At 51.2% G+C, this 71031-nt stretch overlaps 1 protein-coding gene across 1 annotated transcript; it reads left to right on the plus strand.

Annotated features, from left to right (window-relative positions):
- Positions 1 to 30026: 30026 nt before the first annotated feature.
- Positions 30027 to 56341, plus strand: CTCFL (CCCTC-binding factor like). Its single transcript, XM_044262577.1, has 10 exons — positions 30027 to 30542; positions 31086 to 31296; positions 35644 to 35814; positions 36118 to 36251; positions 38824 to 38944; positions 40189 to 40338; positions 42241 to 42401; positions 44148 to 44330; positions 52333 to 52453; positions 56232 to 56341. Exons 1-10 carry the CDS (start codon positions 30027 to 30029, stop codon positions 56339 to 56341), a joined length of 1878 nt encoding a protein of 625 aa, XP_044118512.1.
- The last annotated feature ends 14690 nt before the right edge of the window (positions 56342 to 71031 follow it).

The raw sequence follows: 71031 nt of genomic DNA on the forward strand, positions 1-71031 counted from the left end.
AACCAGGTGTTAGAACCCTTTTAGAGGGCTGGTTATCTCCTGTTTCAATCATTAGTGACCCATGGGAATAGTGACTCCATAAAATCTTGTTTATTTTCTTTGGAGCTGTCTCTGTCGGGTTTATGGAGGGGCATAAAGGCTCTCCGGCCATGCAGAAGGGAGGCATGGAGTGGATTCCAGCGTGAGACGACACATGCATCCCATGAACGGTTTCGCCCTTCAGAGAGCCGTGTCACCTCTGCGGGACCCCGACAGCTGGGACGGAGGCTGTGGCCCCACACCATGACAGGAGAGTCCCCCTCAAAGTCAGGACAGACAGATTCTAGAACCACCTGCGTGTCATACCTCCCTTTGCTTCTGCCCAGGGTTGTGTGAGACAAAGACACCATTTTGCCTCCATCACTGGGGTCGGGTGTCCTGCAGATTGTAGCCCAGCATGTCCTCAGTGAGACAGCGATCCCGCTCCCAGGCAGCCCAGAACCCAGACTCGGGAGCCCTTGGTGGACTCCAGTGCCGGCTCCCCCAGAACCGGGCCACTCTCTTCGCCCGCCCAGCATGCAGGTGGGCAAGACACGCACCACGGCCGTTTCTAGCCGTAAAGTCCTGTCGGGTTGTCGCTGCTCACATTGGCCGCTACGGATTCTGAGGCCCATGGTGGCTTTGGTCTCGCCTTATTTCCCTCTCACTGGTCACCCTGGGTTTCCTAAGCTTCTCTTCTTGTCGGAGGCCTTGTTTCGCTAAAATGGGAAGTCAACGGTCAAAGGCCAGGTGGTATAGGTACCCAGCTACATTGGGTGGGAAAACACAGCTGATCTGGATAAGACAAAACAAAATTAAAAACTCACACTGGCCCTAAGTGTCTATAGCCCTGCCTTAGCTCTCCCTATCAGGCTATACGCTGTAGACCGCGCAGACCCAGGTTTTGGTCCAAACCACCAATGTCCCACCATCCCCTTTGTTCCAGAGTTTTGTTTGCGTAGGACTTTTAGGGTGGAGGATCCTAGCCATGTGGCAGGGCCCCCGTGGGTCTGTGTACTCTAGTCCGTTCTCCAGAATGACCCACGTAAGAGCTCATTCTAGATGACCAAAGGGGCAGATGTCCCTGGGTGGGTCGCTTCTCCTTGATGATCTCCATTTCCCCATTTCTAAATGAAGATGGCCCCTCTGCCTCCCAGGGCCCTGGATTTGGGGCAGTACGGAGGAAGCCAGCCCCTGTCCCGAGTCCGCAGCGCGCAGGCTCACGGTGAAATACGGCTCCCTGCACCCTCACCGAGGAAAGAGAGCAACGCCCGGCAAAGAGCGGGGGCGAGAAGAACTAATTGCACAGTTACCACAAAAACAATCCAACGCACTTATTTTGCCGCAAGAAAACGGATATCACTGTGCATGGCAGTTAACTCTATTGGAAATAATGATAGTCCCTCTGGGACTGAATGCCACCCTCCCCCGGTGCTCGCTGATAACTATGCAAATTCTTCCGCTTGCCTGGAATGTGGCGGCTCAGAACGAAAATGCCTTTTCTGGTCCATGCTGGGAATAATTCCTGAAACTCGGTAAATCTTAACACAGTCTCAGCTCCCAAGGGGGGAGGATTCGTACCACGGAGACTCGATGACACAGTCCCCGGGGTGGGGGGTCCAACCAACCCGTCTCGTCAGGGGCTGGGCGGCGGGGGGGTCTCCTAACTTAGATGTGGAACCTTAAAATCTTTCCAAGTTGAATTATATAGAAATTGAAGCCCCTCAGGACTGTTGTCCTCATATCCTGGTACAGAAGCAAAGCCCATCTCACGTGCAGAAAACTGCATGTTTGTCTGAACAAGGACCAGAGTCTGGTGGGAAAAGATGCCTGTCTCAGCCCTCTTCCCCAAACAGGCCTGCATTGCTTTGAAGAGATAGCCAAGTAAACTACGTGCTAAAGGGGGAAAAGCAACATTCGTTTTTGTGTTTTGGATATTTAAAGAAAAGGTGTGATTGTTGGAAGCGTGAGAAATCCGACAGGGGTACGTGGAGTCACGAGCCCACAGGGGCGGGGACAATTCATCTCCTTAGGAAGTCGGTGTCTGAGGCAGGAGCCTGGGAAGCCGTGGGTTGGGGACCCGCCGTACCCAGTAGACTCTGATTCTTTCATTTCCAATCAGGTTGACCTCTGTCCCGCAGTTTTGCTGATATCGGGTGAGATTATGCCCATTTTCTTTCCCTGGCTTGAGCAAGGAAGCTGTGAGGTAAGAGCCTCTTTCTGAACCCTTCTCTGCCTCGTCCAGAGCTGGCGAGGGCCAGGACCGGCAGGGTCTAGGGCCTGGTCACATATGGGGCCTGGCCTCAGCTGCCCAGCCCCCTGGGCTCAGTGTGCAGGCAACATGGGGCTGGAGAGGGGTGGCAGGGCGGGGCTTCCAGACACCCACTTCCAGACAGATGAGGATCAACCTCACCGAGCAATTGATGCTACCTGGCCATTAAGGTCACCAGAAACCGGGACCGGCTCCACACTTGGATCTGTAGATGGGGTCCCTGCGGGAGGTAGTGAAATGGAGCCACAGCAAGCACGCTGAGGCAAACACTTGCATTCGTTTCTTGACCACGTGACCCTAGTTAACTCGTACCCTGTCTGCTTCCGACGGTCCCGTTGTTGTTAGCAGAGAAGAACACCAGACTTGCTTCCTAGGGTAATTATGAGGATCGGATCTGGTAACTCAACCACGGGGTTGGCACCATTAAGCCAACACTCATAAATGCTGGAAGGAACAAAGCGCCATATTTTACGGGCACAAATTCTCTTATTTGCTTAACAATTGAATCCTGTGTGGTGCGGGGCGTGGGAAAGAGGGGACAGAAAAACAAAGGCAGAGTCCCCGACTCCTAGGAGTCTGGGTTCTCCTTTCTTTCAGCACCCTCCACACCTCGAGCCATGTCCCGCACGTAGTAGGTGCTCAGCTAACGTCTGCTAGGTAATCCCCCAGTCCCCGTGGGGGGACATATTCTGCACCCCTGGGAGGCCCGGATGACGAAGTCCCCAGTGCACTGTGCCGGCAGGAAATGCATGAGTGTACCCGCTCCCTGATAAATCCCTAACCACGGAGTCCAGCAGTTTCTCTCGGGTCGCTATTTAACTTTTTCCCTACGCTGCGCTGTCTGCTCGTCTTCTCTCTCGTGTCCCTGAATCAGATTTATGTCACTATGTGTGCGGAAGCGCCGGCTCATTTTTCACTCCGGAGGCTGCCGCTCCCCCCCCCCCCATCAGCTCCCCCCAGCGCACAGCGCCTCCCCGAGACAGGTGCACCGGCCGGGCCTGCGCGGGGCAGGAGTCCCGAGTGAGGCCCCACGGGCTCCCGTTAGCGGAGCGCCGGAGCTCGCGGTGAAGCGCCGTACACACCCGGGGCGGGAGACGGTCCTGACCGCCTTGGCGACCGGCTGGCGTCGTTTCGGCCGCGCGACTCGGCCACCCGCAAGCTGCTGAAAATACCCTCTCTCGTGGCCCTTCGCTGAGTGCCGAGGCACGAACCAAAGTCCATTCCCGAGCTCGGTACCTAATTTTTATTAATAATATCTTCGCTCTATCAATCACTGTTAACTAATGGGAACATTTGAAGAAATTAATTTAAGCCTGGCGAGAGGAAGCCTGGCAGCTCACTGCGGCCCCTCCCCGGCGGATGGGGCGCGCAGGCCCGGCCGCCAGCGCACGGTGACTCAGGCTGGCCCGACCTGACTTCCGCCCACAGAGGACACTTTCTCCTTCAGAGAGCCGCTGCCTCCGCCCGGCCGTGCAGAAACTGCTTAATTAAGGCTTAACCTTAATCAACCTGCTAATACCGGTTTCTCCAGATCCCACCCCCGCCCCTAGAAGCAGGGCGGTAGCCGAAGCCCCTGGGGACTGGGTTGCCAAGAAGGTGGGGGTTGGGCGGGGGCGGGGCGGGGGTGGGGTCTATGGGCGGGGCTCAGGTGCAGGGTCTCCAGAATTCACTTGACAGACAGCGAGGTGGGCCTTTTGCAACTTGGCCTCAACATTCTTGCCCAAGGGTAGAGAGCAGAGGAACAGAAGCTGGGGATGCAGGAAAGGCTACCCTCCAGGACCCCCAGCACGCTCTTCTGTCCCACGTGTCCCCGGGTACCCTGCCCATAAACCTGCTTCTCCCACCCAACCTGAACACAGCCCACTGGAAAGCCAAGGGTTTGTCTCCCCAGACTTGTAGCATTTTGGGAACAAGAGCCAGCCGCAGCAGCCCCCTAGAGGATCCTGTTTGATGTGGGCAACAAAGGCAGAAGAAAAAGATTCCGTTTCTTTACTATCTACAGCCCACTGACAAGTCCTTGAAAGAGGCAGTGACCTTCCCCAGGGACTCAATCGCCTCGCTGTGGACACTTCGCTAAGGGCAAAAGGCAATCTTAGCCCAACCACCAGGATCCTGAAAGTCTACTTTAACATATAAAAATTCCTTCGGAAACTTCCTTGATCTCTATCCCCCTAAGCTGGCGATCACGCTGGCAATGCCCCCCACCCCAAGCATGTGGCCCACTGATAGACATCTGAAGGGTCTCAGGACTGAGTTTTTACCAAACAATAATAAATGACCTTTCCTAACAATAGCCAGCCCCTTCAGGATGCTGGAAACCTTGTTTCCAAAATACCTGGGAGGCTTACACTATCTCTAACCCCCCCCCCACTGGTAAGTATGTCATGGGCCCCTCCCCACGACCCTGGTGCAGCTCTTTCCGCCCACAGGTCCTGTCCCCGCACTTTAATAAAACCACCTTTTTGCACCAAAGACATCTCAAGAATTCTTTCTTGGCCGTCGGCTTCGAACCCTAACGTCTTTTCTACATCGATGTTTATTTCTATGCAACGAACTACAACCTCAGGATAAAAGTTCCAAGAGCTCCAGAAGCATTCGGAGCATTGAGCATTTTTCAGAAAAAAACTGTGATGTGCCAGGCGCCAGCGAGATTGGATTTTCAGTGAGCTGCCCTGTGGTTGTAAATGAAAAATTCAGGCGCTTTGGGTCAAAACGCATTTTTAAAATATGCGTGTTTGGTGATTTATATCAAGTCCTTCTGCGTTTAGAAATTCCTGCATACGTTTTGGAATGTGTGAAACCTATTCGAGCAGTCCTGAGGCTTTGTTTTTTTCTTTCAGGTGAAAAATCCCAGATGTCCTTCATGTTTAAATGAGTCTGCACAGGTCCCATTTGCCGGAAGACAGCAATGAGATCGTTGCATTCAGTAGGCAACCACCTATGAGGTAGCTCATGTGAATTATTAATGATAAATTCTGTGGGGGGGGGAAGAAACTTCTTGGACTTTCTTTGCTGTACTTTTAACAATTGACTGAGACGCCCATCAGATGTCTTCTCGCGAGCTGTCACATTATTTAAATGAGGACACAGGCTGACATTTCCAGAGGAGCGAGCTCAGTACGTACCGAAAAGGGAAGGGGCTCTCTGCTTTGATGGGCACCTCGTAGGCTTTTCAAAATAAAGGTTTTGAGTGCTTTAATTGTGGAGCGACTTGCCACATAGTTCAGCCCAGAGTTAAAAGATTCTCAGATACTTTGAAGAACAGCCAAGAAGTTTTGTGCTTCGCTACAAACAGGAGAACACTCATTAAGTGACACTTGAAAGGCACTGATGGAAGGTAACGGCTGCTCAGAATAAACTTAGGAACGCTTTGCTCCTCATTGTTCTTTACATATCTCATGATTCCAGGTATTGTCATGTCAAAAAAAGAAAAAAAAAAGTTGCCTGTGTGACGTATGTTGTTCCTCCAAAAAAGAAAATCCAAGGCTAGAGGTGAAACCTACCAGGGTGAGGGGGGCCTGGACATCCTTCCCGAGAGCACAGAGACGTCGTGACCTCTGGCAGCAGGCATTTTCACAAAAAGCCCACTTGTGGCAGGCTTGCCCGCCACAGGTCCCGTTGTAGCTCCGGCTGTGCCTAGGACGCTTATCGCTACGTAGCTGAGTGCAATCGGCGAGCCCAGCCTCTGTGCTAACCGATTTGACGGAAGGGAGGGGCGTGGGAAGGCAGTAAAAAGAACAACCAGAAGAATCCTGACTATCTCAGTCCATTGTCCTAGCGGCCTGTTCCAGTGGCTAACCCCAGGGTCGGTATCAGTCCTTGGAAGCTCCAAGGGTAATCCCTTCAAAGTCAGCCTTCTCTTTGGGGAGTTAAATGTGGTTGCAGCCTTGAGCCACTTTTTTTTTTTTTTAAAGATTTTATTTATTTATTTGAGAGAGAGAGACAGTGAGAGAGAGCATGAGCGAGGAGAAGGTCAGAGAGCGAAGCAGACTCCCCATGGAGCTGGGAGCCCGATGTGGGACTCGATCCCGGGACTCCAGGATCACGCCCTGAGCCGAAGGCAGTCGTCCAACCAACTGAGCCACCCAGGCGTCCCAACCTTGAGCCACTTTTGTTCCGACCTCAGGGCCTTTGCTCCTGTTCTCGCTTGTGCCTGGAGCACCCTGTGTGGTTTGTGCATGGCCAGGCCTTCTTCTCCATCAGGGCTCAGCACTTCCTGGCACCCACCGACACACTGTCCCCTAATTGTGTTTCCTTCCTGGCTCTGATAATGATGTGACATTTGTGTCTTCATTTGTCTACCTGTTACATCGTGTTACATTGCAGAATTGAAACCCTGTTCTGAGCTCATCTCTTTGAAAACACAGCGCGGTGGCGCGGTGCTGTGAGTCACCTCGGGCTTGAAAGCATGAAGCAAAAGCATACTTTATATTAGTGATTCATTTGTGTTTTTGAAATTAAACAATAATTTCCCTTATGCTCTGTTCTTTTATATAACCATGCTGGTAAAAACTCTTATGAGTCAGAAAGTGGGGGGAGAAAGGGGGTCTTTTATCATAAGATGATCAGTCATCACTCACCAGATGTCAGCTCAGTGCCCCAAACACACACTGTTTTAATGGGATGTTTTTCTGGTCATTATTAATTTATTCCTTTATTCATTAAAACTTTCAGGGCAATTTACCAGCTGAAAAGAGAGATGACAGCAGAAACATAGGTGTGTTACAGAAACTACTCATAAGACCTGAATGAGTCACTTTCAAAAATATTTTAAAGTTTTTCAACAGGAAAAGTATAAAAATTAGGGGGGGAGTAAACAAAGTCTTGGTGAGATAATATGAGAATATATAAGAAATGCAGTTATTTCATCATTTGCAATAAAATGGTTATGATAATAGCATGGTATTATAAAAATAATGGGGTTATTATAAAATCATAGGGTATTTATCTTACCTTTTTTGCATTAAGATATAATAAAATTATACTCAGAAAGTAGATTATCCCTTCTATTATTCTCTTGAAACATTAGCTCTGCCTGGGCATTTCACTAGAAACTTCCTTCGTTCTGCTGTGTGTTTCCTTCAGTGGGGACCTACCACCAAATGGCTCAGAGGTCCTGCTTCAGGGCAGAGGGACAGACAGGCGAGGGGTCTGAGCGGGGTCCCTCCCCAGAAAGCGTACGGGCCCACTCTCAGAGTATGCTGGCCAAGAAGCTGGCAGTAATTCTGAAGTCAGAATCCCTTTCTCCATTTGGTCATGACCTTTGAGAACTGCAGAGAACCTTCTAGAAGGAGATCAAGTCCCTCTTCAATCAGCAGAGCCACTGTGGCTGATGATGGTGCATGATTTGGGGTGAGCTCAAGAGCATGTTAACAGAGGAGCCCCATCTCTCCAGACCCCGACTCTTGGCCAGGACATGAGAGTCAAACTCCCCTGTGAATCCGAGGCACATCAGGTCTTTGCCAGGTCTGCCAGGCTGGTTGAGCACCACCAGTGTTTGAGCACAGCAGGGCTCCTTGTGCAATTTGTCCCCATGACGCACCAAGGTACCCTCTGCAAGGCATTATTTTGACCAAGAGCCTGATGAAGCCACTGCCAACGAAGAGAGCCAAAAGGCCACCAACTGCCAAAGAAGATTGAGTGTTCAGAGTGGCCCCAGCCATTCCCTTTCTGGTGACATGACCAAAGGAATCAATATCGAGCGAGTTTAAGGGATTCATTAAAACCCCTCCCTGTGTCTGGGAACCACCCTCCAGCCCTCACAGGGAAAGGCATGTTTAACCACTTGCTCTGTGGTTTCAAAACGATGCCCAGGGAGGGAGAGACCAGGGAGGCAGGAAGCACAGAGTCACCGTTGTATGAGCAAACAAGCTGCCTCAGTGTCCTCATCTGAAATAGAGGGATAAGAACAGTATTTGCTCCCTAGGGCCATGGCGGAAGACCTCCCGCGGCAGCCAGCACTGGAGGTACAGAGGCCCCCCAATGTGGTAGGGGTCTCCACCTTTATGTGCTCTCCTCTTTCCCAGAGGAGAAGCAAGGAGATCCAGCAGAACCTCCAACATCACCCTGGTCCTGCACTCCGCGGAGACCTGCAAACTTCAGCAAGTCCTGTCGGAGGGGGCAACCCCCAGGACCCCACAGCACCATGCCCCCCGTCCGGGAGGCATGCCGGATCAGACTGTCCGATCATGTTTCCAGATGAAAGTACACGTAAAATTTGTCTGGCTTCTTCATTTCTCCTAAGACAGAGTGACAGCTCCTCTGCGCTCCCCCTGTGTGTTGGCTTTTAGCCTTTCTCCCTCGAGTTTCCATCTCTCTTGCTCAGCCCCCGCTGTAATCAGCGTCAGCTCAGTATTAGCCCACTGTCTGCCTGGCAACCCGCTATTATGCACTTATTTTATTACTTGGTTTCCTACCCTGATCTTGTGATTCATTTCTAACCTTTACTGACTGTAACGTAATTCCTTTGCTGTTCTTTCTTTCCTCCTCACCAGCCCCCTCAACCTTTAACTTGCCGATGACAGCTTCGGTGAAGGCCTGGAAAACAGGCTTATCTGCAGCCCGCAGCTGACAGTCTTGTTTTTCACTGAGCAATCAGTTTAATCAAATGAAGTGCTCTACTTAATACTTTCAAGTCCTGTTGAGTAAGATCGGAAGAGATACACATCGAGAAGGAAAATAAGGTGATCCATGGGTCCCACAGGCACATTTCGGACCCCAGACAAACGTCAAGACACGTCCGGCATTTAGCCTGAACTTGCCCGGTGGTACCTCGGGGTCACGACAGTGTAGGTTCACAGTCACCATCCCCATGATCTGTGCGTGTAGGGTTTCTAACTATTTTTAGAATCGTATGCGGCAGTTTAAGAAGAAAGAGGAATCTTGTTGTTTTATGGATGCCCCACCCAAAGGAGACCCAAAATATACACCATCACAGTGACAGAGGTGGTGGGTTCTCTTGCTGTGGGGGTCAGCAACAAGGCGGCAGATGGGATTTTTCTTGGAGGGAGGGATGCTAAGGAAGAAAGAAGACAGCGAGAGATCCTTGGAAGTCCACGGGTAGTGAGGGCTGGAAAGGGGCACATGAATCATCTTCCCCAATTCCCCTGTGTTCAGAAGAGGAAACAGGTCCTGGGAGGTGGAGAAGCTTGTGTGGTGACTACAGCCAGGTCTCCTGGCTCCAAAACCCAGACTCTGCCCAACCACTCAGCACCTGGAAGCAGAAATCCTATGGATTTTCTTTCATTCCCATCTCACGTTTTTGTGATCATAATGTCCTATGACACTCTCTTGCTTTGCTTTCTCTCAATTATTTGTCCGTGGGTCCTCTCCCCGGCCTCTCTGTGTTGATATGTAATTCACACACCCTGAAATTCATTAAACACATACAGTTCGGTGGTTTTTACCAAATTGGTAGAATTGTGTCCCCGTCACCCTGATCACTTCTAGAACATTGCATCCCTCAAGAAGGAACCACTTCCCCGTGAGTAGTCCCTCCCCGGTCCTACCTTGCCCCAGCTCCAAACCACCCTCTGTCTCCATGGATTTGCATATTCTAGACATTTCGTGTCAATGTCCTCTTACAATGTGGTCCTTTGTGATTGGCTCCTTTCCCTCGGCATCATATTTTCCATTCATGTTGTCACATTGGCAGTACGTCATGCTTTTGTAGGACTGGATAGTATTTCAGGGTATGGACGTGCCATATTGTGTTTATCCATTCCTCTGCTGATGGCTGCTTGGCTGCCTTCCGTCTCGGGGCTTTTATGATCATGGTGCTGACCATTCCATTTTTATGTCTTGATACTCCATAAACTTACTTAGTAACTGCAGCTGGCCCAACCTGCTCCTACTCTTGCCTGTCCGACCCTAAGTCATGATTTGACCAGACACCAGATATCCCTGGGCTCACCCCACTCCCACGCCCATCCTCCTTAGCAGGCGCCGCGTCTCCTGTCTTAAACTTGACATTATCTCTAAATGGCAACGTGTTTTGTGAAATGTGGTGACATTTCTGTTTTTCTCTGCAGCACCCTTTCTGTACACTCACTTACAGATCTTTTTAAAATTCTGATACGCCAACCCATCCATTTTCATGTTGCACATCTGTGAGACCCTGTTGACAGGATTTTGTATGGAACGTTTCTGCTTTCCATCTTTGGATCCCCTCGCTTCCCGAATCCAATCTTCACAACTGTGAGAGGTAGGAAAATCAAAGATCGTGCAAAAATAATGAAGCTGAATATCAAAGACATTAGCATAGACTGTTAGAGACAAAACCAGCATCTGGCCCGGGTCTGTTGGTATCCAGTCCAGTGAGCTTTCCAGCAGACCTCAGGGCAACAAATTTAACTCACCAGGAACAGAGGGGGGCTGGTAAATGTGAAAAAAATTAAAATTTCCTTTTAAGGGGAGCCTGGGTGGCTCAGACGGTTAAGCATCTACCTTCAGCTCAGGGTCCTGGGATCGAGCCCCACATCGGGCTCCCTGCTCAGTGGGGAGCCTGCTTCTCCTTCTCCCTCTGCCTCTCCCCCTGCTTGTGCTCTCTCTGTCTCTCTTTCTGTCTCTCTCAAATAAATAAATAAAATCCTTTAAAAAAATTTCCTTTCAGTTCTGGTTTCAGTTCCGGTCATGATCTCAGGGTCCCGGGATCGAGCCCTGCGTCGGGCTCAGAGTCTGCTTGAGTTTCTGTCTCTCCCTCTTCCTCTGTGCCTCCCTCTCACACACATGCTCCCTCTCTCTCTTTCTCTCCATAAATAAGTCTTTCAAAAAATTCATTTATTTTTGCAATGAAAGATCAATAGCTAAAACAGGACATAATTAACACTGGGTACCCCAACCTAAATGATGCAAAGCCTCTGGAAATACAGGGCCATGATACGAGCATGACACAGCTTACAAATGGGGAATGATCACCCCTTGCAAGCAGTGAGCTACCAGTGCTAGACCGCTCCTAGGAATTCTGATGACGCCGGGTTAAAGTTTACCGCTCATGTTCTTTGAAGAGGGGGGTCGGTAAGCAAATTAACAGTGTCAACAAGATTTCTGTCCACTGTTGAAGCTACTTGAGAGCACAGGCTGTTTCCAAACACGTGAAGCAGACCGGGGATCACAGACACGCTCATCTGCTGGTGGGTCCTGTAGCTGGACGGAAAGCGAGCCGTTGATAGAGAGCTCGCAGAAGGAAGTTCCGAGTCATTCGTAATGTTCACTTACTATTTCTCTAAGGAGTTTTATTGTCATGGTTTCCTAGGCTGATTCTTGTCTGGTCTGAAAGCAATAAAATATCTTCTTTTAATTGGAAAATAATTTAAAATGTTACTCATTGAGCCGGGCCTTCTCGGATATTAATCCAAATTACAATGGGACAGACTATTCCAGTCACGATATAGAGATTTACAAGCCACTGAGTTCCACTGGCAAGGAACATTTTAAATTGGACGGTAATGCAGACAAATACAGGCACTGGGGTGAGAGGACAAAAAACTGGAGCTTAGACGCATTAAGTTAAACTATGCCCTTAAAAAGGCCATTTGGCAGTAAATATCAGGAGGCCAGATGAAGCGCCACTGCAATTTAGAACAGGAGTGTCGTCGGGAAGGAGAGGAAAGGGCTGAGAACCCAGGGAATCTCAGCGGATCCTCTCACAAGCACCCAGCTTGAGGATCAGTCACTGTCCCCAGGTTGTGCAGGAATCCGTGGTCCTGCGTGGTTAACTTGTGTCCCCAAGGTTCTAGCGCTAGGACCTGTGGTGGGCATCTGCACAAGCAAAAAGGGAACGAGGAGCGCCTGGGTGCCTCAGTGGTTAAGCCTCTGCCTTCAGCTCAGGTCATGATCCCAGGTCCCGGGATCGAGCCCCCCATCGGGCTCTCTGCTCGGTGGGGAGCCTGCTTCCCCTGCTCTCTGCCTGCTGTTCTGCCTCCTTGTGATCTCTCTGTCTTTCAAATAAATAAAATCTTAAAAAAAAAAAAAAAAAGAGAGACCTCCAGAGAAGGGCGTCCATGCAGAGAAGATTTGCCGCAGGGGGCACGGGATGTCCCGCTCAGGCTGCAGGGAGGCTTGGACCGCTGTGTCGTAGACGGCGCCATTGTGCAGTGCATGAGCCGGAGCCGGTGGACGTAGAAGGGCTGTGGGCACGTCTCTGAGGGCGGAGGCTGAGCCTGCATCCTTGCTCACTGATCCCCCAGGTCTGTGGCTCATCACAGCCGTCGGGAATTTGCCCGGAAGTGGAGGACAAAGGAGAGGGCGGGGGAGCAGCAGAAGCCACGCGAAGCACGGGCAGGTGGGAGTCTGGGCAGGGGTGGGCGAGGCGGCGTGCCTCGGAGACCACAGGCTTCTCCAGCGTCTGGGTGATGTGGTCGCTCCGCCCAGGGCTTTGCAGGCGGATGACATTGGGCAGGGTCCGGAGACATCTTTGGTTGTCTGGGTGGAGCTTCTGGCTTCATGTGGGTGAAGGTCAGGGATGCTGTCCAGATGTCTGTAACGCCCAGGACAGAACCCCCCCAAAAGAGAGTCGACCCCCCAAGCATCAGTTGTGTCAGGGTTGGGAAGCTCGGCCCCAGACCGTCTACCTCTCCCTTCGATTTTGTTCTCACTGAGCGACCTTCATCTCTGGGCTGTTTTGCTTCTGTGGCCGATGGACCTCGGCAGCTGCTGTGATTTCTGTCATCGCAGCCATTAATGTTCCCAGGAACTGTGGCCGCCGTTCAGCTGAGTCTCATTGGGGCCGGGCACCACGGTCACCGTGCTCCCTGCTTGCCACACGGAGTCTCATTCAACGCAACGGCAGGTCTGTGAGGTTGATCCCATTCTAGATCCTGATGTGTAGAGGAGAACACAGAATCTCAGAAATGCGAAGCGGCTGATTTCAGGTGACGGCAGCTGGGCTGGGAATCCGCACCCTGGCTTCCAAGACTCTGGCCATCACCATTGTGTCTGGTTGTCCCATTAAAGCCATTCTGGGCTCCTTCCTCGACCCAGACTGGAACACGAATTCTCCCTTAATCTCCCTTCCCACCTGCAGCAAGAGTGGAAAGCGTGTGGCCACCTTACAATTAAGGAAACTGAGGCTCACAAAGGTTTTGGGTCTTCTGGGGTCCTCAGTAGAGCTGGAATTCTGAACCAAGTCTGTCCCCTATCCTATCACAGCTGTTCCTGCTCGCAGGAGCTGTGAGGAACGGGGCACCCTGGATGGCAGACGTGGGTCTGTCCCCCTAAAAAGGGGCACTTATTGTAAATAAAGACCTTGGCACCCCTGGTCCACACACCAATACCTTCTGGGTCTGTGTTATTCCATTATGGAGTCTTGATATCCAATTTCTGGACATGCAAGGCTAGACGTCAGGCCCTGAGCCCGTATGACAGCTTCTGATGACCCCCCCATCACCCTGAGCCATCCGTCACCCCGAGACAGAATACAGCAATTAACAAAGCCCAATGTCCCATAAGCCACTGCAAAAAAAGACACCAATGCGGCCTTATGAATATTAGCGTGACTACGTTGGACACTTTTGAGGGTAGCAACTGTACAGATAAACTTCCCCTCACAGATGAAAGCCCCGTGCTGTCCTCAGGCGTGATGACCTAGAACAGGCATCAGTGTCTGCCGCGTCCTTAACGTCAGTCCTGACAATTCCGACTCCGAAGCGTTCCATCAAACGAGATGAACGTTTCGAGGCTGCTCGGAGCACGGACGTCCTTGAAACCAGCTCCTTTCATCAGTTCTGCTAGCTTAACTTCCACGCCTGGCCCCGTTTGAACTCGACTCTCGAGCAGCCGAACCCTGCCCAGCACCGTCCCGCATGAGCGAAGGAAGCAGAAAGCTAATTGGTTTTTAAGCTGCTGATTCCCTGCATTCATCACTACGACACAACCCCCAGCTCCTGCTGGCGAGAGGCCCCGTCCGTGCCAAGGCAAAGACTCAGCAGTCTTTTGTCTCCCTCGCTTTGGCCACTGCTGGTAATTGGAAAACCACCTCGGAATTCATGTTGCAAAAACAAGGGAAGTCCAGTCTCCCGGCTGAGGGGTGCGTGGTCTCTAACTTCCTGGCAGATTGCTGGAGCCAGGCCCCAGATGACTCTCAGAAGAAAGCAGGCCTCGGGCGCTGAAAAAGTAGAATAAAAGACGCGGAGGTTCCCATGAACCGTGGGGCCCTGCTCCCGAGTCTCTGGAACTCCGCACATCAGAGAGGGCTCGTTTGCGAGAGCCAAAGGCGTGCGCAGGGGTCAGGAGGGGGAAGAGCGAGCTGGGCGAGTTAGACTGTTGCCAACGTCAAGAGCATCAGCTGTGCCTTGACGCCAGTGCACGGCAGGGACCCGGGGCTCAAAAGCAAGTTGGTATTTGGATCCTTCCGGTTCACCCAGCCAATGAATGCCAGGTACTGTTCAAGGCTCTGGGGACTGCGCTGAACGAGAGGGCCCTGCTCTTCGGGGCTTCCCAGAAGGAAGCCAACAGTAAGCGAGCAAACACATGACGATTCCGATAAAGGAGATGAAAAAACACAGGGTGTGCTAGAAATCATGTGCTGGGGAGGGAGTGTTCTGGTGCACGGCTACACTGGGGAAAGTACAGCTGTGATAAGAGGAGAGGCCACCCTTGAGTCCCAGGGAGGAGGCCTCCAAAGCGGGCCCAGTCCGGGATGGACGAGGAAGCACAAGGTCAGAGCGTGGCCGCCCTGGGGCCGAGGGGGAGCTGGCGTGAGCTCACAGCTGCCGGCCGGGGCAGGGACACGCTGCCAGCCACGCTGGAACGTGCAGTCCGACAAGAAGAAGCCAACATCTTGGCCTCCTTCTAGACCAAATGCTCAAGGTCAGCGAACCAAAGACAAATCTCCCTACGCTCCAGCCTGGGCTGCTTAAAATCGTCGAGACTAAATAGGTCCCCAGGGAGCATCTGCATCCACGGTACAACCCGCAGGAATGCAATCGGGGGTCCCTCAGACCTGCCGGCGGGGGCGGTGGCCAGGCCAGCTGTCACCCTCCACAGAGCGGCCCTCCGCGGTCCCTCGGAGCAGACGGAAGCACAGACATCCCCACGCGTGAGGATCACAGTTACCGTCCGGAGCTCTCCAGAAGGGACCAAGAGCTGTGAGACAAGAGTTAAAGGGAGAAAAGGACTTTCTAAAACATTGATTAGATGGTGTCACCCCCTCCCCCAGCTTGGGCCCCCCATTGGCTTCCTAGAGAACCCAGCTAGAGCCCGACTCCTGCCTGTGGCCCTTGCACGCAGCCCAGCGAGAGCCGCCCAGCCTCCTCCCTACCCACTCAGGGCTTCTGACAACTGGGAGGAGGAGGAGGAAGAGGAGGAGGAGAGGCTCACAGGCTCCTGGTGCCCCCGGGGCAGAGCGGAAAGAAGACTGCTTTGGAGCTGGGCTCGCCAAGAGATGGGGCACGTGAATGGACATGCGGGGAGCGTGTGTGTGTACCTGCGGGAGCATGAGTGTGAGTTGGGGGGAATGGGTACGGTGAGGTTGGTTTGAGGGTGCCGAGGAAAACTGGTCTGGGGGAGCGATGGGGCTTGGGCTCCGCTCACAGCTGGAATGGTCGAGTCTAAATTCCACACAAACGTCCCTCAAGAAGCTTCCAGAGCTAAAAACTTTAAAAAAAAAAAAAAAAAAGGGGCGCCTGGGTGGCTCAGTGGGTTAAGCCTCTGCCTTCAGCTCAGGTCATGGTCTCAGGGTCCTGGGATCGAGCCCCGCATCAGGCTCTCTGCTCAGCAGGGAGCCTGCTTCCTCCTCTCTCTCTGCCTGCCTCTCTGCCTACTTGTGATCTCTCTCTCTCTTTCTCTGTCAAATAAATTTAAAAAAAAGAAGCTTCCAGAGCTTCAGTCTCCTGTCCAGGGGGCCAGCATCAACCGCTCTTCCCTCCCAAGTGGGGAAAGCTCACGGTGTCTTCAGTGGGCCCCAGTGAGGAAGCTGCCATGCCGCTGGGGGCTCAAGGGGGCTCCCCTGGGTGCCCCACGCCCCCCGGCTCCATGCACCTGCCTCCCAGCCTCGTGCCCTCCAACAGGCTCCCCATGCCCTGTCCCGCAGGGGGTGATTCCAAGACACCACTTCGTGAGCCGCAGAGCACGACACAAACGTTCATTACCGTCATTCCAGAACTCTCAGCGGAGGAAAACCACGGCTTAATCAAGCGCTTCCGAGTGGGTGCCGACCACCCAAGTCCTCCTGTGTTTTCTCGCTCTGGGCCTGAATACTGAGAATCAGTGGGAAAATGTCCCAGAGTCAGGGGCACCAGCGGGCTTGGGCCAGATCTGGTCCCAGCATCAACTGTGTTCTGTTGACAAGAGGGCTTAGCACTTCTACTCAGTTGCCACTGCTGAAAACTCCGGAGACTCTCCTCACCCTCTAGGTCCTGGCTTGTCTAGAAAGCTGAGACGACTGTGCCCCGGTCCTGGCTGCAGGGGAGCGGGGAGCGCTAGCCCCTTGGGGGAGGACACCCGTCCCGCCTCCAGCTGCCAAGAGCCAGTGACTTGCCTGGTCCCTAAAAGCAAAAGGCCTTACCACCCTCTCCCTACGTTTAAAAATGCATGATTGACCCATGATGTATCCATAAGCTTGAGGGTCTCGCGTGAGCAGTCGCCGCCCCGGGACACCAGGTAGGGTTCTGGGGTTCAGGGAAGTGAACCTGACAATGAGGAGCCTCCGAGGGTCTCAGCAACCTGCGGCCTTGGTTCCCCGTCCGGAGGGACCCCCGACCTCAGACACTCGCCCAGGGAGCCATCCCCGCTCCGCGGGCTGCGGCCGCTCCCAGCACAGAGGGGGGCTGCACCCGCTGACTTAGTGAGCCCAGAGGCCTTTGGAGCCTGAGCTCTTGGGGATCCGAACCAGTGAGGGTTCGGTACGATCCGCAGGGTTCCCCGGGCTGGGGTACCAGAGCCCACGCGGCCTGCAGATGGAGAGGAGACGGGCGGGAGCCTGGCCGGCGTCCTGGGGAGGAGTCCGGGGCCCTCTGCGGGAGGCTGGGAGCGGCTGGGAGCCGGGCACGAGGGGGCCCCGGGGCAAGGGGACTGCAGTGTCCTGACTGTGCTGCCGGGTACGCAGGTCTGCATGCGGGACAGGCGTGCTCACACGCGCACAGAGGCGTGCGTGTGATGGGGACGACCTGAGAACCCCGAGTTGTCCCTCTGGCCGTTTGCTGGCCTGGATGGTGTGCGGTGGACGCCTAAGATGGGACCCTTGGGCGGGGTGGGGAAGGGGCCCATTTCTTTGCAATGTTCTGTGAATCTATAACTATTTTCGACAAAAAATTTAAAAACCAAACCAAAATCCTTATGGCGGTCTCTGTGTCCCGGCTTCTACGGGAGGGTCGCTCCCCCAGCTCTGCAGATGCCTGCCCTGTGCTCACACGGATGCGGGGCCCAGCCTTCTCCGGGACTCACACACACACACACCACACACACACACCACACACACACCATGCACACACCACACACATACCGCACACATTACACACCACAGCACACACACACACCCCACACATACCGCACACATTACACACCACAGCACACATGCCACACCCACATCCACTACACACATGTACAACATACACAACACATTATACCACACACATGACAACACACATACATGCCACATACCGTGCCACACACACCACACACACATATCACATACCATACCATACACACACTCCACACACACATCCTCCACATACATATACAACACACATAATACACTACACCACACACACAACACACATACCACATACACACACATCTGCCACACACAAAGACCACACACAAACATACAACACATGCACACACAACTCCCACACAGCACACGATATGCCCAACACACACGTTTCACTATACAATAGATACCATACACACACACACCATACGCACACCACACACACCACACATCACAACACATACAACACACACATACCACATACCATACCATACCCACCACACACATCACACACCACAGCATGCATACCACACACACACATCCACCACACACATACACAACACACACACTATACCACCCACACATATCACATCCTATACCACACACACCCCCAATATACATCCACCACACATATATACAACACACACAACACACTATACCATACCACACACAACACACATCCATACCATACACACACCACACACATCCAACACAAGCCATACCACGCATCACACACCACAGCACACATACCACAAACACACATCCAGCACACACACATATAACACACACATACTATGCCATACACACCACACACATACATACCACATACCATGCCACACACACCACATCACACACAAACCATCTACACATACCACATATCATACCCCACACACACACCACACACGCACCCATCACACACACACAACACACACAACAGACCATACCACACACAGCACACATAACCCACACACCATGCCCCAAGGTCTCCGTGTGTGCACAGAGTTCGCTGGAGGTTGGAAGGAGACGCACAGGACTTGTTGACCGAGACAGCACTGTAGGCGATGTCCGAGCCACTTCGCAGAATTGCCCGACCATCCCGCTGCCCCCTTCCTTTCTGCTCTTTGCCCTCCCTGGCCCGCTCCTTCAAAAACAAATAAACCAACAACAGAAAGCAAAAAGTAAACAGGTGCATCCTTCCTTTCTAACCAGAGCAGTCCTGGTACAGCGGGGAGGGGGTCTCCCGTCCCCACCCCGGGAAGCTTGACAAGGGGATCGCCTCCATCAGCACGTTCTGCCCTCAGGACCAGTGCGAGACGAGCTGTTCCGCACAGGGTCCTCTCCCCTCGGGTCAGAGGCAGGTGCCTGGCCTCCGGGGCAGCCTCTGGGAGCCCCGGGGTACCTGCCAGCCCCCCAGTCACTCATCCAGAGCGTCCAGTCTGCTTTTCAAACTGCTTCTTCCCTCCCTCCCTCCTTCCTTCTTCCCACAAATACTTGTTTGGCTGCTCCCAAGCGCAGCCCTGAGGACCCCAGAGTCGAGGGGAGCCTGTGAGCCCCTCGAGAGCAGCTTCTTGGAAGGCGGCCCACAAAGACGAAGGGCAAAGCCACCTCTCCTGTGCCCTCTGTCACCCTAAACATAGAACATTGCTCCACATGAAAACGGTCCTTCCTCTGTCCAGAGCAATGATTCTGACTTTCCTTCTGTAGACCAGTCTGGGGACGTGTGTCTGCCAAACCCAGAGCTGCTCTGGATGTCCTCCGAGCTCAGCGGGAGCTCAGCGCGGGGATTCCGCTTTCTGCCCTAGTATGACAACCCTGAGCCTTTACAAGTTCTGTGAACGGAGAATTTGAAGAAACATCGGATGCCTGTTATGTCAGACACTAGAGACAACAAGACCTCAGGGTCAGCCGAGCCCACTGCGCATTTATGTGGAACCCTCAGCTCCTGGAACCCGGGAAAAGTGTTGTGTAAAACCATTGCACAACTCTTCCCTCGCGTCCGACCGTTCGGAAGACGTGGGCTCAGGGCCTCGCGGGCGGCAGGCATCGATCTGGCCCCGGGGAGGGAGCAAACAGCAGAAGGTGACACGGAGAGGACCCTCTCCCTAGGGGACTCGCCTTCTAGTTACAGGTGTTACAAGCAGACGCGAGCCTTCCATGTGGGGACAGGGTACTAGCAGCTTTTCCATGCTGAGGAACATGGAGTTGACAAGGGACTTCGAGGTTTTGGTTTTCAGCAGGGAAGTCAGGAAGGCCTCACAGAAGGGCGGGCGGAACAAAAATCTGCCTGGGCCCGGGGTTGAGGGGCAGAACAGCCGTCCTACTGCGCGGGGCAAGAACATTCCATGGGAAGGGAACATTGAGGCTCGGGGAGGCGACACTTCTTGCCCTCCGAGGGTCTCCGGCCGGGCCTCGGAATGAAGCTGATCTGAGCAGAGGCACAGGAGGCTTGCGTGCAGCTGGTCACACGCGCCCGGCCCCCGAGGGGAGGTGGGGACCCGGCCTGAGCGTCTCCACGCCAAGCTGAGCAGAGCGAGGAAAAGAGAGCGGAAAAGCCTCTCTCATGTGCGGGGAGACTGCGGGCAGACAGCAGTTGATTTAACGGGCCCCGTGTGTACGGATTTCTCTTGGCCTTGATGACTGACCTGCCCCCGGGGATAAGAACGTCTCTCGCCTCCTGGTACCTGGAGCCCATCGTCCGTGGGGGGACCTTCGCCTCCTGCTTTCAGGAAGAAAGGGGGAGAGCATTCCGCCCTCCCCGCCCCTGCTGGTTTTCAAGGGCCTGCGGCTCCAGAGAATCCTCGTGCCGAAGCGGCGTAGTCTGGGGTGGCGCCTTCTGTCACCCTTCAGAGTGCAACGTTCCTGAGGCACCAGCCTGCGTGGGGGGTGGGGAGCAGCAAGGGGCCATGTGAGGGGAGCCGAGCGGAAGAGACGGAGTGGTCTGAAGTCCGAGAGGGGAAAGCAGGGCTGGGGTCCCTGCCCTCATGGTGCCGGGGGGTCTGGTGGCATTTGGAGTGGAGATAAGACACAGCGGTGGCGGCCTGGGTTGGGGTGGGGGCTGGGGAGGAAAGAAGGGGCTGATTCTGGGAGTATTTTGAGGCCCATAGGCTCCGCAGATGAATACACGCGCATGTGAGAGAACGAGGACCCCCCACTGAGGTCTTTGGCTGGAGCATCTAGAAGGATCCCATTAACTGTGATGGGAAGACGAGATGGAGTGGGATTTGGGTGAAGGGGCTCGAGAGTTTAGCTCTGGACAAGCTAGGTTTGCCCACCTGACGGGGACAGGAGAGCAGGCAGGTGGGGAAAGGTCTCCTGTCTGGAGACGGACATGCTGGAGTCATCTTGCACTACTGGTGCACGGGAAATGTGGAGACCCGCCCCCCACCGAGGGCAGAAGACATAGAGAGAGGATAAGGCCAGGGACTATGTCCTAGGACCCCGCTTCTTGCTAAGAGGTCGGGAGGAGGGAGCAGCAGCCCAGGAGGCCAAGGGGTAGCCCTGGAGAGGAGAAGACCAGAAGGGTGGGGTAGGCCGGGTACAAGGGGCACCAGTTTCTTGCTACTGCTGGGACACATTGTCACAAACCGAGTGTTTGTCATAAACCGAGTGGCCTAGAGCAACACCCGCTTGTACTCGTATAGCTCTGGAGGTCGGAAGTCTAAAATGAGTCAGCAGGATTGCCCTCCTTCTGGAGGCTCTTGGAACGAATCTGTCTCCTTGCCTCTTCCAGCAACCCGAGGCGCCCACATCCCTTAGCCCGTGGCCCCTTCCTCCTCCTGCAAAGCCAGCCGCGCCCACCCCCTCTCTCAGCCCCCATCACCGTGTGTCCTTTCTCCGGCTCTGCCTCTCCTGCCTTGTTCTTACAAGGATCCTTGCGACGACACGGAGCCAGAGATGAGGAAAATCTCCCATCCTGATGTCCCGACCTTCACCACATCTGCCAAGTCCCCTTTGCCCTATAACCTAACATACTGGCACAAGCACAGGAAATATATGAAAGAGTAGTGAGCGGGGCGCTTGAGTGGCTCCGTCGGCGAATTGTCCGACTCTTGATTTCGGCTCAGATCCTGCTCTCAGGGTCGTGAGATGGAGCCCTGAGTGGGGCCCGCTGCTGGGCATGGAGTCTGCTAGAGATTCCCTCCCTCCCTCTCCCCCTTGCACCTTCCCACCTTGCGTGCACGTGCACACACTCCCTTGCTCACTGTCTCTTTAAAAAAAAAAGGTGGGGGGGTAGTGAGTGGCCAACAGCATCAAATGCCCTGAAAGGTTGAGTAAGGTGAGGCCTGGGAACCGAGCACGGACCCATGAGTCCAGAGTCACCTTTGACCTTGGCAAGGGCAAGAATGGAACACCTTCTGCAGAAAAAAGCAGGACATCCCCAAACTGTCCTTGGCACCAGATGGTGTCAAGCATCAGCCCTGTCAAGTTCTCAACGTATCAGCCTCTAGTTAACACAGAATCAGGTGCTTCTTTTTTTTTTTTTTTAAAGATTTTATTTATTTATTTGACAGAGAGAAATCACAAGTAGATGGAGAGGCAGGCAGAGAGAGAGAGGGAAGCAGGCTCCCTGCTGAGCAGAGAGCCCGATGCGGGACTCGATCCCAGGACCCTGAGATCATGACCTGAGCCAAAGGCAGCGGCTTAACCCACTGAGCCACCCAGGCACCGGAATCAGGTGCTTCCTAACCATAGCCCCGAATCCAGACCTTTCTCTAGTGCTAAACCCACTGAGAAATTAAAACATGTAATATCATACCTCTCTGTCTGTCCTGTGCCAGGAGATTTAGGGATGCCATTTTTTTTTTAAAAAAGGACGATGAAATGTTGGAGCCAGGAACAGATATCTAGAAAGTGAAGTTCAGAATTAGAAAGTGAAGTTCAGAAGACTTGTGGAATTCCAGTGACGCTAAATAATCTTATGATAAGCAACAATTGCTACGTGAGTGAGAGTAATAATAAAAAGGTTAACATTAATTTTGCATCTACTGTATCCCAGACGCTGTCATTTTTAGGCACTTGATGTGGATTACTGGATTTATTCTTCACAATAGTAACACTGGGAAGGTAGTATTATTCGGCTCAGATTACAGAGAAGAAAATACAGACTCAGAGAGGGTGAGTAGCCCATTGAAGGCCACACAGCTGGGAAGCTGAGCACCATTTCTGTGCCCTCGCATGCTGCCTCCTGGTGCCACACGGCAGCCTGAAGCTTGGGAAGGAAGGAAAATTGGAACACAGTCCATAAACCACCAGAATTTGTCGTAGACACTTGATCCTCCGAGATTTTTTTCCAACAACATAAAAGTAGATCACCTCCTGTTTTGCGCTAGCTATTTGTACTCCTGAAAGAAATTATGCAGAGAAAGGAAAGACCTTCATATTGGCTCCTTCAGAACCCCAGCCCCCAAATTAACCACTGCCCCTGGTTTGGAGTACACATACCCAGATTTCTCCCCCAGGATGCTTGTTTTCAGACTCCATGTAACCAGACTAAATGTAATAAAGCTTTTATTGCTGATCTATTTATTTGCCAAATGCTTCTTCTTGCAGACGCAGGACAAGGCAGAGATTATAATGACAAAGTTCTGGAAAGTTCTGGAACACCCGGTCGACTTTTGCTTAATAGTCAAATTCCCATGCTTGGACCCTGCCTCTTCCCTTTTCATAAACATTCTAAACAATTTTAAGAATTCTATCCTGGGCCTCTGTTGCCCCAAACTCCTCATCCCGAGGCCAAGTCCACGGGCAATTCTGAATTGCTCATTAAATAAAAGTTCTGTGTTCATACCAAAGTTCAAAGTATAATGATCCGTACAAAAAAACAACGTTTACCCAACAGGTGAACTGGCGTGTTTGAAAACGGACACTCCTTTGCCACTCATTGGTTGAAATCAGTGACAGCAAGAACACTTTAGGCAGAAGAGCTGGACTGTTTACGTACTTTTTTTGGTACAAGTTATCTTTATGACACTTGAGGAAGCCCAATTAATCATTAGAAGAGGATTAAATCACAATTTATGTGCCCGTTATCAGCAGAGCAATACAAATAAATAAATAGAAACCAACTAGCCAGGTAGAAGGAAGACCTGGTGGCTAGGGGTGTTTAACTTCTGGCTCTTTTCCTTAGGACTAAGCGGCTTACAGCAGCCCGCAGCTGGGGCCGGCCCGGCATATCCCAGCACTCCCTGCTATTCTGTGGTTCTCAGAGCAGAAGCCTGATGTGGGGCTTGATCCCAGGACGCTGGGATCATGACCTGAGCCAAAGGCAGAGGCTTTAACCCACTGAGCTACCCAGGCACCCTGCTCTTGATGACTTTTGTCCTGGGCCAGCTGCCCTCCGCGTGGGTTGCTAGAAGGTTCTCACCGCCCTCTAGCAGAGCAGGGCAGGCCCGGAGAGCAGGCCCGCATTCCATCCCGGGAAATGCCACATCCACTGTCCAAGCTGGAAACTCCAGGCACTGGATTACCTGTAGAAAGGCCTTCTGAGTCCCCTATTTCCCGACAGAGGAGACAGCCGCGTTAGTTACAACTACCCACATCACAAAGGAACAATCGCTGCATGGAGTAAAAAGTTTCTGGAAGGTTCCTTAAAATGAAGAGGTCATAGATATTGTTTGCATAAATACCACTGGAAAGCTGCAAGAGAAAACCGCCGTGACATTTTCTTAAGACTCTAGGATATAAAAACCAACTTCACCCGTCCCGTGTGCCCAAGAGGCATTGAAAAAGAATAGTTAAGGGGTGCCAGGGCGGCTCCGTCCATTGACTGTCTGACTCTTGATTTTGGTTCAGGTCATGACCCCTGGGTTATGAGACTGAGCCCCATGTCTGGCTCTGCACGGAGCATGAGTCTGCTTAAGATTCTCTCTCTCCCCCTCCCTCTGCCCACCCCTGTTCTCTCCCCCTCCCTTTATCTCTCCCTAAAAAAATTTAAATTTTTTAAAAAGTCAAAGATCAAGAATAGTTAAGGGCTATGGACCCCGCTGTCCCGCTAGGCCACCGAAAGTTGTCAAGGGCCCTCTTTGTCCCAGGCACTTGGGCACAAATGTCAGCAAAACAAAGATCTCCTGCCTTTGAACAACATCACAGACAGATGGAAGATAGAGAGAGATCAGCCCCCGCGAGGCAATGAACAAGACACACACTAACGAGCCAGTTACACAGTATTTAAGGTAGAGACGCTCTGAAGCAGTTCCCGTCACCTAAACAGGTCTCTAAGCCTTTCTGCTTTCTGTGAAAAGAAAACTGCCCCCTCCGTAGGCTTTCTGGATGATTCGAGAGATAACATGCCAAGTGCTCAGCATATTCAGCCCACATCGCTCCCCCCACACTGCTGACAATTTTGGCCTCCGTGCCCAGGTTCACTGTTGAACTCCTTTCCCACTTGGGAGCTTCGAATATTTATGTGCTTACCCCTGCCTCACAAAGATTCTGCACTCGAGTTAGGGGGCCGGGGATCTGTTAAGTGGGGTGGCTCGTCACCCTTCACTTTGGAAGCCCAGAGCAGACGGAAGCACCTGCTGGCCTCCCTTGTTCCCTGTTGCCCCGCAGAAGATGCATTTACTTTCAACTTCCGAGTTTCATGTTGGCCATTTATCTGTCTCTGTTTAAATCTATTACATTTCTGAGTGGTATCATAGATCCTATCTCTCCCACACATATCCTAGGGCTACCGGGTCAAAAGTGTGCCCCAGAGGTAATGCCGGTCACAGAGAGAGCTGAGTAGAAGGTACTAGAACATCTGCTTTCCATAGCCAAGCATTAGCTTGGCCTTCCCAGTCATTCCCCTTGTGGTATGCACCACGCCACACCATAGGCTGACCAAAGCTGATGGCAAGGAAATGCCAAGGAACATAATACCGCCCCAAATGCTGAAATGACAATGCTAGAGGGCAGTGAGAACCTTCTAGCAACCCAGGGGGCAGGCAGCCAGCCCAGGACAAAAGTCATCACGAGCATCAATGTTGTCTGGAGGAGTCAAGTGACCAATAATCATAGGACAAGTCAGCACCCTGGGCGTCCGTAGGAGACCAGTTCCGCAGAGGATGCTGGGTCTCCGGGCTCTCAGCAGGGCTTCGCCATCGCCATGGGCATGCTGGGGACACCTGTGACGTGCCAAGCGAAGGTCTGGGTCCTAGGCTCAGCAGACATGCCGCATCTCTCAAGGCTCCTTGGGATCCTTAGTGGGTGAATGAGAACAGAGCAGGGACGGGGAATGGCAGGAGAAGGGTCTGGAAAGAGGGACATGGGAAGGCAGATCAAGGAGGGAAGGGAGGTGTGTCTGAGGAGTCTGGACGTGACAAGAAGGTCGTGGGCCCAAGAGTTCATTGTGGTTTTGTTGTTTTTTGTGAGTTGTTTTTGTTTGTTTGTTTGTTTTTCATTCTAGACTAAATGCAGGCAACCTGCCTTGCGCTCCGTCCCGATCCCCTAACAGCAGAGACGGGCCGGTCTACCTTGGAGAAACTGCTCCACACCCCCAGGAGCCAGTGGGATCAGCTCTTCCGTCTGGAGTCTCCTGTGCCCTACAGGCCCTTTGGCAGAAAGCCAGTGTCTCCTTCCCCCGATCCCACAAATGTTCTCTTATCTAAGAACACAGGGAGGCTTCTAGAGCCCAGAGGGAAGGGTCGGTTCAGATTCCACAGGGAACGGGGACTGGACGCAGCGTGTCCTCTCGGCCAGCTACACCCCAAAGATGCCAGCTGTGCCGAAACGAGGCCCCGACTTTCCAGATCCTTCCAGAGACTGCCAGGTGTGCCCACTGCCTTGGGATCAAGGCTGGCTTACACGTGGACTCCAAATACTGCCGCCCAGATTTTTTTAAACCCATCCACTGGCACAGCCAGCCTGGAGCCTGCCACGCGGGCCACCTCGAGGCCCTGAGATGGTTTTTCTTCATTGTGATCCACTCGTAAAGGCTCCTTTCCCTTCCCCAGTCAGTGGGGCTGCCTGGACACTCTTTTTTTTTTTTTTTTTTTTAAGATTTTATTTATTTATTTGACAGAGAGAGGTCACAAGTAGGCAGAGAGGCAGGCAGAGACAGAGAGAGGAGGAAGCAGGCTCCCTGCTGAGCAGAGAGCCCGATGCGGGACTCGATCCCAGGACCCTGAGATCATGACCCGAGCCGAAGGCAGCAGCTTAACCCACTGAGCCACCCAGGCGCCCCTGCCTGGACACTCTTGAAGGAAGATGACCTTCTGGGGTGTCCCCTCCATCCCCGCCTTCTCAAATAGGGCCCCTCAGAGGCTCCAAAGGGACACGTCTGTCAGTGACAGGCCCCCTAGCGGGTCCGAGATGACCCCTCCCGATGACTCCTGGGAACGTCGGCTAAGAATAAGGAAAACAAATACAGTTTGTGGTGCAACTTCCCACTTAGGAGCAAAGTTGAGAAAACTGCGGGTTTGTCTCCTCTGCTTTACCTCCTGCCAGTCCCCTTCCTCCATGTCACTGCCCCGACCACCACCCCAGGCGGCTCTTCCCCCGCCGCACCTCCCCTCCCATCTCCCCCTTTCTCCTCCGAAGCCGCTACTCTTCCCCTCCAAGCCTGCCTTGGTTTCCCCTCTCCATGTCCATCCCCCCCACCGGTCTCGAATCATCTTTAACAAATTTGTTTTTAATCGGTACTTGAAATTTCTAATCACAAATTTATAACATAAATAGCCGCAGAACTTCCTAGCTGACGAGTGTTAGAGCCATGCAAAATTACCCAAGAAGGCACAAAATAGTGGTGACTGTTCAAGCAGAAAAACTCATTTAAATGATTTAAAAGAAATTCTTAGAACACACCATTTTCCCAGCGACCTCCAAATAGTTATTGTCTCCACATCGTACACAGATTGTAATAGAAACCCCAGACATAGACCCAAGCATCTAGAAAACAAATGCATGACCGCTGGTACATGGGTTTCTTTTAAAAAGTGAATTAAGGGGCACCTGGGTGGCTCAGTGGGTTAAGCCGCTGCCTTCGGCTCAGGTCATGATCTCAGGGTCCTGGGATCGAACCCCATGTCAGGCTCTCTCCTCAGCGGGGAGCTGCTTCCCTTCTTCTCTCTGTCAGCCTTTCTGCCTGCTTGTGATCTCTGTCTGTAAAATAAATAAAAAATCTTTTAAAAAAATAAATAAATAAAAATGCTGAAAGTTTAAAATAAATAAATAAATAAAAAGTGAATTAAGTTCCTCTTTGTACCACCGAAAATGGCGGGGGGGGGGGCGGAGTGTCTGCACTATGCACAAGGATGTGAAGTAAAATCCGAAGAACCAGGAGAAGCAGTGTGGGGAGTAAGGCAGCCAGCAGATGGAAAGTGTTTCCGTGGACAGAGAGGGTTCTCTGGCTGCGGGCTGGGGAGAAACCCACCCGCAGCTGGTGGAACACTCGCTCAGGCCACCTGGAAGCCAGTTCTCCAGGGAGGCTCTGGAACCCCATCCCAACTGCCTCCTCAAGACTGCTTTCTCTGAGTTGCCTGGAGGGTTTGGGGTCCCCCCATCATCTAAATAAATTTATTCACAATCAGTAAACAAGAAAATTCCACAATCATTTTATTAAAATTTTGAAAAAAGTGAAAACAGGGGCGCCTGGGTGGCTCAGTGGGTTAAAGCCTCTGCCTTTGGCTCAGGTCATGATCCCAGAGTCCTGGGATCCAGCCCCACATCTGGCTCTCTGCTCAGCAAGGAGCCTGCTTCCTCTCTCTCGGCCTGCCTTGTTGCCTACTTGTGATCTCTGTCAAATAAATAAAATCTTTTAAAAAAAAATAAAGGTGAAAACAGAATAGAATGATTCCCTGCAAAGTTGTAAAACCATACCTTAAAAGAAAAAAAGTCAGAGGCGCCTGGGGGGCTTAGTCCGTTTAGCACCTACCTGCCTTCCACTCAGGTCATGATCTCACTGTCCTGGGATGGAAACCGGCATTGGGCTCCCTGCTAAGGGGGAGTCTGCTTCTCCCTCTGCCCCTCACCTAGCTCATGCTCTCTCTCTCTGCCTCTCAAAAATAAACTCTTCCAAAAAATTTAAATTAAAAAAAATTAAAAATAAAATTAATCCGTCAACTGTACATGATTTTAATCACCCCTTAGCTCCAGACTTGTGTTTATTCTGTATCTAGCTAGCGACAACCCAGCTCTTTCTGGACATCACCAAAATTACTGATTTCCATTAAAAAAAACATATTGCGGTGAAATCTGCCCAACAGGCAGGCCCTCCTGCGACCAGTTCGGGCACGAGGTGTGCTCAGGTCTGGCCGCCCACCATCCCCACCCCCGCAGGTGCGCCACTACCCGCTTCCCACCATGTCTCAGCGCCCCATGCAAGTCGGCCCCGCTTCCCTCCTCCTGCATCCCCCCCCTTCAGCCCCCCCGCAGATGCCCCTCTACAAGTTCCTCCACATCCATCTCCCAGGTCTCTGTGCACCCGCCGCAGGTGTCCCCCTATTTCACCTCCATAGCCACCCCTCCCAGGTCTCAGCTCCCCCCAGGGTGCCCATCCCCCCTCAGCTCCCCCATCATCCATTGCCCCCTCTCCCTGGCTCCGCCCCTTGCACGCCGACCCCCCACCTTTCCCGCCCGGCGCTTGCGCACTGCCTCACTTGACCCTCGCCCCCAGGCGGCCCACGAGCAGCAAGCAGTGGCGGGCAGCACGCGGCACGAGGCAGCGGCCACCAAGACCGGGTGGGCTGGGCGCCCAGGCCACGCCTCCCGGGTGAGGGGCCGCCCCAGGGACTAGACTCCAGCCCCCTCCAGAATGCAGGCTGCTCCCACTTGGCGGGTGGGGCCCAGGGGAGAGGTCCCAGGCTTGGCGGGGAGGCATGGGGTCAGGGAGGGGCTGGGAGTGGGGGCGTCCCCAGGCCCAGAGGGTGGGCGTGTGGCATCTGAAGCCTGCTGGGGTAAGTTTGCAGGAGCTGGAGGCTGGAGGCTCACCAGCCGCGTGGTGCAGACGGCGCTGTCTGGAGCTGTGTAATGGTGGAGAGTTTGCCCAGTCTCCACCTTGCTAGTCCTGGTCCTAGCATGTGCATTTGCTGAAAGCCCACTCAGGCCCCAGCTTCCTTGGCCCAGCCTTATGCACTGGCCTAGACCCCGCTGGCGCCCCACCTTGCTAGGCCTGAAATGTGCATTTGCCAAAAGCCTACCCAGGCCCAAACTTAGTAGTTCTAGAATCTTCCGTACTAACTCCTGCCTTTCCCTAAACTCTGTTTAGGCTTTGTTTCATCTAGGCCTAGACGGAATCGACTCCCGGGAGGCCAGGACCTTGTCATGTCTTGGTCCGACCCCCCTGGGCCCTACCGGGACCGCTCTCTGGTTTCTCACACAGGCCACGTCACCATGGCAGAGACTGAGATCTCTGTCCCTTCGGGGCAGTTTACCAAAATCAAAGCACCGGAGCTGGTCCCAGAAGTCCTACTAGAGGAGGAGGAAGACAGAGTATGCAGAGGGAGGGAGCCCCCGGGGCCCGGAGACGGGCAGGCCCTGTGCCCCTACAGGCCCCTCCAGGCCAAGGGGCCGGAGTGCGAGCAGGAGCCGCTGCTCACCACGCAGGAGAGCGAGAAGCACATTCTGACGCTGCAGACGGTGCACTTCTCCGAAGACGTCAGCTGGCTCAGCCCGCAGCCCCAGGACGGCGTGCAGGTGACCGTCCAGCCGGAGGGCGGCGGGCCGCAGCCCCTGCTCTGGCTGGGCGAGGGGGCCCCGCCATGTGTCACCATCAGCCTCCAGGAGGAAGTGTACTCGCTGCAGGAGATGCAGGTAATGGAGCTGCACGTTCTGGAAAGCGGCCTGGCCGGGGCCAGCGAAGAGAGCAAGTTTGTGGTGAGCCTGGCGGAAAGCTCTGGATTGTTGAAGGTAGGGCTGGTGTGAAGCAACAGACCCTGGGAGAGGGGGGGAGGGGGGTTGGCGGGTTGGGAGTTGGCGGGTTCGGTGGGAGGGGAAAGGGGGGGGCAGGTTGGGGGGTGGGGGGGTGGGGGGTGGAGGGTAGGACTCAGACAACTTGAACTTTCTTTCTTGGTTGCCCTTTGTGCATGGTCAGGTAGGGACCAGGGAGCTAGAAGCTGCAGTGTCAGTTACACACAGTGAAAAGGCTGCCCCGGGAAAATCCTGGAAGACCTCCTGCTCTTTTCTAAGAGTTTAAAAAGTCACGCCAAGGAGGACACTACAAGGCGCATTGTGGCTTCAAAAACCAGTGCTCTGTTTCCATCCCTGAGCCCTGGATGCCTAAGAACGATGGCGTCAGCATTGTGAGGCCATAGATGATCTTCTGTGCTGCCTTAATTCTTGTGTTTTTCTCTGTGTTCTGTGGTTTCATGGAGGCAAAGAGTCGAACCGAATGTCACTTAAGAGAGCGCATGTAAGAGGCTCACTTTCATTTGTTAGCTTGAGAAAGGCCAGGACGAGGACCAGCTGCGGGCTGAAGGCAGGTTCGAGCCCCAGGCGGGAGAGCAGCTGTTCCTGGTGGAGGCGACCCCGGGAGATGAAGGAGGAGACGAAATCGTGCTGACCATTTCAAACCTGCACGTGCAAGGACAGGAAGATACGCCCGCATCCGGCCAAGGACACGCTGACAAAGCCGACTCGCCAAAAAAAACAAAAAAGGCGAAGGGTAGGCCAGTTCGTAGCCCAGGAGATGGTGGACACGAGGGGGCCGCCGTTTTTCCTTAGGGGCCCGAGGTGGTGGTTGAGATTTTCTGCGGTTGACTTTGAGTTGCTTTCAAGCTGCCAGGAAATGGGAGAAATGTTGAAGTAATGTTCCAGGTTGTGAATCCATCCCAAAGAGCTGGCGTCTTGGACACGAATGTTTTTAAAGCAGAGTAAAGACGCTCCTGCAATGTTCCGTGTAGGCACAGAGAAGGGGGTCTCTGATCCGCCCCCCGATTGCGGCCCCGGGTGGGGGGGAGTGGCGCAGGCCGGATGGAGGCGAGGGCAAGGGCCGTGGGGCCTGACGAAGGAGTGACGTCCAGAAGGCAGCGGAGGCATCTTGTAAGGAGGGAATGTTTAGGTGAGGAGAGGGAAGAGGACTCGGGGATCCCCGTAAAGGAACCCCGTAAAGACCGGGGATCCCCGCTCCGGGCAGCTGGAAGCGGTCCGTGGGCAGCTCTGGAAGCGCGAGGGTGGGCAGCTCCACGGGAGGGTGCTCCGAGACGGAGATGAGGACAGGATAGGAAGCACCTTGAAGCTTAGTTCGAGTCATACTAAAACTATGCTTGTGTGGCGGCAGCCTACAGCGTGACGACCCTCAAAAATTACCTTTTTTAGCTTTTTGGAAAATACTAGTTTCTCTCTTATTTAAAGCAAGAGAGCTCACCCCCCAAATCTCAGTTTCTAGCTCATTTGTACAAAGTCCTCTCTGGCCACACGTGGCTGTTTCCTCCCAGCAGCAGGTGTCCGGGGCCGGGGGGGGACTCCCGTTTCCAAAGTCACTGCTGCTTCTCCCTTCGTGTGGCTCGAGTCATTCACTCGGGTTCGTGGCCTCTGGCTTCAGTAGGCAGCTGAGTTTGCAATCTTTGCTGTAATGTATATACATTTACATCGTCCTTCCTGTGTATTTAAATCAAGAGATCACGCCCCCGAATTCCCAATCCCCAGCTCGTTTTATTTTTCATCTACTCACGATTGTGTGCAACCATCCCCAATACTTCCAGTCGCTTTTCTGTCCCCCAAAGAAAAGTGAGCCGCAGGGACGCCTGGGTGCCTCAGTGGGTTAAGCGTCTGCCTTTGATTCAGGTCATGATTCCCGGGGTGCTGGGATCGAGCCCCATGTCGGGCTCCCTGCTCCGTGGGGAGTCTGCTTCTCCCTCTGCCTCTGCCCCTCCCGCCTGCTCATGCCCTCTCCAAATAAGTCAACAAATAAAATCTAAAACAGTAAGAGACGTGTACCCACTTAGCAGTCCTCTCTACATGCTTCATTTAAATGGACTCGACTCACACGTACTTGGTCTCAGACACACACGTATGTGGTCGCGGACACACAGAGTTCATGGTCTTCTGTGTCCAGACCTCTTCACTGAGCATCACCAACGCTTCGGTCCTTCGTCCCTGAACGGTCGTGGGTCGTGGGGACACCGCGGGTTTCGTGTACGCGTCTGTCCATCCGTCACCATTTGGGCTGTGTCTGCATCTTAGCCAGCGTGAGTCGGGCTGCTGGGCGCAAGCGTGTACACCTTGCTTGCGCACTGCCCTCCTGTTCTTTGGGACGCGTGTGGAGGAATGGAATGGAATTGCTGGGGTCGGATGATCAGTCTATGTGTCAGTCTCTGTTCAGTTTTTAAGGACTTCCCGGGTCCCCCCGCAGCCGCACCGACTTACACTGCCCCCAGGAGTGCAAGAGGTTCCCGGGCCTCTACACTCTTGCCAACACTTCTTTCCCACTAAAAAAAAAAAAGTTAGAGCCGTCTTAATGGCCATAAAGAGCAACCCATTGTGGCTTTGATTTGCGTTTCCCTGGCGCTAATCATGGCATAGGAAGGTGGTGAGACGTTAACTTCAAGGTGTTCTATTTTCATGTGCTTCTGGCCATTATGGGTTCTCTCTGGAGAAAGGTCTACGGAAATCCTTTGCCCGTTTTTCAGTTTTGCTTCCTTTCACCGCTGCCACAAACACCTCGGATAGGGTGGCTTAGAGGATAGAAGGCGTTCCTTCACGGTCTCAAAGGCTGGAAGTCCGGGATCATGGTGTTGGAAGGCTCTAGGAAGGAAAGCGTTCCAGGCTTTTTCTTAGTTTCTGGCATTGTCACAATCACAGCCTTTTTTTTTTTTTTCACTCATAGATGTGTCACTGGACTCTGCCTCTGTTGTCCCGTAAAATCCTCCCTCCCCCTGTGTGTCTCTCCCTGGGTTTCTTCTCTTCTCCTAAGGGCACCAGTCATCCCCACCCTCATCCAATATGATTATAAGCTTGAGGACATCTGCAGAGACCCTATTTTTGCAAGTAAGGTCACCGTTATGGATATTTGCCATTAGGATTTCAGTGTATCTTCGGGGGGATCACAACTCAACCCATTAACCTTCTGTTTCAAGTTTGTTGGGTGTCGTATCGTGAAAGCCGCTGGAATTTGTGAAGTGCTTTTTCTGAATCTGTTGAGATGATGGTGTTTTTCTTCCCCTTCTTTTTGTTTATATGGTGTGTTGTGCTGATGGGCTATCTGTGTTGAACCATGCTTCCATTCCTGGGATAAATTCCACTTGGTCTCGGTACATAATCCTTTTAATAAACAGGGGTTTGGCTTACTAGTAGTATTCTATTGGAAATTTTCCATTTATATTTATAAACCTTATTGGTCCATAGTTTTCCTTTGCCGACTTTGGCTTCAGTATCTAACACTGTCCTCATGGGATGAATTAGGAACTGCCCTCCTTTTTCGTGTGTGAACTTTGAAAAGGATTGATGTTAATTCTTTAAGCATCTGGTAGAATTCTCCAATGAAGACTTCTGGTCCTGGGAATTTCTTTGTGGGTAGTTTTTTGATTGATGATTCAATCTTTTTATTTGCTAAACATCTATTCAGATTTTCTATTTCTTCTTGAGTCAATGTTGGTAGTTTGTGTGTTTCTAGGAATTTTCCATTTCACTGGGTTATCTGGTTCGTTGGCATACAGTCCTTCAAAGAACTCTCTTATAACCTCTACCCCTGTGTACAGTTGATAGTCCTGTCTCTACTTCCCTTCCTGATTTTGCTTATTTGACTTTTCTCTTTTGCTTCTTGGTTGCAAGTCTCGGTGAAGATTTGTCAGTGATGATCTTTTAAATGAACCCACTTCTGCTGCCATCAGTTCGTTGTTTTCCACCTCACTTATGTCCATTCCAATCTTCATGATTTCTTTCCTGCTGCTAGCTTTCAGCTTGGATTTCTCTTATTTGTTCAGTTCCTCTAGGTGTAATGTTAGGTTATTGATCTGAAATGCTTTTTCTTTTTTAGTGTAGGTGTTTACAGCTAAAAGTTTCCCTATGAGCACTGCTTTGGCTGCACTCTGTAGGCTTTGGTATGTGGTGTTTCTCTTCCATTCGGCTGAGTATTCCACAGTGACTTTGTGATTCCCCCTTTGACCCACTGGTCACTTGCATTGTTTAATTTCCACATGTTTATGAATTTTCCAAATTTTCTTCTTTTATTGATTCTTGATTTCATGTCATCGTGGTCAGAAAGCATATGATTTCTATGCTTTTTTAATTTATTGACTTTTTAAAAAAGATTTTATTTTATTTGAGGGAAAGAGAGAGTGTGTACAAGCAGGGGGCAGGGAGAAGGAAAAACAGACTCTCCGCTGAGTGGGGAGCCCAAGGTGGGGCTCAATCCCAGGACCCTGACATGGAGCTCGATCTCAGGATTCTGAGACCATGACCAAGCCAAAGACAGACAGATGTGCAACCGACTGAGCCACCCAGGCGCCCTTAATTTATCAGTATTTGTTTGGTGGCCTAAAACGTGGTTTTTCCTGAGAAATGTTCTGTATGTACCTGCAAAGAATGTCCGTTGGGCTGTTGTTGAGTCAAGTGTTCCGTAGATATCGGTCATATCTGGTTGATAGCGTTAAATCTTCTGTTTCCTTACTGATACTCTAATTGTCTTCTCTGATGTTGAAGTCTCCCACTGTTACTGAAGTGCTTCTTTCTACACTCAGCTCTGTCCATTTTTGCCTCAGGTATTTTGGGGCTGTGTTATTCGGTGCGTATATGTTTATAATTGTTCCACCTTTGTGATGGATTGGATCTGTTGTTGTATAATCTCCTCGTTTGTCTCTTGTAACAGATTTTGTCTTAAGGTTGCTTGGTCTATTACTAGAGTTGCCCCAGGTCTTCTGAGTGCTGTTTGCATGGAATGTGTTTTGTTGAGTCACCCCATGATGCTTAAAAAAGGATGTGCCAAGTTACTTCAGTGTGTTTCCATGAAATTTGAACATCTCAAGGAAGATTTCTACAAATACACAAACTCTTTATCTTCTTCTCCTTGCAGAAGTAAAGCGAACCTTCCGCTGTGATAGCTGCATGTTCACCTCTTCTAGAATTTCGAGTTTTAATCGTCACATGAAAACCCACAGCGCTGAAAAGCCGCATATGTGTCACCTTTGCCTGAAAGCCTTCCGCACCGTCACTCTTCTGCGGAATCATGTCAATACCCACACAGGTAAACCGGAGGAGAAGGAGATTTCCCATCAAGGATAAGTGTTCATGTTTACGCATGAATGCGAAATCTACCTATTGGCATATTAAAATAACATGTTGAACATTTAGTTTTCCTTCAGTTTTGCCTCAAAACATCAAATGTTACAAAGATTTTTCTCCTAAATGTCTGGGGTATTTGTGATTTAAAGGGCCTCTTCTTAATTTTTAAAGCATTCTGAAACTGAGTCTAATTTATAGGTTATAAGTTCCTCCGAGAACGTGTGGTTGCGTCTTGTTTAATACGATAAACTGTGGGATTTTCCAGGAACCAGGCCCTACAAGTGCGGTGACTGCGACATGGCCTTCGTCACCAGCGGAGAACTGGTCCGACACAGACGCTACAAACACACGCACGAGAAGCCCTTCAAATGTTCCCTGTGCAAGTACGCCAGCGTGGAAGTAAGTCTATTCACATGCTTGAAGCTTCAAGGTGCTCTTAGTAAGAAGTCGACATGAAAGTTAAGTTAACGGTAATAGGATCTCTTACAAAAGTAAGTTTCCCTAAAGGTATTATTCATACAAAATCTATGCAGGAAGTAATACTCGTTCTATTTTCTGGGTGTAATAAAGTTGGAGGGGCGCCTGACTCCGTAGGTCAAGCGTCTGGCTCTTGGTTTTGGCTCAGGTCACGATCTCTTAGTTGGGTGATGGAGCCCTGCTGGGTGTGCAGTCTGCTTAAGATTCTCCGTCTCCCTCTCCCTCTCCACCCAACCCCTCCTTGCGAGTTCTGCACGATCTCGCTCTCAAAAAAAAAAAAAAAAAAGGAAGAAAGAAAGAAAACTGAATTTTTTTCTTTGATTACCAGTTAACAAAAGTACAGTACAAATTTATAAATGAAATTACTTGTACTTGAGAAATGTTTCCCCAATGTGTTAGAAAGTCCTATCTGGTATTATATGGAATTTACTCTATTCTACGAAATCCAAGGGTGTTTGCTCTAACGGAACACAGAACCAATCAGAGTTTTCACTGCAACTTTGGGCCTTTCCTCAGTGGAACCCGGACGGATACGAGGCAACTTGCGGGAAGAATCAGATGTGGCCCATTTCCCCTCTCAGGCACAGGAAGACCACCTTCCTCAAACCTTGGTGGTGTGTTATGGTCCTTTCAACCAGATCGTTTTGTTTATACCTTCCGCGTGGCTCAGCCACGCTCCAAATGAAATGACAGCCGCCTGCGACACTTACTTTGCCAAGCCGGTTCCTTACGAGGAACTGGGAAGGGCTGCGTGGCTCTCCGTTCCATGCACGCTGGGTCCTGGGTCCGAGCCCATCTGGGGACGGATCACACACTTGCGGGGAACGGAGTTAAAGGGGAGGGCTGGGATTTCATACATGACGCAACCCCATTTCGTAAATGAGGGAAGCTCACAGACGGGGTCAGGATTTGGTTCCAAGAATTTTTTTCCCACTATTACTATTTTTAAAAATTATTTGTCATCGGAGTGAAAGGTGGTGGCTGTGTATGGAACACGCAGTGAAGGTTTCAAAGCCCAAAGCTGTCCGAGACTCCGAGACTCAAACCGCCCCCCTTGTTGGTGCCCTGCGGGTTCTCAGCACAAGCTTGCGTGTCGGCAGGGAGCCGTCTTGTCTCATCCACACGCAGCCCGAGGAGCGGTCGGCCTCGATGTAGGGACCCTGGCCACTGCCATTGCCTCTGCCCTCCTGCTCTGTTGCAAGGGGCAGGGGACATTGTAGTCACCTGAGCTCCCCCCGCCCTGTCTCTTGACACTGGGGCCTGCAGGAACATGTCCAAGCTGTGGGCAGATGATGACACCCCTGAAAGCTCGTGAACACCCCTCATCCCTTGCTCCTTTGGGAGCCACGGAGGACAGCTCTGCCCACAGCGGCCTGTGCTGCTCTCTCCACTGACCAAACATTTCCCGCTATAATTGTTAAAATTTTCTCTTTTGCCTTCTCATATACTCGAAGACATCCACTTTGCTTCTAAAATTCTCAGCTGAAGCTCTCCGTTTGCACCTTATTTTCCGTCTGAGTCTTCCGTGGTTCTCGGAATGTTCTCCAGGCTTATGCACGCTCGGCACATACCGGGAGCCAGACCCGGCATAGCTTTCCCGAGATAGAGCCAGGGCCGACACCGGCTCTCTGACGGCGGTCGCTCAAGGGTGGCTGATGGCCCCGTGTTCTGCTGAAGGCAGATAAGGGCCTGCAGTAAGAGCGTACAGGAGAACAGTTCTAAGAGGTGATCAAACAGACAAGAAAAATGATTAAACCAGAGGGAATATGCGGTTTACCTTTTATATAATTGCCTGGGGTGTATAATTAATCAAATTAGAAGTTGTTTCCTTTTACTTAAAAGTTTCTTCTTGGGGCGCCTGCATGGGCTCAGTGGGTTAAGCCTCTGCCTTTGGCTCAGGTCATGATCTCAGGGTCGTGGGATCGAGACCCGCGTCGGGCTCTTTGCTCAGCGGGGAGCCTGCTTCCTCCTCTCTCTCTCTGCCTGCCTCTCTGCCTACTTGTGGTCTTTGTCAAAAAAAAAAAAGTTTCTTTTTTAAAGAAACATAAATACTCATACCATTTAGGGCCCACACAGCCCGTCTCTGTGAAGTGCTTCCCGGGGAGGTTGTTGGTCCATCAAAGACCCTGTTTCAAGGCCCCCGCCTTATTTACGTGAATGTTCATTTTCCGGCCTCTGCGCGCGGATCTCCACCTGCCTCCGAGACGAGAACCCCAGACTTGGGCCTTCCCTTTGTAACGTGCGGTGGGTCTGAGAGTTTCTTGAAATTACTGCTCTTCACCCACCGAGGACCTCAGATGTGCCCATCAGACGGAAAACATCACCCCGGGTGGGGGGAATCAAGTCACGACTGGTTCACCGTGTTGGGCGCTTGCAGTCCTCACGGACATCACGGTCGGAGCGATTTCCAGATCTTCTGTGACGCTGACTCACAGGAGGCGTTCACGACGCGTTAAGTGTTGACCGTCCCCCGTCCCCCTCGTCTGTCTCCCAGGCCAGCAAGCTGAAGCGTCACATCCGCTCGCATACGGGGGAGCGTCCCTTCCAGTGCCTTCTGTGCAGCTACGCCAGCAAGGACACCTACAAGCTGAAGAGGCACATGAGGACACACTCAGGTAGGGCGAGCAGGTTCGGCCCGGCGTCCCCGTGGCACGGGAGCCGGGACAGAACGTTCCTGGTGGTCCGTGGGAGGCACAGATGTCAGAGCCGGCGTCTCCATCCTTTCTGGGGAGTTACGCGGCCCCTCTGTGTGTGCTTAGCCCCGGGGGGCCCACAGGGGGCGGGGAGTGGACCACCGTCCAGTGTCTGCCTCCGGGGCTGCCGTCGAGGATGTCTGTCCCCTGCTTCACTGACCCTCCCGTTGTAAGGCAGAACGGAAAGCATGCTGGTTTCCTCATGCACTTACTTTCCTTTTTAGTTATTTTTCATGGGCCTGTAGTGGACACACACACTCGTTTCAGGGGTACAACAGAGGGACTGTCCGGTCACACACTTTACTCAATGCTCGTCGTAAGTCCCCTTCTGCCCCCGCACAAGCTGACACACACGACGTGAATACGGAACCGCCAACCACACATCCCGAGCCGAGCTGGACATCCCTGTGACCTGTTTATTTTATAATTGAAATTTCATACCCCTTAATCCCCTTCCCCTGTCGGCCGGTCCCTCAACCCCGCTGTCCTTGGCCACCTCCAGTTCTCTGCGTCGATGAGTCTGTTTTGCCCGTTTTGTTCCATAGAGCCCACGTCTAGGAGAAATCCAACGGTGTCTTTCTCTGCCTGAATCTTTCACTTGTGTGACCCCCACTAGGCCCACCCGTGTCATTGCACATGGCAAGATCTCATTCTTCTTTGGTGGCTGAGCAATATCCCATTTTATGTATAAATACATAGACATACGCACCACTTCTTTACTGAACTGTTGTTCAGTAAAGTAGTCAGTTGTCAGTCACATTGCAGGAAACCCAGGGGGCCACGTATCTTTCCAAATCACTAAATACCCAGAAGTGGGACTAGTGGATTAGGTGGTATTTGTAGCCCTTGCTTTATGTATATTCTTTGTACGAAGACTGTGTTTATGTGTATGCCTCAGTTCTGTAGACCAGGGTGGGCACGGGCGGCTGGCGGGGACCAGTAGCTCCCAGATGGTGGGAGAGCCGCCTGTCTGAGCCCCTGTCTACAGGCTGTGCTTGACGTAATGTTCGGGCTCCAGTCGTGTGGCTAAATGTCCAAGGAAGGGGTTGAGACAGGAGCCTCGGGGATGAAAGAACGGCTATCAGCTCCAGGGACCTGTGGAGGGGATCCCGGTTTGCTGGTCGAAGCCACCGTGCAGAGGGTCACTTTTGTCGTCCGTGTCACAGGCGAGAAGCCGTACGAATGCCACGTGTGCCACGCTCGCTTCACCCAGAGTGGCACCTTGAAAATACACATCGTACAGAAGCACAGCGAGAATGTCCCCAAGTACCAGTGTCCGCACTGCGCCACCGTCATCGCAAGGAAGAGTGACCTGCGTGAGTGTCTGGCTTCATGAACTTCCTTTAGGGACGGTACTGGTTGGCTCTTAGGGGGCACAGCCTGGAAACCCGTGGAGCCCTGGCCTGACCATAGGCAGGCTCCTGGTCTGCGGGACTCGCTGCTGAGGAGGGTTTTTTCCCAGCGGTCCTGTGGTGCCATCTAGTGGCGAAATGGCAGAAGTGCAATTCCATGGCTTGTTTCTCGTGGCTCTAAGCCCGTTCACTTCCGGGTACACCTGCTAAGCAGTCGGTCACACGTATGTTAGTTCTTGAAGGACTTCCACCGGTACTGTTTTGTTCCACATTGAGCCTGGTTTTACAGATGGTGGAGGGTCTTCGAGACGGTGGAGGGGCTTCAATGATGGAGGGGCTTAGAGACACAGCGTGAACTGCCCCACGGTCCCCTAAGCTAGGTGGGGCTCAGGTGCCCAGAGCTGGGTGGCCTGACTCTTAAAGTTCTCATGAGTGATACTGTGCGGACCTTTCTTAGACCCCTCCTGTGACCCTAAAACGTTCCGGGAGCTGAGGTTGTGACAGGGAGAACCCAAACAGCCCTCCCCTTAGGGGACTCACGTCAATAAAAGGGGCCAGTCTGTGCCCCGACATCCTTGTCGTGACATGGGACGCCCTCTTCATGGCACGAGACAGTACGGAGCAAGAAAGGGACGCACCGTGAGAGACGCTGAATGCCAGATTTAGGAGTCGGGGTTTGATCCTGCCCCCACGGAAAACGGGGCAGGGCTCAGCAGGGGAGAGACGGTGAGTGATGAGCCTCTCTCCTTCGTTCCGGGAATCCTGGGCTTCCCGCTTTCCCTGATCTCACTTCTCTTGCCAAAGCGTGTAACAAACCGTGATGCTCAGAGCATGTTAGCACAAGTTTAAGTCACGGATTCACCTGGACAACGTCTGGAGATGAGGTGCACAGTTTGAGAACATTTCTGGAAAAGTGAGGGTGGTTTTTTGGAGCCTTAACGTTTTTCTAAAAATCTGGAACGTTCTGTCTACGTTAGTATAGTTACCGGCATGCCACAAAACACAGCCTAGTGGGACTTTTTAGGGCACAAGGGCTACACGTCTGTTCCCAGCACAACAAAATGATGTAGGTTACGCCTCATCTCGGTGGGGGGGGGGGCCCTCCTGGACCCGGTGAGATGCTTTGCGATCTCCAGAAGTCTTCCTGCCTGCCCCTGTCGGGGAGGTCAGGCTCCCCAGTGACTGGGTCAGCACATCACAGGTGGACCTCCTCCAGCTCTCCATTGGGGTTTAGCCTCTCCCCCAAAGGGCCACAGACCACCATGCATGGGACTCAGTTCGATAGAAAGTATTCAGAAGTACGTCTAATCAGACCTCACTGCACGTCCTAGGTCAGTGACAACAGAGGAAGAAAGCAGGGCATCGACTTCTAACAGAACATCTCAATTTTTTTTTTAAGTGAGGTTAGAGAGGTCCTATCTTTGTTATGCAAAACTGCCTTAACATTATCCTGAAAACCCGCCTACACGGTGATCAGGTTCTCAGGGCGCTTGGTTCAGTGACCACATTGGGTCTGCTGTGCCGCAGCTTCCGCGGGACCTCCCTGCCTAGTGCAGGGGTGATCCGTGGACCTGCCAGGACAAGGTGCCTTCTGAGCAGTGCCCAGCATGGAAGGATTTCATTCCCCGGGAGGCAGAAGTCCTGGAGGTCTTCTGGCTGTCACAACTGGGGGAAAAGGATGCTGCTGGTATCTATTGGGTGGAGACCAGCGATGCCGCTGAACTCCCCACAGTGCCCAGGACAGCTCCCCCGAGCAGAAACCAGCTCCCGGGGCCAGCAGTGCTGAGACCGAGAAGCGCTGACACAGGGCTCAGGAGAGCAGCCAGCAGAAATCACACGGTTTTGGCGCCCGCCCTTCTGTTTCAGGTGTCCACCTGCGCAACCTGCACACGTACAAGGCCACAGAGCTGAAGTGTCGCTGCTGCTCCGCGGCCTTCCACGAACGCTACGCCCTCATTCAGCACCAGAAGACTCACAAGAACGAGAAGAGGTTCAAGTGTGAACACTGCAGTTACGCCTGCAAGCAGGTACGAGGTCCCAGGCTATTCGGGGAGGCAGAGGGAGGCCGTGGTGTGTGCAAGACGGGAGCGTTGCAGGCCGTCCTCTGTCACCGTGAAAATACGGAACAGTCGTTCTTTCAGAATAACCAGAGAGCAGCCGTGGGCCAACATGTCCCAGCAACGGTTCTTAAAAGGATGGTTGAGAGGGGCGTCTGGGTGGCTCAGTCGGTGAGGCGTCCGACTCTTGGTTTCGGCTCAGGTCATGATCTCAAGGTCGTGGGATCGAGCCCCAAGTCGGGCTCCACGCTCAGCGAGGTGTCTGCTCGAGAAATCTCTCTTCCTCCGCTCCTTCCTCCCCATGCATGCTTTCTCTTTGCGGTCTCCCGAAACCCGGCGGCAGTGGGGAGGAAAGTGCCCAGCGGGTTGTCCGAGTTGCTAGCCCAACTAGCCTGGACCCCTTCTTCCCTGGACCACTGCTCCCACTTGAAAACACGAGCGACAGACTCGCCTCTTCCGTCTCAGACGTTTGGCAACACTCTGCCCTTTTTCTGAAAGTAAATAAAACGAGTCCGTCACTTCCAGGAAAATGTGTTGCCAAAGATCTGATTTCAGCTGTCAAGAGGAAATACACAATTAGAAATTTGTATTTCCACCACCGGGAGCTTGACAGCTTGCTAACACTGAAGACTTTTCTAACGAGACTGGAGCGATTTTAAGGAAGCATTTCTTCATAGAGCTTCCTGAAATGTGTCAACAGTTGGAAGCTCTGCATAACTCAATAAACTGAGATTTGCCAGATGACCAATCAGTCCACTATTTTACAAAATCATTCATGTAGGTAAAAGATTCCCTCCAAGTACAAGATAGGTCAGTGGACGGGGCTGCAATGGAATACAAACAGGACCGCCTTCCCCATGCGCACTTCCTCTCACCCTCCTCCCGGGACAGGGTCGCTCCGTCCCTCCAGGGCCACACTGTCTGGGAAGGAGGGTGCGAGGAAAGGCCTGTGGGGAACAGAGAACTCATAAGAGAGAGTCTTGGAGAAACACAGTTGAGTTTCAAACAGGAACCTAGAAGTGGGCATGTGTCTCCTCTGCGAGGCCATGGCATTTTAAATAAAACATAAAATGGGTCTTTCGCTTGACTTTGTATGTATTTGTGTCCTGCTTCTCCCAATGATATACTCATCTAAATCTTGGTTAAAAATTCTGGTTATTGGGGCGCCTGGGTGGCTCAGTGGGTTAAGCCGCTGCCTTCGGCTCAGGTCATGATCTCAGGGTCCTGGGATCGGGTCCCGCATCGGGCTCTTGCTCAGCAGGGAGCCTGCTTCCCTCTCTCTCTCTGCCTGCCTCTCCATCTACTTGTGATTTCTCTCTGTCAAATAAATAAATAAAATCTTTTAAAAAAAATTCTGGTTATTTCCTCACTGAGAACAGCTTTGATCACTTTTATGCTTTTAAATAGATAGTAAGATTTGTCCTAGTGATTATCATTTTGCTCCCCAAGGAATGTTCCACCACAGGCCAGGAGGGGCTGTGGGACCTGCTGGGAGCTCGCTGGTGGCCTGGCAGTGGGGATGCGGGCCAGTTTGGTTCCTGGTGGGGCAGGCTTTGCTCCACTCTAGGAACGCCGCCCGGACAGGGTGTGCGCCGCCGTTTTTCCTCACCCTGCGCTGCTCGCTGGGGACGGAGGGGGAAAGTATAAAATAACGTCAAGGATGAAAATGTCTACGTGAGTTGCTCAGCAGCGTGTCTCTCTCGCCTTCCCTCCTAGGAACGTCATATGACCGTTCACATCCGCACCCACACGGGGGAGAAGCCATTCACCTGCCTCTCGTGCAGTAAGTGCTTCCGGCAGAAGCAGTTGCTAAATGCGCACTTCAAGAAATACCACGACGCCAGTTTCATCCCGGCCGTTTACGGATGCCCCAAGTGTGGCAAAGGCTTCTCCCGCTGGGTAAGCTTACTTAAGTCCCAGTAAATCCTCCTCGAAGAGGTTCCTCTGTTTCGCAGGAGCTGAAACTCGGGGAGTTTAAACCCAATTATAGAAACTTGCCAGGGCTGAAGGCAGCGTCTGTCCTGCCTGGGGGAGGTGGTTCTTAGCTTTTCGGAGCCACCGAGCTCTTGAAAATCTTAGGAAAGTGTGGTCTTCCCTTCTGAGGAAAAAAAGACAGTTCTGCAAAGAAAATCTTGCAGATCGTTTTAGGGAATTCTCCTACTCCCCAGAATCGGCAAGGACGCCTGCTTTCGGCGTAACATTTTCACATTGTTCCTGTGAATTAGATTTAGGCTGCTTCACAGAGAGGATGCAGGTTTCAGCACATCTCAGAGACGTTCTTAGAAAAGTGTTGTTGGTAATCCTTTAAGAAATACCTTTTTAAAAAAAAATACCTTTAGTCCTCCATTTATTTATTTTTTGGCGCTGCATTCATGATCTGTCACCATCTAACAAGTTATCTCAAAGCTTAGTGGCTTAAAAAAACAAGAGACGTGTATTACCGCACATTTTCTGTGGGGCAGGAATTTGAGAGGGGCTTGGCTGGGTGGATCTGGCTCAGCATCTCTCATGAGGTTACAGCCTGGTTATTGTCCACGGGGGCCGCCTCATCCAAGCCCTGGCGGGGCCTAAGGCTCCATTTCCAAGATGGCGCCCTCCCCTGGCGGTTGGTAGGAGGCTTAGTTCCTCACCACATGGACCTCTCCATTGGGCTGTTCCTCACCACCCCGAGCAAGGGGGAGAGAGCAAGGGGGAAGCCACTGCGCCCTTTGTCAGCTAGTTTTAAAAGTGACCCATTACCTGTATTCATTAGAAACAAATCAGTAAGTCCAGCCCACATTCAAGAGTGGGGGATGGGGGGTTTTTTTGAAAGGAAGAGTGTGGAAGAATTTGTGGCCTTTGAAAAACCAGCACAGATGATGGACCAGATCCCTAGACCATGTATGTGCTCCTGGCTAGCTTTTGTAAAAGTGTCTGAATGATCTGAAGTTGACCCTGTTCATGGGGAGAAAGCTTTCTCTTTTCCCTTTGTGTGTTTCTGGGTAATTCCAGAGCATTAATACTCAAGTTCAGAATTTCGAATACAAGTAGTGGCAACGCTCCAAACACAGCTGCGTTCATACCGAGTTAACACTGTAAAGAGTCAGCAGTGTAAAGACTCTGCGTTTCAGTGTGAAGAACCAGGAAACAGAGAAAGAATGAGTCTGCCTCATAGAATTCCTCGGAACATACAATCAGAAGTTTTGAAAATTCTTCTTGCATTCAAGAAACTGCATTTGGACTTGCTTCTAGAATACGGGCGTGCCTTGGAAAGAGGGTGGGCTTCGGTTCCACAGTAGAGCACATGTCATGATAAAGGGAGCTGAAGGAATGTTTGGTTTTCCGTTGCACGTGAAAGTTGATGTTGATGCTGTGCTGTGGTCCGTTAAGTATGCAGTGGCATTACGTCTAAAAAAAAGCATAGATCTTAATTTAAAAATACTTTACAGCTAAAAAATGCGAACCATCCTTTGAGCTTTCGGCAAGTTATAATCGCTGATCCCAGATCACCATAACAAACACAAGAACGATGAAAATTTTGAAATGTCATGAGAATCATCAAAGTGTAAACGCTGTCCGTAAACTTGCTCAGTGCAAGACTGCTACGGACTGTCCACTTGTAAAAAAATGCAGTTCCTAAAAGTGCAGTGAAGCAGAGTGTGGTAAACTGAGGTGTGCCTACATAAGAGACCTCTTACAGCTTAAAGATGAAGAGACAAATACCCAGTGAAAAACCAGCAAAGGGCCTAAACAGACATTTCTTCAAACAAGACCTACAAATGGCCTGTGAGCGTGTGAAATGAGGCTTAGCGTTGTTCATTGCTTGGGAAATGCAGAGCAGAATCACAGTGGGAACACATACGGCCAGCCTTGAGGGGTCTACAGTCAAAGGAGACAGATGACAAAAGGTGTGAAAAAAATCAAATCCCTCTTATAGCCCTGGTGGGATTTGAAAATGGTGACGCCACCTTGGAAGACAGTCGCCATTTCCCCAAAAGTGAAACATAAAGTTAGCATACGATTCAGCCGTTCCACTCCTAAGCGTATGCTAAAAAGAACTGAAAACACAGGACCACACAGAAACTTGTACACAAAATTCATAGCCGTATCATTCACAAACAACCCCAAAAAGTGGAAACTACCGGCATGTGCATCGACTGATGAATGGACAGAACACTGTACATCCATGCAGTGGAATATTACACAGCCATGAAAAGGAATGAGGTACATATGCACCTGATAACGTGGTGAACTTTAAAAGAAGCCATATATTCTATGATTCCCTTTCTAGGAAATGTCCAGAATATTCAGAGACAGAAAGTAGCTTAGTGGTTGCCAGGGGCTGGGGGAGGGAACATGGAGAGTGACCCTTAAGGGCTTAGGGTTTCTTTCGGAAATGTTCTCAGATTGATGGTGGTGACGGTTTTACAACGCTAGGAATAAACCATTGAGTTACACAACTTAAGTAGATTACTTGTACGGTGTATGAATTAAATCTCAATAAAACTATTAAAAAATTAATCCATTTTCGGTTCCATTTGGAAGTTTCCACTCTGTCCTGACAACAAGTAAACACCTGAATAGATTGAAAAATTAACTCCTGTAGGATCTGTAGGAGAGGGGAGGACACGGGGCCAAGCGCCGGCCCGGAGAATGGAGACAGACAGGTGAACACAGTCGAGGCCGCCCAGAGCGGGGACTCCCGGGCAGAGGCCTCCACGGGAACCAGCGCAGGGGCAGGGAGACCTGAACGGTGACTGAGGACTTGCTGGAGGCTCAGGGGACCATCTGAGAGTTAGAAACTGCAGCCGCGCTCACAGGGGCCCCACAGCACTGCGAGTCTTACCACCAGGAGCCCGACCAGGCTCCCACAGTGAACAATCAGAAAAAGAATCCGCTTCTGCTTCCTTCCAGCAGGAAGGAGGGGAGGAAGGGATCTGAAACACCCCAGAACATTCTATTCTCCTTACCAAGGTCTCCCTCTGGGGAAACCAGCTCACCAGAGCCTCACCCACTGGGATATCACCCGAGCTAAGTGCCCTGGCAGAAGGGAGACCCCCGACTCCAGCCCACGAGAGCCATCGGGTCGCACCTGAGGTGGAAAATAAAGCCAAGAAACTTGTGAGGTTCACGGTCCAGAGGCTCGGTTCACGGACACAGGGAGACCTGCTCACGGGCTACAGAACACGCCCCTCCCCCACCTCCCCTCCGCTTACCAAAGCCCTGTTTACAGCAGCTCCTTTCCCCTGGGGCATCAAGTCCAGCTATCAGGAAAGCATTACAAGGCATCCCCCCCAAAAAAGTCACAATCTGGAGAGACAGAACAGCAGGCAGGGGTGTCAGAACCACCTGGAATTTAAAACAGCCGGAAGAACACGCTGAGGGCGCGCGTGGATAAAGTCGACAGCACACGAGACCGGGCGAGCAGCGAGAGCTGAGCAGAGAGGGGCGCCTGGGGGGCTCAGTGGGGTAAAGCCTCTGCCTTCGGCTGAGGTCATGATCCCAGGGTCCTGGGATCGAGCCCGCATCGGGCTCTCTGCTCAGCAGGAAGCCTGCTTCCTCCTCTCTCTCTGCCTGCCTCTCTGCCTACTTGTGATCTCTCTCTGTCAAATAAATAAATAAAATCTTTAAAAAAAAAAAAAAAGTGAGCAGAGAGAGAGAAATTCTATGAAAGACCCGCGAAGATTTGCTACAATGGAGAAGAAAAATGCTCTGATGAATGAGATCAAAGGAAGACCTTATAAAGAGAGAAGAACGGGCCATGTTTATGGATAAGAAAACAATGTCCCAGTGTCAGTCCTTTAGAACTTGATCTACAGATTCATGCGATTCCTTTCAAAACCCCCGCGCTTTAGGGACACCCAGTGGCTTAGTCAGGTGAGCGGCTCTTGACGTCGGCTCGGGTCGTGATCTCAGGGTCCCGGGAATCCGTGCTCAGCGGGGACCCTGCTTGAGAGTCTCCCCCCGACCCTGCCCCTCCCGTGTCCTCCCAAAATAAATAAATCTTAAAAAAAAAAAATCTCAGCACATTATTTTGCCAATACCAACAGAATCGTTTTAGATTTACGTGGGGAAACAAAAAAACGAGCATCGCCAACGCAGGACCTAAGGAGAACTAAGCTACAGACGGATCTGCCCGCCTTCAAGATCACCGTGAAGCCGGAGTGATCAGGGCACTGTGTGCCGGTGACAGAACAGACACACACGTCCGTGGGACAGAGAGCCCAGACACAGACCCACACCTCCCGCCCGCTGAGATCTCCAACAAAGGAGCAAAGACAGCGCTATGGGGAAAATACCATCTTTTCAGCTGACGGTGCAGGAAGAACTCGAATCTGCATGAAAAAAAATCCAGAAAGAGACCTGACACCCTTCCCCAAAATTAATTCAAAATGGATCGCAGACCAAAATGTCAAATGCAAAACTATAAAACTTCTGAAGATAACAAGAGAAAATCGAGGGTAGGGTGGGGACTTTTCAGAGATGACACCAAAGGCGCCATCCATGACAGAAATCTTGCGGAAGCCGGCCTTCACTAAGATGCATGACCTCTGACTTAAGAAGACCAGCTCTAGACAGGGAGGAAAGTTGTGCAGAATTCACATCGATACAGGATGGAGATCCAGAATGCACAAAGAACTCTTAAAACACAACCCTAAGGGGCGCCTGAGTGGCTCAGTGGGTTAAAGCCTCTGCCTTCGGCTCAGGTCATGATCCCAGGGTCCTGGGATCGAGCCCCTCAGGCTCTTTGCTCAGCGGGGAGCCTGCTTCATCCTCTCTCTCTCTGCCTGCCTCTCTGCCTACTTATGATCTCTGTCTGTCAAATAAATAAAATCTTAAAAAAAAAAAAACGCACAACCCTAAGAAAACACACAACCCAATTAAAAAATGGGCAAGTACTTTCACAGGCGCTTCACCAAAGGTGTATGGGTGTGAAGTAAGTGCATGAGACCTGCTCCACGTCATATATCATTCGGAAATGCACGTAAAACAAGACCCCATCACACACCTATCAAAAATGGCTCACATCCAGAGCGCTGAGGACAGCAGCCACTGGCCCGGACGGGGAGCAGCAGGTGTGCGTGGGCCTTGCCGGTGGGCGTGCAAAATGGCGCAGTCATTTTGGAAGACAGTTTGGTGATTTCTTCTAAATTTAACGAACTCTTACCATACCGTGCAGCAGTCACACTCCTGTTCGCCCAAAGGAGTAGAGAACTTACATCCACATAAAAACCTGTTCCCGTTTGTCTATAGCTGCTTTATTCATAATCTCCCAAAGCTGGAAGCAACGAGGACGTTCTTCAGCAGGTGAGTGGATAAACGGGTCCATCCAGACAATGGAAGAGTATTCGAGGCTGCAAAGAAATGAGCCACCAGGGCGCCTGGGTGGCTCAGTGGGTTAAGCTGCTGCCTTCGGCTCAGGTCATGATCTCAGGGTCCTGGGATCGAGTCCCGCATCAGGCTCTCTGCTCAGCAGGGAGCCTGCTTCCTCCTCTCTCTCTCTCTGCCTACTTGTGATCTCTTTCTGTCAAATAAATAAATAAAATCTTTAAAAAAAAAAAAAAGAAAAGGAAAGAAATGAGCCACCAAACCTTGCAGACATGGAGAAAAACTTAAACGCTTACTACTAAGGGAAAAGGGCTCGCACTCTACGGTTCCAACTGTAGGGCATTCTGGAAAAGGCAGAACAATGGACACAGTAACAAGACAGTGGTTTCCATGGATTGGGAGGAAGGGATGAGCCGGTGGAACGGGGGAGTCTGAGGGCAGCCCAGCTCATCTGTGGGTGCGGAATGATGGACACGGTCATCGGACATCTTCCGCACCCACGGAACGAACGACACCGAGCGTGAACCCCGGAGTAAACCGCGGGCTTTGGGCGACTTTGATGTGGGCACGTAGGTTCATCGGTTGTAACAAAAGTAGCCCCCATTCTGGTGGGGGCGCGGATCGTGGGGGAGGCTGCGCGTGTGTGGGGGCAGGGAGCATAAGGGAAATCTTATTATGCCTCCCTCTCCGTTACGCTCTGAACCTAAAACGGCCCTAAAATATGAGGTCTTTAAAAATAAATATGTACCTATCTGGATACTTGAATCCAATTTAATTTTTAGCAAGTACATCCTTCACCAGCTGCCACTCCTCATCACGCAGCGGTTTCCACACCAGAATTTGTCATAGGGCTGTGGGCGTCCTTCCGCCCCAGTGAGGAACCCAGCTCTGGACTTCAAATGGCGGGTCCCTCCTCTCTTGAGAAACAGTCCTCTGACACGGCTGTCTGTCCTATCACTCTGCCCCGAGTCCTAAATAACCTCGTTGTCCTCTTGGTTTATTTAATATCTTAGCGCACTTACCTTGTAGGAGCTCGGTGTGGTTTTGGTTGTTCATTACTCCAAAGCCGACATCCAGAGCCACCGGCCATGAGGTTCGTGGATTGGGAGGGAGCCTGTGTGTTTGTGGACACAAGCACGGGCTTTGCTGGGGAAGAGGACACGGCGATCGTCATATCCTCCAAAGAATCCTTGGTCCCAGAAGGCTTCGTTTGTGCAGAATCAGCATCTAAGTCAGGGACTGGCAAAATTTCTCCTGTAGGGGCCAGGAAGTAATGTTCTCAGCTTCGCAAACCGGTTTCTGACCCAGCTACCACTGTAACAGAAAAACATCCACAGACGGACAATTCATAAATGAATAGACATGGCAGTGTTCCAGAAAATTTCATATATATATATACATATACATATACATATACATATATATCTTTTATTTCTTTAAGAGCAAGAGAGAGAGAGAGCAGAAGCGGGGGGGGGGCAGCAGAGGCAAAGGAAGAAGCAGGCTCCCCGTTGAGCAGGGAGCCCGATTCGGGACTTGATCCCAGGACCCCGGGATCATGACCTGAGCCAAAGGCGACACTTACCGCACTGAGCCACCCAGGCACCCCCAGAAAACTTGTTTTTCAAAAACAGTTGGCCGACTGGATTTGACCCTTGGGCCATCGTCTCCCAACCCAAAATGGAAGACGTTTCAATAACCCGCACCAACCCTCTCCTCTTGCACATGAGTCCTTCCCCTTCTACCCATAAAATCCAGGACAGTCCGGCAGAGCACCATCCTGAAGCCGGGGTCGGGGGAGTCACCGGCAAGTGGACTTCCCTGTCACCAGGATCTCACTTTCCATGTGAACTTCCCAAACAGTGAAAGATTTCTAGCTGACGTCATTGTGGGTGTTCCTGTGTGAGAATGCACCGTTCATAGTCTTGACCGGGAAACCTGTGGCTTCCCTCTTGATTCTGAGTGTCGTGTGTACGTTCAGTAACTCCACGCACGGTCGGTCGGGAGAGAGCCTGGCGGGGCAGTGGCACCCACATGGGGTGTGACGGATTTTCTCAAAACGGACAGTCTGTTCAGTTTCTGGTTCCACATCAAGCCTCGCTTGGGAGAGTAGACAGATTCCAGAAGAATAAATGTCTTCTCATGGACTTCTATATATATTTATAAATATACAGATTTTATAAATATATATATATATATTAAATAAGCTCACTTTTGGCTAGACCTAAACACAACAGAGGGGTCCCCTTTTTTAAAAGCCACCTTTTTTGTACAAGAATAGACCAGGCATTGTCAGTTAAGCTTCCCACTCTTGATTTTGGCTCAGGTCGTGATCCCAGGGTCATGGGATCGAGTCCCGTGTCGTGTCCGCTTGTCCCTCTCTTTCCGCTCCTCTCCCCACTCGCACGCACTTGCTCGCTCTCTCAATGTAGAGTAAATAAGTACCAAGAAAGGAAGGAAGGAAGGAAGGATGAATGAATGAATGAACATACCCGGCGCACGTTTCCCTTCTTTCCAATGGCTAGGACTTGACCCGTGGGATTCTACATGGCATTCTGTCCGTGCTGCTGACCCGCTATGTTCGTTCCTCCAACAGAGTAACATGCAGAGACACTCGGCGAAGTGTGGCGCGGGGCCAGGAAAGCCGGCTGCCTCGGGGAAAGTGAGAAGAACCAAGAGAAAGCTGGCCGTCCGGAAAGAAGCAGTCCAGGAAGACGGTAACTCTTTTTCAACAACCTCGGTTCTAATCTGAGCGATTTTCTTGGGATCACGGCCTGGGCGCTGAGTGTTACGGTGCAGGGGACGCACCAGTGTGTGCTGGGCCCACTCTGTGGCCTCCCCCACCACCTCAGGCAGGTTCTGAGCTCCGTTTTGCACCCCTCCCGGCCAGGGGTGGGAGTGGTCCCTGGCCCAGTGGGCGCAGTGTCTCCTGCACCTATTTGAGCTGCAGAGCGCCCCCTGGTGGACTCCACACACCCGTCAGGGGGTCTCCTGGCGGGACCGGCTCCCTAAGCGGAAGGCTGCCCCCTCTTAAGCCAGCGGGCTGTTGCCTGAACCTGGCAGGTGCCGTGTAAAGGTCCTGGGGCTGCTGTGGCGGTGGCCACAAACTGAGTGGCTTTAGAGCAACAGAGGCTCACTCTCTCTTAGCTCTGGGGCCTGGAAGTCCTAACTCAGGGTGTCAGAAGAGCTTGTGCTCCCTCTGAAGGTTCTGGGGAGATGCTCTCCTGCCTCTTCCTGCTGGTGGCTCCAGGCTTCTCTTGGCTTGTGGACACCTCACTCCAGCCTTCCTCCCTCTCTGTTTCTCCTCTTCTTTCCAAGGATGCTTGTCCCTGGATGTAGTGCCTGAAAAATCTGGGATGATCTCGTCTTGAGACCCTTAACCTAATTAGATCGTCACAGACCTTTGTTTCACATGAGGTTACGGTCACAGGTTTGGGGGGTTAGGATGTGGACCTCTGTCCTTTGGGGCCACTGTGGGCATCACAGTCTTTATCGCTGGCCTCAGGGGAGCAGACGTGGGTTCCCAGGTTAGAGCAAAAAGGGCCTATGTGCCGTCTTCCCTGTGAAAGGTTCTGTTCCACGAGGGGACAGACCTAACTCTTACGGACGCAATCTCTTACGTTCTCCATTCCTGTCCTACGAGTCTTTGAACTGAAGTGCATGGCCGGAAACCACACGACCATACGGCGAAAACGAACAGAACAGGACATCCTCGCTCTTAAATCCCCTATGTCTGGATCCCAGCCCCAGTCCTTGACGTGAATGCTCCTCTGGGTAGCAGACAGCCTGTTTCTTGCTTCTGAGCTGCCAGATAAAATCAGGGCTGCCCAGCTAACTTTGAATTTCGGATGAGCAACGGATACTTCTTTAGGGTGAGTATATCCCACGGGGTATCTGAGATCTGCTCGCACTGACCAGTCCCCGTGCTTGGCAGGCGGGTGGTCGGACTGGAGTTCTTCTGGACGGGGCACTACGAGCTGTTCAGACCTTCCTCCACATTCCCGCGTCTTGCCACCCAGGACGGAGCTGGGACCCGAGTTCCGGCCGTCCTCCCACAGCTCCCCGGCTTCTCCGTCCGCAGGCACAGGCTTGCAGGGTACACTCGGAAGAGAGATGAGCGCCCCAGGACAGATCTAAAAATGACGGAGCCAGCCTGGACCAGATTTGTCTTTTCACTGACGATGTCCTAAAACACCACTTTCCATGGTTTTCTGGAGGAGTCTCCCCACCCCCACACCACCCCGGCCCCCATCTGAGGTCTGAGCCCCCATGGGGACTCTGCCTGCCACCCGCCTCCCTGTTCTACCTCCTCGTGTCCCCTCCCCCGTCCGCCAGCCTGTCGCTCACACCCAGCCTGCCCCCACCTGCCCGTCTTGAGCACACTCAGGTGTCCTAAGGAAAAATGAAGCCCGCATGACGCCCAACCTTCCTGGCCCATGAAACTCCCATCACGTTCACGGTGGGCTCACTCCTGCGCCTCCCGGGCCCCTGCATCTGCCCCTCACACCACAGAGGTCCCCTGAGATTCCCTGCTAACACATCCCACTGGCCTCTCCCTGCTCTGCAGCCGGGGCACCGCTGACGGGTCACCCTCTTCTTGACCCGGTCCCCTCCTGCTTGCTCCACGTGCCTTCGTCCTCCTGGTGTGTTCCCGCTCCCCCAGGCACCTCCACTTCTCTCCTCCTCCTACCCACCCCTGCTCCTACCTCGCCTCGCGTCCACAGCTGCATCACCGCCACGCCTCTATCACTTCCGCACCTGCGCCCGTGTCTGCACCTGCGCCCGTGTCCGCACCTGCGCCCCCTCCCCCACCTGCGTGCACAACCCTCACCCTCTCCCGCAGCAAGTCCCTGGTGATCTGGAACGGCAGCCCCTGTGCAGCCTCCCCAGGCCGGGAGCAACTATTCCGTTGCCTGGCGAGCATCCCCTCTCTGTGGTCCCCAACGGGGTCACTGTCCTTCACACCCTCAGCCTCGTTCTCTCCTGCCACCCTGCTCTGTGCTGGTGTTTGAGGTCGCGACACACTGGCAGTGCCCTCGCCCACTTCTCAAGACCACAGACGTGGGACCGGGTCCACCCTGTCTCCCCAAGATGTCCGGAACCTCATCTCAGTGACTGTCCCCTCTGTCCCCGCTACCCATCATCGACCACCTCAACCCCTTCCTGTGCACTCAGCGTTCTGAAGACCCGGACTCTGGGCCTGGCTCGCTGCTCCCACCGTCTAGGCCCCCAATCAAACTGCTCCCCCAATTCCAGCCAGGCCAGACTCCCCCTTTCCTTTGCCTGGAATTCCTGCTGACTCCCCCCATGGATCCCCAAGATCTCACCTTTGGATCCCGGAGATCTCGGGATCTGACCCCGACCAGGTCAGCCCCACCCCACGGACAGCCCAGGACTGTGCCCCTGCTTTGCACATCCCCACCTGGTACTCAGCGACACGCCGTCTGTCTGATTGTTTACCAAGCGCCAGCTCTCACCTGCGCCGAGCTCCCCTAAGGCAGCGTGGCCCATGAGCCCACACCAGGCCTGGCATTGGCAGGGCTCATTCATTCCCACTTAACCAAACAGGCAAATACCGAACCCAGCCCTTTATCGGAGAAGAGAAACAGGTGAGACCCAACTCAAATCTTTGCACCACTTTAAAGAGATCCAGGGACCAGGTTTCCGGGATTCACACTCCGTGTTGGACTCCAGATTGTCCATATAAATGTGTGACTTCTTGGCTGGACACCTGCTGACTCTCTTGACACCTAAATGCAGTATTTTCTTTGGATCATCTATTCAAGCCTCTAAAAGCCTTTGGCCAACTTCTCTCTTCACCAGAAGATCAAATAATTGGAGAAGAAGGGTCTTTGAAAATGTCACCCTTGGTTGGTGACCTGCTGGCCGTGAAGCAGAGCTCAAGTGCACCTGCTTCCACGCTGGCCGTGGCCTTTGTGGCTGGGTGGCAGCTCCTTGCCTGTGTCAACGCTGACCTTCCTGGACGCTGACCCTGAACTAAATGAGAACAAAATCAGAGGGATGAGAAGTGGGTCCGCACCGACAGCCTCTCCCGTGGGGCCTCATGCTGGCGTTTGAAACAGGAGCATCGCCCAGACCTGGTCGTGAAGGGCACGCAGAGCACTGCCCGCCCTGGACGCTCGCCTTCCAGAAGGGCAGAAATGGGAAGGCCCTCATAGGTTTAAAAAGGGACAGTGATAAAAATGGGCATATTAAAACATGTCTCGTATTTTGGATGGTCAGCTCCTTAAGCAAAGGATGAATGGAACATGTGACCCGGTTTATAGTAGCAAAAAATACTTGATTTGCATTCCAGGGGTTTTTAACCTGTTTTATCTGGATGGTGGTCTGGCTTCTACTTTGCCGTGCTGGTGGGTCAGCTGTAGGTCACCCGGCCTTTCGGGGTAGGTCTCTACAAGTCCAAGTTCCTTTGCGTACGCAAGACCCGGTCTGAGTGCTCTCCCCCCGCCCCCCCCCCCCCCCCCCCCGCCCCAGAATGCTTCAGGAAACCACAAGCAAACCCACCTTCAGACAACCTTGAACCAACAGGTGAAGCCCCGGTGAGCGCAGGTTCTGTGTCGGCCCTTCTCGTGGGCAGCCAGTGATGTTCCCTGGGTGTTCTCGGGAAGTCATTTCGGAACTGCGTAGAGGGACGATTATAATCAGATTTACAGCCGTCTAGTTTTAAGTTTCAAAGTTGTGCCGACAAGAATCCGCTGGAGGGTGGGAGGGAATGGTTACGGATCCCGGCGTGGCCCGCGGTGGGGCCCAGCACCATGTGTGACCCGGAGCCGACTCTGTGGGTTCGCCGGGAGCAGGGACAAACGCCCCGTGAGCAGCGGGCTTTTCTCGTGCCGGTGGCATCATCCCCTGAGCTCCGAAACGAGACAGGTGAGCGGCTGGGCCACTGCAGAGCTCTGTGGGTTCAGCCGGGACTCTGGGCTCTCTGCTGAATGCAGGTCCCACAGAGCTCTTTGCACTTCCCAGCAAACATGCGGCAGTGCCTGGAAACGTTCTTGGTTGTCACGAGTGAGGAGGAACATTCTGGCATCCAGTGGGCAGGGACCAGGGCTGCTCCAAACACTGCATAACACATGGGACAGCCCCCAGCGGAGAATCATCCAAACTTAAAAGCATAGAGGGCCGAGGTTTAGAACCCCTGGAGCTCACAGGTGCCGTCCGAATATTTATACAAATGTCTTGTAAATGGGAAAAAAAATCATTGTCTAAAATGTTTGCTGTGGGGGGCCTGGGTGGCTCAGTGGGTTGAGCCGCTGCCTTCAGCTCAGGTCATGATCTCAGGGTCCTGGGATCGAGCCCCGCATCGGGCTCTCTGCTCAGCAGGAAGCCTGCTTCCCTTCCTCTCTCTCTCTGCCTGCCTCTCTGCCTACTTGTGATCTCTCTCTGTCACATAAATTAAAAACTTTTAAAAAAAACTATAAAAAATAAAAAATAAAATGTTTGCTATGTTAAACACTGAAGGATTATTTCCAAAAGGTACGGGCACTGATTTCTTGTCTTTATTTTAAATTTTCCCAAACCCTGTGCCTTTTCCCCCAAGAAGTTGCCGCTAAGAAGGTGTCCCCTGTGAGGCTGGAGCAGTGCCCGGGAGAGGTGGTTCCTGTGCCCTACGGAGGCGTCGCGCCTGAAGGAGTGACCTGTGAGTGAGCCGCGGAGATTGAGAGTTCCTGTTTGCAGCAGTTACCTGCTCAACGAGTTAGAAGTTTGTTGGGTCTTCTTTGAAACAACTAAGTTCACGACACTGGAGGGTCTCGATTTTTCCAAAGTTTGGGATTAGTGCCAAGAATTGTTTGCCTTTCTTTGTTTCTTTTTTTTTGTCCTGGATAGTTCAAAAAGCAATACTGGTCTTTTATAAGAGGCCCAGATCTTGACTTGGAGGATAAAACCTCAAACCTATGAATTCATTCACTTGATATCGGCAGGGTGGCCTGCTATGAATGGGCAGTAGTCTGGGGGGACCTGGTTATTTCAGCTGTCAATACAGACTGTTTAGTCCTCCAGCCAACAGCCAAAGCTGAGATACCTTATGTTAAATTGCACACACCCTTTCTATTTCTACTATGATTTTTTAAACCTTTTTAAAACTAATTTTATATCATTTTTGAATACAGATGAATTTTCCATAAAAATTTAAAGTTACCGTAATGTTCTTAATTAGTTCAAAATTCAGCAAAAAAAAAAAAGATCTTAATATTGTGGGGGGAAAAAGCTGAGTAGAACACGAAAACGTTTCAATTAGACTAGATGTTGATGCATAATTATTTTACTTTGGTTTCTATGAGCAAGGTTCACTTTTAGAGTTTATAGTCTTCCTAACTTATGTTTTCTGGCAGGTATGAAATTTCCCTAGTGACATTCCGATGTCACCTACTAGGATAGAGTTCATCACCCTCTTCTTTTACTAAAACTACTTTGTTGATGCTTTTTTATATAAGTGGCAGAGTGAGAAGAAACACAATGAAATGTTACTGATAATGAAATGTTTACTTGTGAAGAAATTGTACTTACCGTGTCATGCCCTATAATTGGTATTTCTCCTTTGCCAGTTGGAGAGACTTTTCTCAGCTCTGAGCAGCATGCAAAATGCCTCGAGTACTTAAAATTAACTAGTGCGCATCTTTATAATGATATATTTTTTCCATCCTTTTCTTCTTAGCGAAGCAGTTGTTTGTTCTGAACGTCTCTCCCCCTAGTTTAAAATCATCCATAGGTCCCCAATTCTGGTTTTTTGCCTTTACTGAGATGTTATTGGCAAATAAAGTTGTGAGACAGTAAACACGTGCGTCAGGATGATTTGCTACACAGGTGCATTGTGTAAGGACACGCCCCCCATCCGGTTAACTAAACTCAAATTCTTAAAATGCTGATCTGCTGATCTTCAAAGTCCAGCAGCCCCGTGTAAAGCGAACACGTAGAGGCCCTTCCGGCTGGAAGGGCGGGCATTGTATTCTTTTCATCAGAGCCAATTAACTGAGTTCACATAACGAAGCTTAAATTCTATAGTTTATTGTATGCTATTGTGACTGTTGGACTTTTTGTAACACCGTCTTTGTTGTTTGAAGCTGTTTTGCATAACTCAATAAAATGAAATGACTTAAATTGCTGTCTTTGTTTTCTGTGAATGATGGGTCTAAAAAATGTCCCCTTTGCTTGGTCAGGAGGTGGAGAATTTGGAGCCGTGGGCCCTGTGGGTGGGACTGGAAAATGGTGCAGCCACTGCGGAGAGCAGCGGGGGTCGTCAAAAAATTAAAAATCGAAATTACCATCTGAGCCGGCAATCTGGTTATGTACCCATAAGGACTGAAAGCAGGGTCTCAGGGGGAGACTTGTACCCCCGTGGGCTCAGCAGAATAACCCACAATGCAGAATGACAGCCGGAAGGTGGAAACAACCCGGATGTCCATCTGTGGACGAGCAGATAAATAAAATGTGAGCTACCCACTCGGGAGAACATAATTCAGCCTTCAAAAGGAAGGAAACTCTGGCCCCGGCCACGACAGGGATGAACCTTAAGGACGTGAGATCAGCCAGACGCAAAGGGCAGATGCCGCGTGATGCCGCTCCCGCGCACGCATCAGAATCATCGAATTCATCGAGACAGAAAGTTGCACGGCGGTTCCGGGGGCCGGAGCGAGGGAACCGGGGGGCCGGAGCGAGGGAACCGGGAGGCCGCGTGTCATGGGGATAGAGTTACCATTTTGCAAGACAGTGAGAGATCTGACGACTTCTTGCAAAACAACGTTATGTACTCAACACTACTGGACTGCACACAGAAATGGCCAAAAGAGCCCATTTTCTTTTTAACTGTGTATGTTACTACAATTAAATTTGTCTCATTTAGAAAGAAACATGGTCGAAAACACAAGCCCGGTTCGTCTATGAACACCACCCAAAACTTCCATGGTACCTTCTAGGCAGTGTTTTGCACGCAGCACGCCCGGATGAGAGAGATATTACTCAGGGCTGGGTGTGCACGCTTGGCTTTGACGGGGTTATGAGCCCAGACTCCCACCAGACAGACACCCGGACCGGAGGACAAGCTCCCGTGGTCCTAAGGGCACCATGAGTGCACGGATCTCCGCGGCAGGAGCAGGGACAGTCGTCCCCACAAGAGGGCAGGCATTTCTTTCTTTTCCAGCATCGGGACAGACTCTTCCGCTATTGGAGGACGCGGAGGTGGAACAAAGCCTTGGCGGTTAGTTTGATGGATTTTGTCCCACACAGAACGATGAGCCCAAAGCAGGTCTGACTTCCAGGGGAGCGCGAGGATTTCGTGCCCTCGAGGTGGCTGAGAAGGGGCCTTTACAAAAGTCGCGCGGGAGGCCACTTTGCTGGGTTCTGCGTTTCCGGAACGCCCTACAAGGGTTTTGCGATCCAGCAGGAAACCGTTCTGGAATGCCCACCTCTTGCACAATTTAACGTCTCTGTTTGGGGGGAAGGGTGTGTGGATTACCACAGTGTTTGACAACAGCATTACTGTATGAAGGCCTGACGGCTGCCGCACACTGTCCCAGGTCAGCCACTGAGAGGTTTGGGGAGCCGGGAGCAGTTCAGACTCCAAAGTGCCCTCCTTTTGAAAATGGCAAGAAGCTCTTCTTTTCCAGATGTTGTTTTCCTTCAGAAGTGTTAATGCTTTTTGGTAACCGTTGAGAAGCTTACCGACCAGCCTTGCGATGCCTTCGGTAGGACAACCCAGCGTCAAGGGGCAGCACTGTCAGACACGTCCGGTCAGAGCCTCAAAGAATCGACTGTCTCCCCTGACCCCATCTCCTTGTGGCAGCTGATTTTTAATCGAGTGTATCTGACAAAATACGGACTTGAAGCAGCAGCCTAGTTCATGATGCTCTTCTAGCAGCTTTTGTAGCATTTTGTAGCATTTTTTTGTAGTTGTGATTAGAGCCTCGTTTCCATCCATCCTTGTATTAGAGCATGCACAGTTTGGGATTTCCAAAGACGCACACGCGGATTCCCCTGTGCATTTGCAGAGAGAGTCCCACACGGGGCACTCGCCGTGCTCACAGGGACCCAAAACTGGTAAAACAAAACAAAATAAGCCCTCTTAACTGAGCCACCGCGGCTGGAAGCCGGCCACAGGAGACCATTGAGGATGACTGCAAATAGCCCTCTCCGTGCAATATTCCCCATAGGAGCAAGCAGATGAGCTGCCACAGCTTGGGGCTGTCACTTCCTGCTAATGAAATATGACAGTTTGTATATGAGTCCAAAGGTCGCTGATTAAAAGACTCACCCTGATAGTTACTATAATCACATCCTAAGGCCTCAGCTATCGGAATCGGTCCAATGATAACAGAAAAGATGTTGCTAGACAATGCATTACTTTAAGTCAATCAGCCATCAGTCGCTATATTGGTAGGAACTGCTGTGTTTTCCCGAGGCAGGCCTGTTCCTTAATGGCCACCTGGAAACACGCACTTGCTCGTGGGGAGAAGTTCAGCTAGTAATTCAGAGCCTGAGAACTTCTTTTCCCCCACAAATGAGTGTAAGGTGCTTGCAGCATTGAAATTATATGGGAATACTGGCAAAATACTTTTAAAAGGGATTCTAGGATTTTTCCCTTTGACAAAAACAGCTATGGTCTCAGTTAAACGATTTGTCGTAAGCGGGGGAAAAAGAAGTTGCCTTACAGCAGCTTGCCCAGCTTTGGGGTTAGGGTTACAGCTGCCGCCAGGCGTTCAAAAATTGATTTTAAAGGAAATCCAGGAATGAACAGCCTTGTTCTGTCCCAGCCCTGGAGCATCATTAAACCGGCCCGGAGTTTGGAAGCCAGCTCCTTTAAAACTAGTACTTGAAAGTAGGACACTTTGGGAGCAGGTGGAGAAAACTAGACTTCCCGGATGCACGTGTCCCACCTAGCAGTGAGACCCCTGGAGCACGGACCCCCAGGACGAACCTTGGAGAGACCACAGGGTCAGCACACCCCCCGCGCCCCCCATGACGTACCCTAGAACGGGGCCACAGTGGCTGACCTTGATCTTTGTTGACTTCGTCAGCCTGGAATTTAGAACACGATCCTGAGGATGTGGACGCATGACCCGTATGAATGACCCCCGTGCTGACGACGGGGCGTCCAGTCCCTCAGAAGAGCCCACTCTACATGCACGTTAATGTTTGAGAAACTGAGAAGAGCCCTGTGGTTCCCCAGCAGCCGGTCCAGCCCAGTCCAGCCCGGTCCAGCAGCCGGGAGAGTTTGCCGGAGGAGCTGGGAGAAGGGAGTCTGCAGGGAGGGGAAGGAGTGGCAGGAGCCGCTGTCCCCGCCTGCAGCAGGGGCCAGAGGGCGGCCCTCCCACCGGGTCTTCCAGGGACTGCTCCCACAGCCACCTGCACCGAGCGCCAGCGTCCTGCTCAGAGCAGCCTGGCATTTGGATAGGTGCTTGTCACTGTGCCGGTCACCTGGTCACTCCATCTGCCTTGGCGAGCAGGTCTCCTCCGGAGTCGTGGCTCTGCGTGTGTCTGGCCACACAACACACGTGAGCTTCTTCTGATCCCATCAACCTTGGGGGAGTTTCCAGTTCCCCCAAGGCCCTCCACAATGGTGGTTCAGAAACCTCCGGGTGTTGGGATGATCTAGGGAGCTTGGGGAAAATACGGACTCCTGGACCACAGCCCTGCAGGCCCGCAGAATTAGATAGACTCTTGGGGGATGGGAGGGGGCCGAGGGCAGCTGCTCTCCAGGCTGCGCTCTTCCCTGTTCTCACAAATGTTGGAAAAACTGATGCTTTCAGTAGCCAGGCCCTAAGCATCTCATTCTAGGTGGTTCTACCCAGAGAGAGGGACTCAGCATCTCTCTGGTGACCTGTCAACTGGTTTTCGTTCCAGAAGGAATGGGAGGGCAGAGCTCTGGGAGGGACCCAGGACCCATGTTGTGGAATTTGCTGGGCCTCCTCTGTGCATTAGCACTGAGATCACACACTCAAGTGACCGGGGAGCGAATGTGACAGCTGTTTGACAGTGACAGAGCGTAACTTGTGGGAAAGGGAGGGAAATGGCCGGAAGATCGGGGCTCTGCCTGCAGCGCAGGAGTGACCCTCCCCAGCTGACCGGACATGGATCACGCACAGCGCGCCCAAGATGGACTGACCGCCGCAAAATGCACCTGTCTGACCCGGCAAACTGTTCTGTCCTGTGTTGAGGTGAAGTTCCACTTTGAGTCACCCAGACCCATTCCAGAAAGAGAGGAGCTGGGTCTTCTTAAAAATTATTACAGGCGCTTTGAGGGGTGCCAGCGGGCTCAGTCAGTAAAGTGTCTGCCTTGGGCTCAGGTCATGATCTCGGGGTCCTGGGATCAAGCCCTGCATTGGGCTCCCCACTCAGCGGGGAATCTCCTTGTCCCTCGCCCTCTGCCCCTCCCTGTCCCCTCCCTGCTGGTGCTCTCCGCTCTCTCTCCTACTCTCTCTCTCAAATAAACCAAGAAGATCTTTTTTAAAAATGATTCCTACCTTTCATTTTGACAGGTAGGAGGATCTCAGCATGGAGCGCTGGATGTGTCCAGATAGGTAACGTGCTCATACTTTTCTGTTTTAAAAAAATTTCCATGAGAAAACAAAAATTAGTCGTGGGAAGGTGAGGCCTTCAAATGATGGTCAGCTGCAAATTAGTTAACTAGTCAGATTTTTTTATCTAGGTGAAATGGTTACCAGAAACCTTCTTAGTGCCATTTTACAAGAAACTCTTTTTTTTGAAAAAAAATTTTTTTAATTATTTTTCTATTTTTTTCAAAAGAAAATTTTTTTCAAAAAAATTACAGCATAATTCCCCCCTTTGTATGCAATTCTATGATTTTTAACAAATGCATGGTCGTGTAACCATCAGGGTCAAGACTCAGAGCATGTCGCCAATCCGTCTGGCTTGGAGCCAGCCATCCCTTATTCCCTGCCCCTGGCAACTACTGATCTCTTTATGTCCCCCTTGTCACTACCAGTGTGTCGCAGAGAAGGAATGTTTGGGTCTCGCTTCTCTTATTCCACAGAACGCCTCCAAGACTTAACCCCGCTCTCATCTGGATCACTAGCTCCTTCCTTTCCATTTCTGGGTCAGATTCCTTAGTGCAAAATTCTACAGTTGGCTTATCCTTGCACAACTCAAGGACGTGCAAGTTGTCCCTAGTTCGGGACGATTATGGATGGAGCCATCGTCAACACTGGTGCACCAACACGCATTTTCATTTCTCTCGAGGTGAAAATCCAGAGTCTCCAGGCAGCTGTATGTCTAATTTCAAAAGAAACTGCCAACCTGTTTCCCGAAGTGGATGCTCCGTTCCACCTGCCGCAAATGAGCCTTCCAGTTTCTCCACGGCCTCACCATCACTTGGTTTTGTCAGGGTGTGCCCTGTTTTGTTTTTAGCCATCCTCGTTGGTATGCCGTGGTATCTCATGGTGGTTTTAATTTGCATTTCACTAACAACTTAGGATTTTGAAAATCCTCCCATGGACTTCTTTGTCATCTGCATATCTTCTTTGGTAAAATGATCAGATCTTTAAGCTCCTTTTTAAAATTGGGTTGTTGGAGGGTTATTTATGGACTTTGGACACAAGTTCTTTATCAGACATATGTTTTGCACATATTTTCTCACGGTCCATGTCTTGCCTTTTCCTTCTCTTAATGGTGTTGTCAAAAGAGCAGATTTTTTACAAGTTTTCATGAAGTCAAATTTATCCAATCTTTGATGAATCCTCCTGTTAGTGGCACAGATAATCTCTGTATGACTCAAGGTCATAGGATATTTTCCATAGGTCTATTTCTAGAAGTCTTATAATTTTATGCTTTGCAATCAAGTCTGTGATCCATTTGGAGTCAAGTTTGCAAGGTGTGGATCAAGGTTCCTTTTTTCACTGAGGATGACCAATTGTTCCAGTGCGCCTTGCTGGAAAAAACTATCCTTTGTCCATTGAATTCCCCTGGCAGCTGTGTCGAAAGCAGATTGGTCACACATGTGGGGATCTATTTTTGGACTCTGTTCTTTTCCACCGATCCAGCCTTCTTTCATCAGTTCCAGGCTGCCTTGATTACTATAACTTTAGAGTAAGCAGCAAAACAGAAAATGTGAGTCCTAACAACACTCTTCTTCTTTTCCTAAATTGTCTTGGTTATCCAACAACTTTTGCCTCTCCCTATAAACTGACAAATACACTTGTTGATTTGTGCAAGAAAATGTTGCTGAGACTGTGCAGGGCTATACATTTACAGATCCTTTTGGAAAGAGTTCAGCATTTAACAATGTAGTTTTTCAATCCATGAACATAGTATATCTCTCCATTTAGTTAGGTCTTTGATTTCTTTCATCATTGTTTGTAGTTTTCAGCATGTAGATCTTGAACAGATGTTGGATTTATACCGAGTTTTTTCATGGTTTTTTGGTTTGGTTTGTTTTTTGGTACTATTGTAAATTGTACTGTTTCTGAAATTTTGATTTCTTATTGTTCATTGCCAGTACAGAAACATGCAGTTGAGTTTTGTATATTGACCTTGTATCCTGTAATCTTACTAAACTCACTTATGGTAAGTTCTATTAGTTTGTTTGCAGATTCCTTTATGTTTTGTGTGTAGATAATCATGCCATCTGCAAATAGAGACAATTCTATTTCTCCCTCTCCAATCTGTCTCTATTTTTATTTTCCTGCTATATTACACTGTCTAGGACCTCTAGTATGACCCTGAATAGAAGTGCTGAGAACAGACATGTATGCCTTGCTCCCAATTTAGGGGAAGAACATTGAACTTTTTGCCGTTAAGCATTATATTAGCTATAAGTTTTTTGTAAATGCTCTTTATTGGGTTGAGGCCATTTCTTTCCATTACCAGTTTGCTGATAATTCATCATGAATGAATGTTGCATTTTGTTAAATGCTTTTTCTGCATCAATTAAGATGATCATATGCTTTGTCTATATCTGCTGATATGACGGGTTACCTTGGCTGATTTTCTAATGTTGAACCAGCCTTGCATTTCAGGATAAACCTCACTTGGTCATGATGTATTCTTTTTTATATTTTGCCAGAGTTGATTTGATAATATTTTATTGAGCAGTTTTTTCATTTATGTTCACAAGCAATATTAGTCTACAGTTTTCTTGCAGTATCTTTGGTATTAGGGTAATGCTAGCCTGTTTTCTAGAAGAGTTTGTGTAGAATTCAGATTATTTCCTCCCTGACCGGTAGTATTTACTAGTGAAGGCACCTGACCGGGACTTTTCTTTATTAGAAAGTTGTAACTGTGAATTTCATTTCTTTGATAACTATGGGATTATTCCATATTCTTTCTTTCCTTTCTTTTTTCCTACCCATCCCCCAACCCACCTCCCCTCTGGCAACCACCAGTTTGTTCTCTGTAATTATTGAAGAGTCTGGTGTTTTGGTTTGTCTCTTTTTGCTTTATTCATTTTTTTTCCCCCTAAATTCCACAGACGAGTAAAATCACATGATATTTATCTTTCTCTGTCTGGCTTATTTTGCTTAGCCTTACACTCCCTAGATCCATCCATACCATCACAAACGGCAAGATGTCATTCTTTTTTATGGCTGCATATTCTTGCCTGAGCAGGCTTGGGTAGTTGACGTCTTTCAGGCATCTGCCCATTTCATCTCAGCTGTCAAATTCTAGGGAATAAAGTTGCTTGTGATATTCCTTTATTATCTTTGTCATGTCTGGAGAGCCTACAGCAATTCCTTCCTTCCTTCCTAACGCTGCTAATTCTGTCTTCTCCCTTTCTGCCACGGACCATTCCGGCTGGAGGCTTATCCATTTGGTTCATCTTTCCAAAGAACTAGCTTTTCGTTTCATTAATTTCCTCTCTAGTTTTCCTGATGTTAAGTCCATTGATTTCAGTTCTTATCTTTATCCCTTCACTCCTTCTGATGAACTTGGTCACTTTTTCTAGTTTCTTAAAGTAGAAGCTTGGGTAATTCATTTGAAACCATTTTTTATTTTCTAATGTAAGCACTCAATGTTATAAAATTCCCTCTCAGTACTGCTCTATTTGCATTTTATAAATCTCGATATGTTGTGTTTTATTTTTAGTCAGTTCAAAATATTTTCTACTTTCCCTTGAGATTCCCACTTGGGTCCTTGGGTTACTTAGAAGTATGTTTAAATTTCATTTCCCAGATACCTCCCTGTTAGTGATTTCCAGATTTATTACATTATGATCAGAGAACACTTCATCTACTGTCATTTCTCTTCAGTCTGTTAGGATTTGTTTTATTGTCCAGAAAGGTCTACCTTGGTGTATGTTCAGTGTGCACTTGAGAAAAATGTGTGTCCTGCTGTTGGGTGGAATGTTCTAAAATGCCAGTTAGGTCAAGCTGATAGTGCTGTCCAGGTCTTTTGTATCCCTACTGGTTTTCTGTCTTTTTGTTCTTTCAGTAGCTTGCACTGGAGAGTGCTGAGGTCTTCAACTAGAATCCTGGCTTTGTCTGTTTGTCCTTTTGGTTTCTGCTGCGTGTATTTTAAAAAGCCACGCCACCCTCAACTTGGGACTCCATGTTATCAAACGCTGTGCCCATGCACTTGCTGAGATCACCTTGCAGAGTTGCAAGCTGCCGAGAAATGAATGCTCAAAACAGAGGCCTTGAACAGTAGGGCCACTGGGAGGAGCCGCCTCACCTTCCTTGTGGGCCCCAGGGCATTTTGGCCCAGCCTCCTGAAAGGCCTTTGGGTCAGCAGGGGTCAGATAGCACTGCTCAAAAAAGAACTAACTCCTGGTAAGGCTCAGGATCAGCAGCTGAGCCCACATCCTCACCCCACCCCAGGCGACCTCAGGCAAAGCCCCTGACTTCTTGGATCCTCATTTCCTCAAGTCAATCAACACGCATAAACGGGGCGTCTCAGGTAGATGCTGGGAAAACTAAATGAGATAAAGGGTGGTTCTTGTCCTGAAGATGCTTGCTCACTTTCCTTCCCATTCCTTGGGGTTCCTGAAGAACAGACGCGTCCCTGCATGTGTTATCCAGCCCCCTCTCTGCTGGTAAGTGTTTAGCAATGGCTTTGGGTGGGAGAACCCTGCTGGTGGGTTTCCCAGATCCTGTAGTGTAAGGACTCCGTCCGCGGCAGATTCCAAGCTACCGGCGGGCTCCCTGGGTGTGGAGTTGGGAAGAGTCGCCCAGGCACACACCAGTGGGGCATTTCCACTGTAGAGAGACAACAGAGGTAAATCGCCCCAAGGGCATAGACAATAGTCAAGTGTGGTGAATTAAGCTGGGGAGTGATTCGTTCTGGGTATTTACTACCTTTGGTTTTTAATATAATTCATTTACTTATAAACTTATGTCATTTAATTTTGATATTGGCCATGTTTAACCACCGGCATGCAACACTCCTGACCGTTCAGCGACCAGACCTTTGCTCCCAGAGACCAATCCCGACTCGGACAAGCGTCAGACAAGCTCCGCCAGCGCGGAATGAATGGGTTCGTGGGACAGGAGGTTCCTCAGTAACTCTTCAGCAAAGCGTTTTGGGTTTCGGGATTCCAGCAATGTTAACAGTCACTTCCCTGCTAGAGGCCGGCTCCTGCCCTGGAGAGCCAGGGACATGCCGGGCTCTGATTGGCCAGCCGTGGCCACGCCCCTCCCCAGGCTGGGGTGGGGTTAGCACCCGGGACCGAGCCTGCAGCAGGAGCTCCCGGGACCCTCTGGGTGATTAGGGTGGAGGACGGCGGCCCCGGACGGTGGTAGTCAGAAACAGTGAGGGTCTGCTACTCGCGGTCTTGGAAGCCCGTGTTCAAGGAAATTCCTTAGAAACGTTCAGTCTGAGGCTTTTCAGTCTCGGGATGTTGTTAGACCTTTGGTGCTCAAGGTTTTCAAATTTCAGAAGGAACACAGACTTGTTTTAACAAAGGAAACGGTAAATATAAACCGCTGGTAAGAGCCTACAGGGTTCCTCATGTCCCCAGCCTCCAGCGCTACCCCACCCCCGACCCCACCCGCAATCCCGCTGTTAGCAGCTTGGGCAGGGGGCGCCCCCCGCCCCCCACACCCCTCTCCTAGCTCTGCAGCCCAGACACGCTCGCACGTGGGGGGGTTGTTGTGCTTTTGCGGAAGTTGCCCCAGACCACACCCGTGATGCAGCTTGCTTTCTCTCCCCGCCAGACAAATCTCGGGCTTCCCGACCAGTCCGCAGAGAGAGCGAGCCCAGCGAACGCCGGCTCTAGCCAGACTGGCATCTGGAGGCCTTTTCATTCATTGCTCCTACCGAGGGCGGAGAAGTGCAAAGACCTCTGGAGATTTCTAAATTTGGTCAGAGTGTAGGAGGCTGCGCAGGGTGCCTGTGTGCTAAAAATACCAGCCCAGTCTGGGGTGGAGGCTGCCCTGGGTGGCAGGGCACCCAGGACTCAGGACAGCTCGGTTTCATCTCCTCCTAGGACCCTTAGCACGCCCACAGGAAGCGGTGCCCCAGGCCACACAGATGGCGCGGCAGGGAGCTGGTCTCCAGGCGACCATTACAAAAGTTGCCCCACCCTGAGTTCCTTTCCCCTGGGGTCTGGTTACCCCATCCTTCAATAGGACTGCGGACCTTGGACCAGACCCGGGTACCACTTCCCTGACATTTACTCCTTTTCAACTTGCTTTTAAGAATCAAATACACCGGGGCGCCTGGGTGGCTCAGTGGGTTAAAGCCTCAGCCTTAGGCTCAGATCATGATCCCAGGGTGCTGGGATCAAGCCTGGCATCGGCATTGGGCTCCCTACTGAGCAAGGAGCCTGCTTCCCCCTCTCTCTCTCCCTGCCTCTCTGCCTACTTGTGATCTTTGCCTGTCAAATAAATAAATAAGATCTTTAAAAGAAAAAAAAGAGAATCAAATAAATTTATTTTTAAATAAAACCTCACAACACGGCAGTAAATGGAAAACCAACATCACCCGTCAGAAATAGTAATTCTATGTAGACATCAATATGTAGCATGATAATAAATAACGCTATTGACATTTTTGAGCATTTATTCTGAACCAGGAGCGGCTCCGGACTCCACAGTATTAACTCACTTAATGAGTTGCCATAACGTGACTCCCTCCCTCTGTTGTCCCTTTTGGTGCAGGTGCAGGTGCAGGAGAGAAGAGGCTCAGAGCAGCGGTCCTGAAAAGAGACGAGTCATCACCTAAACCAAAGGCCAGGACGACTCCAGCACCCAGGGCCCCCAGCTGTGCCAGACTCTGATTCTGACTTGCTTTCCGCATTCGCTTCCTCTGCTCATCTACTCAACAAGCGTTGCTCAGCCCCCACAGTGTGCCTGGGGCTGGGGGTGGGGGGGACTCTGTCCCTGCCCTGGAGAGCCCCCCTGCTCGAGGAGAAAGATGCATGTGGACAGGCCTATGGTGGGCATCTCCGAGCTACAGAGGTGGGAGGGAGAGGGTGTCCTCCAGCCTAGACTCGAGGACAGGGGGGTGATGCTGGGCAAAGTTTCTCAATCTTTAAGGGTGATAGGAGGTAGATGAGTGGAGTCAGGGACGGGGACAGGGCAACAGGGCAATTCAGGTGCATTAAAGAGGTGGATCAAAGTAGCTTTCATGTCTTCACTGACACCCCTATTGTTAACATGCTAAGAGGACTGGACCTCAGTTTCTTTGTCTGTCAAATGGGAATAATAGAGCCAGCCTCCTAGAGTAACATCCACGACAAGGAACATGTCATGCACCCTATAAAGCATTCTGGCAGTTCCTGCTATGAAGTAAATGCTCAAAATGTCCTTGCTAATAATGACAAGGATGATTATTGCTTCTAGCAAGTAATAGTGTTTTCCATATACGTAGCGGCATGGTAAAGATTTTTTTTTTAACGTGCTGGATTTTTCAAAGTGAGTTAAGAAGTAGCATGCTCCCAGCAAGTTTAAGCTAATATCCATATCCCCATGTTTGTTCTCATGTGCACACACCTTGGAATTTTACAAATACACATCAAAATTCCCCTGTGATGTCCAAATGTCCCTTTTCTCTCCCTGAGATTTATTTAGAAAGACGTGGAAATCCAAGTCTATTCTTTCAAACTAATAGAAATTCATTTCCTTGATGGGGAATTGAAATTCCTTACCAAATTGTAAAAGGAACCTAATAATAAGCAATATTTGTAAGTAGTACAACTCCCAGCGTGGGGCTTTCTAAGTCTAATCTAGGCGGGCACAGCGTTCATCTTTTACAACCGATGTTTCCCTTTGCAACGCGCCGTGGCTTCGCAAGGACATCTATCAGAGTAACCGAGCCCCAGCCTAGAGGCAGTGGCTTTTCCCCCTTCTCTCCCCACATCCAAATGTGCTCAGCATGGCATCGAGGA

This window comes from Neovison vison, chromosome 8, assembly GCF_020171115.1.
Source record: "Neovison vison isolate M4711 chromosome 8, ASM_NN_V1, whole genome shotgun sequence".
In the NCBI taxonomy this organism is placed as follows: domain Eukaryota; kingdom Metazoa; phylum Chordata; class Mammalia; order Carnivora; family Mustelidae; genus Neogale; species Neogale vison.

What these genes read in the sequence shown, in the direction of transcription:
- CTCFL (XM_044262577.1), top strand. Translation starts at nt 30,027, where the DNA reads ATGGCAGAGACTGAGATCTCTGTCCCTTCGGGGCAGTTTACCAAAATC. An exon ending in CGCAAGGAAGAGTGACCTGC is followed by an intron (nt 40,339 to 42,240) that starts GTGAGTGTCTGG and finishes CTTCTGTTTCAG; the next exon opens with GTGTCCACCTGCGCAACCTG. An exon ending in AGAAGCAGTCCAGGAAGACG is followed by an intron (nt 52,454 to 56,231) that starts GTAACTCTTTTT and finishes CCCCCGCCCCAG; the next exon opens with AATGCTTCAGGAAACCACAA.